At 42.7% G+C, this 61,043-nt stretch overlaps 1 protein-coding gene across 1 annotated transcript; it reads left to right on the plus strand.

Annotated features, from left to right (window-relative positions):
- Positions 1 to 21,912: 21,912 nt before the first annotated feature.
- Positions 21,913 to 41,627, plus strand: LOC146176384 (lipase member I-like). The gene is made up of 3 exons (XM_084580953.1): positions 21,913 to 22,165; positions 34,674 to 34,859; positions 41,182 to 41,627. The coding sequence occupies exons 1-3, from the start codon at positions 21,994 to 21,996 to the stop codon at positions 41,430 to 41,432; spliced, it is 609 nt and encodes a 202-aa protein (XP_084437079.1). The 5' UTR covers positions 21,913 to 21,993; the 3' UTR covers positions 41,433 to 41,627.
- Positions 41,628 to 61,043: the final 19,416 nt, after the last annotated feature.

Raw genomic sequence — 61,043 nt, forward strand, 5'->3', positions numbered from 1 at the left:
AGAATCCGCAACGCCTCGCTCCATGTCCGTGCTCTTTCGCTCGCGTCCAACTCGTCGCAGTAAATGTGACACGAGTCGTTGTCGAACTACCGTAGCGGCGAAAGGAACAGTAGAAAATCAGATCGAAGCAGCATTTATTTAAACAAAGCCCCTATTTGGACACAAACACATGGCAGTCAGATGCACGTGAGAAACAAAACGCTCAAAACAGTGGGCTACAAGTGCAATATGTATTTACTTCTGTGGCAAAGCGTCGCTCCCCTTTGGTGCCTCTGATACGCCAATTGCTCTCCCTGATCCATAACTAATGGAGCTCTATGTGCTACCGTATTTTTCATTTGTTGTGTGTAAATTGTGACGCAACCCTTCATGTAGCTTCACTTCGCAGCCTAATTTGAATGCATCTGCTAGTCTACAAAGGCGATAGGCGCTGAACGAAATTATATGCTCGAACCTGTACGCTCGAACTACCTTACTACGCCAATTGAACAAGAACAACGGGCGTTTTCGAATCGTGTGTCACGGCGCGAGTGAGTTTTGAATTGCATATTGTTGTGGTTATTAATTCAGATTCGTGCGCGATGGGTATAGAAAACAAAGGCAATGCAACCCCCACTTAAGCTAATGCCCAGGCGAGCTGAAAAACTCAGTGTATCATAGCCTTGATGTGGCTATCAATTTTTTTTTCGGTACTACTTTGGTTAGCGGGGCCAAACCCTCCCACAATGTTATTCTAATTTTAGACAATGACCATTGCGATGGCAGAAGTTAAAAACATTTGCCTGTAGACCTTTTGCAACGAGCCTTTCGTATCCAGTAGTTGTTGAGGCACGGCTCTGTAAAATGGTACAAAATCTCCTTCTGAATTTTCTTACACAAAAGGAGCGAGCACTTTAAAATTGAGCAAGGGTTACTTCTGCTAAACCAATTACAGTGCAAAAGCCCGGCATTTATTTTCTATTTTCTAGTTTTTTAGTAAGTATAACTGCTCTTTCTTGCACGATACTTGCCCGAAACAAACTTTATGTGGCCAAGAGCTTTGTGAGCTGCAGTTTCTGCGCTACATGTGGCACCACGTTAAAGGGTGAAGGTTTAACGGTTACTTCCACGACTAACTCGGGCGCAACGGCGAGCATAACCTCAGAGGCCGCGCATATAACCTAAAGTCCTTCGATGAGAACAAAGTAGCGCCACGCTTTGTACTTTGCCGCCACCGCGTCACCTCCTCTCCACCTCCTCGCCACCTACTTGGAGTGCGAGCTCCGCGCGACGAGCGCTGGCTGCGCGCCGCTTCACGCTGATTGGTCTTTCTGGCTCTTCCCAGAGTCACCCGTGGTTACGCGCGCGCTTTTTGTTTTTTTTCTGTCAAGTTTTCGTTTCTCTCGGGCAATTTTTCACGGGCTCAAGCCCAGTCCAGTCACTACATCCCCTTTCCTTCAGCAACAGAGATCTTGCGCACGTTGTTTCTCATTGCGGCGCGCTCGCCAAATGCCACAGTGTTGTGCATTTAACTGTTCTATCCGACCTGAGGATAGCTAAGCAGTTTTCTTGATACTGCTAGGAAGGCAGGATCGCTTGCGGATGAAGCAATGAAATTTTACATCGGGTGAAGAAACTTCGTGCCGACAAGAAGCAGCGTTGTGTGTGAGATAAGGTGCCTCTCTCATTTTCCCGCTGTAGCGCATCATTCTGATGCTTCATTTTGCTCTTCATGCTCATCCCTATCCTTTCTGCTTAATTAAACACTGCTGACGCTCTGTGTTGAATATTTTTATTGCCTGCCTCGTTATTACCTTATTATTACCTGCCTCGCATTTGGGCTACTGGTTAGTAGCTACCACTGCAAAATCTGCTTTTTAGTGTGAAGCCCATGCGGGTTGATGGACTTGCTTAATCGTACAAGCTGTAATTAGCAGATTAAAAACTGGTCAATAATACGCACCTGCATTTAGGGGTCATGATGGAAAAGGTGTGCGCCGAGAGGTGTGCACAAAATGTGTCATGCTGAAGTCACTCAGTATAACTCATCCGAATAAGATCAAAATCGATGTCCAACGTAATTTCAGTATTACCAACTCAGTGGTGACTCCCAAATTTAAGAGGGCAACCTTCCAAAAATTTGGCCCATCGGACCTCCGCAATTCGATTTCTAAATTTTACCGAAATTGGCTTCGCACGTAATTTGAATATGGAAACCATTCTGAAATGTGAAGTGGCTAAAATATCTTCTAATGAGATTTCAAACGTGCCAGTAAAAGAATTGGCATGCGTGTCGCTGTTTTCAACATTAATTTAGGTGTTGAAGTCTCATTACTTGCAAAACAAATGACCTTTATACAACCCTTTTAATACAGATATCGTTCAATAGCAGCAAGCCACAGTGTGGAATAGATTGTAAAATTTTACATCCACTGTGTCCTTACTATCTAGTGAGGATTTAGCTTTTCATGTAGAAATGAATTTTGTTCACAACAGAGACTTGAATTTTATAAATTTTAACGCGCTGTCAATTTACTATAACATATAACTAAAGGCGCTGAATGAGTAAGTGCAAACAAAAATGAAGCTGAGGGAGTGAGAATAAACTAAGAAAACTGCTTTTCGTGCGTTGAACTTCCTTTTAAGTCAGAGCTTCGGCTCAAAAGAATGTGCTAGCTCTTGCACTTGCAGAATCCCCTTCATTAAATCAGTCTCCATTTGAAAATTGCAAGCATGCCTATGCTTAAGACCATTTTGGTCATCTTTGAGCCACACTAAAGCTGATTTATTTATGCATGGCGTGATATTCCTTTTGTACACTTGTGTTTGTTTTGTGTTTTGTTTTGATCTGTCACTTTCGAATTTTTTTGTAATTCCATCATTTCTGCGCTGCGCATCCCACTGCAGTGCACTTAAGCTCACATCACGAAACTAAACAGATCACCCTGCACTGCACGTCGAACTTATTTATTGTACACCTCGATAAGCACTAGCAGCATGTTAGATGTGTTGCACTGATAACCTTAAACACATCAACATATGTCTGTAGAAGTAGTTGGTTACGTTTTGCACAATATGACATTCCCTTTCACAGGTCGTTTTTGTGCAATGAAACTTGCAGAAAATGTGTTTTTGGAAAATATGTAAGAATTAGGTTGCCTTAAAAAGGAACAAAAGCTACAGAAATTTTTTTCTCAACGTTCCAATAGCTTTGGCAACCGTTTACGAGAATTCTTTTCACCACCGAGATTGTAAACTGTCCTAAAACGCGCGCCAGCATTCAAAGGCGCGGCTGGCCGTCAGGCGCCAGGGTGAAAAATAGTGCCGTGTGCAGCGCGGGCGGTGGACGGGCAAGGAGAAACGAGGAGGAAAGCGCCGCAAAGGAGGAGAGCGTCGCTACTTTAAAACTATGAAGGCGCTTTAATATAACCCTACTTGTCGCGCCATCTGCGAGGCTCCCCATGAAATAGCTGAGGTTTACCGCAGCTTAAACAGGGTTGCAACAAGCATGGTTACAACCTGACGAGGTGGTTATGCGTTTAAGCCCGGCTAAGCACCCTAGCACTGTGGCATGAATTCAAACGGCTCCATTCAATGTTTTGGTTTCAGTGTGAACGCACTACATGAGGTCATGTTAAGTCATGCGCTCATTCACTCTTTCGTCGCTGGCGAACTTGAAAGACCCGTCGTGGAGACTCTAGCGGTACAGACCCTATGCCGGCTTAGTTTGAATTACCCGAGCGAGCCTACGTGGTTGTGACCTCACTGAACAGCTCAGACAGTCAGAGCGACGCCACAAATAAGTGCGAACAAGATTCTTGGTCGGTGGTGGTGAGCGTATCGGTGCTTCCACACTACAAGAAGAGGTGCTGAGACAGAACAATGCCCTGCAGTGTGATCTTTTCTAAGTTTATAGATATGATGAAGCTGATGCTTCAGTATCAAAAAATGAACAAGCACCCCGTTAATACAAATACCTTGATCGTACTCTTTTACCTTCATGACTGATTACGCAATTTGTCAACTCATGTTATGTCAAGATATTGCATCAATCGGTGCGGACGCATACCAAATCTAAGTATTGAAACCCGTGTTTTTCAGGAGCACTGATGATCAGCTCAAGCCAGAAAATATTCTCTGCCAAGTTTATATGTTTTGCTTACGGTATGTACACCATGAACTTCTTTGTTTTTTGTGGAGGTATCTCCACGTGCAGAGCATTATTGCGCACGGCATTTCACAACTGTTGCCATAGAATAAATTATCATGCCAGCTTTCTATTGTTTGTAGAACCTACAAAATAGAAATCAAATTATCCCAAACACAAAAGCGCTTCGAGTGTTAGCGCTTTCAGGATTTTCCATCCTCATGTCTTGGTGCATGACGAAAATAGTCTTTATGTTTAGATCTCGAGCCAAGACGTTTTCCGTGTCATAATCGCTACTGCGAAACATATACGAGCTTTCAAGATTGTTGAATTGCAGCAGTGAAAAGCGGATGTAAGTGCACGTGCTTCAGTTCAGCTATCTCGCGTGTTGGATAGAGTATTGTCACGGAGAAAACTCTACCCTAACAATAGACTCGTTGATTTCATGAGAGACCAAAAGCAGCATTGAACTCTTTTTCTAAATGGTTGCAATGTACAAGACGCGAGTTACAGCATTAACGAAGCGAAGTTCACACTGCAACAGTGAGAAATGTGAGAGATGTTTTTTGATTATATTACAGTGCTTACACAGAAATGATTAATAATCACTGGGATGCACAAAAATGATGTGCACAAAGACACATACTTAAAGAAAAGGCAACACGCGCGTTTGCATCACTATGGGCACTTTAGAAATATATTCCATGACACTTAAGCAAGGGGGGTTAAGGGATCACATGTCCAATGTATGTTGTAAATGGACAGTTATTCAGTGTTACCGCGCATACTGTATTATCTCGTAAAAGTAATTAGCCACTTTGGGTCAGTCTGTCCTTTTATCTCACCTCACCATGTACAATGTTGTACCGTGACAAAATTTCACGAAGAGGAGACAAGTGATAGAAAGTGTCCATGAATCATAAATAATGTCTACGCGGCACTTGGCCGACAGATGCGAATGAAGCGTTGAGTAGTGTTTCATCCAAGGCAGGAAATTTCCTGAAGGTCACTTGCGAACTGGTCGACGAATTCGAATTGGAGTGACGTCAGTGGGTTCTGACTGCTTGGTGACAGACATAGTCATGAAACATAGGTGCATGAAGGCAGGTAATGCAAATAGAAACAAATGGTCAGAGTCGCCTTCTAGAAACCAAGGTGTGTTGATTGCCGGATATGTAATAGCCGTCGTCTTATTGGGTGTTCTAAGTGTTCATTAGTCAAATGAAGAAATACGTAGTAGATGGCCTTCTAATTATGTGCGAGGAGGTGGAAGTTATGAGAGGCGATGAAAGTTAGACTCGAGGGTGTTTCATGCGTTAAGATAAAATGCGAACCTAACAGCAACATCCCTGATGAAAGGGCATATCAGTGCTAGTGTTAAAGTTATCCTCTGCCTGTCATAGTCAACGCACATTAGGAGCTAATTACCACGTTAACAATTTCTTTGTTTTATTTTGAAAATGATGTTTTGTGAGATGATTAGCTAGCAGCCGAAAAAAGACTAAGTGGACCATTTTCAAAGCGTTAGCTGCTACGATCGTGAGCATATACTAAAACCGTGGCATGGATAACCTATACAAGAGTAGGGCCTAAGACAGCACGCCCTTTGTCACAAGGAGCTCTTCAAAATATTTTTAAAGGCATATACGACAACTGCAAATCCTGTTCTCTGTATATCTCCCTACGCGACTGCTTTCTCTTCCAACATTTCGACAGATGTCTTCTGGAACACTGACAATTATCTAAGAATTAGCACAAATGAACTGTTCGGTACTATATTAAAGATAGAGAGAAAATAGAATAGAAAGGCAGGGAGGCTAACTAGGCCTTGCCCAATAGGCTACCCTACACGGGGGGGGGGGGGGGGGGACAAAGGGAGAAAAAGAAAAGAAAAAGCACCAAGGAAAGGAGTCTATAACATGTCTAGACCTCTATAGTGAAAGGGGGTAAAGAGCGTACAGTAAAAGTCTCGAACTCAACTCCGAGTCCTTTAAAAACTTCAGTATAGCGCCTTGCCTGACTTCCTTTCTGATGAAGGAGTGATCCAAGGGCCTAGAATATTTTCTTCAGTAAGAGCGCGAGAGTCCAAGCGGCGCAGTCTAGCAGGCAGAAATTAAGCACGCTCACGCACAAACTGAGAGAACTTACAAAGTATGTGCGCAATAGTTTCAACACACCTACACTGCTCACACGTTGAAGAGTTTTCCATGCCGATGAGGTGGGAATACGCGTTTGTAAACGCCACTCCTAGCCACAGGCGACACAACATTGTAGAATTACAGCGAGCGAAACCGAATGGTACCTGCAGTTGAAGTACCTGGTAGAAGTGTTGCCAGCGGAACGTCAACCTTCTAGGCGTAGACCATGATTTTCTAGTCACGTTTCGGGCGATCAGTCGAAGGTGCCTTGCTGCGTCGGCTCTTGTCAATGGTATCTCGACAATGTCGGTATGTAACAATAAAAATGCGAAGTGCGCTGAATTGAGCGGCACCATCTTAAAATATATATGTAGATATATGTAGGCTTTTAACTCAAATTTTAGCTTGAAATTAAAAGCCTGAGCTCAGCTTCAAGCTTGGCTTCTTGGTTCAGTGTATTTCCCAGAAGATTTCGCAATGCAACTAGATGACCCAGACAGAGAACAGAAAAGCGATGTGGTGAAGACAATGCTCTATCGAAAGCATTCACTTTGCATATCGACCCTTCGAGCTAGAGTTGGTGCTCTAAAATGCTAGCGCCTTCTTTCTCGAAATTTATTTGCCTATTCTGTAGAGGGAAGCCAGGAACAGACACTCAATCGAAAATATGTAAAGTGGAGAAGTCGCTTGTGTTTTTGCGGCGTTGTCCAAGTGGTGTGAATTACTACGCACTCTTATACTGCAGAACCACTTCGTCCATCTTTCTGTATCCTCCCTGTTCTTCATCCCTTATCTCCCGGTAGAGACCATGTGAGAGAATTACAACGCCTTCTCCAGACGAAAAACGTTTTTTTTTTTTTTCATTTGCACGTTTTCTGATCCAAGCCGCTTCACCTTGTCGGGAGAATAAACGCCCATCAGAGGCAATATTCGCCAGAACCGCTTAGACTATAGACTCACCGCTTAGACTATAAACAAGTAATCCGCGGGCAGCAATTTCAGCGTGGTATTCAATTTGCTTGAACTTTAAGCGCAAGCCATAGCCGCAACAAAAACGGCGCAACGCTAGAAACACATCATGAAATTAACATCATCCTTCCACCAAACATTTTACAACGCAGAAAACGCGGTCTATTTGAATCAAGAAACACATACGGGTTTTAAAATTCATTTGTTATATCTTACGTCACGAATAGAGTCACAGAAAATCCGCTGAATACATGGCGCATTCTTCGGGTACACCTTTGACGAGACCACACGGACATGAATATTCCAGGGCTTTCAGACGCAGGTGATCATTATGAGTTGGTTGAAGCATCGTTCTTGGCGAACTGCCAATGCTAGTTCTTTTGTGATGGGAATAATCAGAGATTATCAACGTGATGATAGGAATCTTTAGCGCACATGGAAATCTGGCAGACATTGCGAACTGGCATTTTTTCTATAAATATAACGCGTTTTCATTAGCCTGTCAAAGGCGTACAGTTGCAATTAATTACGTAGCACGATTCGCTTTGCATAGACTAACTGAACTTCACAAATAAATTTGTTACATACTTTTCCTGGATCTTTATTTCATTACGAGAGTTCCCTTCAAGAAATTTAGAGGTTTGTTAAATTTAGAGGCACGTACCGCCCAGCAACATAGGGGTATCCAAACGACAAATTACACCTTTTTATGCTTACAATATGGGACGTCGCCTAGATAGAAATGTTCGCTACATTTTTACCGGTTTCATGTATGAGAAACTTCTGCAAGCTAACAGACTTTCGGGGAAAAGCAGTGGCCCGGCTTTTCAAAGCAGCACCTCCTACACCCATTTTACAGTAAGCAGAGCGACCTGCTTATAGCATGGAATAGCAGTTGTCGAAATGCGTATGATTTTGAGCTTCCAAGCCCAACACTGTCATCAAAGCGTTTTTCATTCTCCGTGTCATTGAATGTCACCCCTGAAATGAACCCTTTCACAGCTTTTAAGCCAGTGGCCGTCTGGGCATCAAATAATAAGAAACGGTGGCTGTTGGAGTATTACTTTAGAGTCTCTTCGTGAGAATAGGTCGGCAAATCGTCGTGCACTTTTCTGCTGCGCGAATATAATGGCAGAAATTCATTCCATCAAATCCTTACTATCTCAGGCAGGCGAATACCAAGAAAATAGATTGTCATTGTGTTCATGCCATCGTCACCATGAACACTGAGGGTTCAGTAATAAAACTTACACTCACGACTGTCGCCTGGTGGTTACGGTTGTCATTGGAATGCAAAAAAATTGAAACACTTAAGCTCCGCTTTTAAGGAGGCAAGGCGACAGCACCATTGCTCCTAACTGCACCTTGTGCTAAAATTTCTGTTCGGTTGCATCGGCTTGTTGTGCAAAGGTATAATCATTAGAGATGTAGTTCTGAGAGTAGTTTTAATTGGGTCATTACCAGTTGCGACCTTAAGTTGTTCAAGCGTGAAGGCTGGCAACCACTGCAATTTCTTAGCGTCGACATGATGATCGCCGCCGATGACGAGAGGGGCGGCCGGGCTTGCGTGATTAGCGTTCTTGCCTGTCGCTTCCGAAGGCGGTCGCGTTCTCGTGTGAAGTTTTCTGCGCGATCCGCAGCAGCACTCATGGAAGGTTCCGCCGATGACGATGCCATTAAATGAACGCATAGCGGCTTAGCAACAAAGGTGATAGCTTGCAAGTGGGGTATGCAAAACGTAAAATGATCATTCATTCACGCGTATATACGGCTACCTAATGGACAAGTGGCCTCATCTTGTGCAATAAATGCTATTTCAACAAACTTTCGGCGCGCGGTAACTGCACACTAAACCATCAGCGACACCTGTATAGAATGTTTGACAGACTAACAATCTTGCCTCTTCATAATGTCATTATTCGAGGCAAGAATTTACAGAAGATGGTTCACAGTTAGTACCTATTTACCACACAATATTTTGAAGCAACACTTGCAAAAAGAACACACGAGAGTTTCTAAAAATAACAAGGCAATCTTAAATACTTCCATGAGCACCATGCGAATTGTTTGCACGTCTACACCGACGGTTCAGTGAATGTCGTGAGTTCTTCAGGCTTCATGGTCATACCCGCCATTACTACAGAAATAAGAGTTAGGACACTTCACCGTACTTCTTCAACAACCACAGAGCTAACCGCTCTTCGTGTCGCAATTAAGCCTTTCCGTCAGCAGAGCCCTCAGTGGTGGTCTATTTTCAGACTCAAATGCAGCCCTGCAAGCCTTAAAAGCGGTTCTGGACCGTGCATGAGCCCATGAGCAACTCGTCACGGAAAGAAGTCAGCTTCATCACTATGCCATAAATGGAGGACATGACATCATCTAAGAATGGCTTCCAGGACATAGCGACATAGCGGACAATCTAAGAGCGGACGAGGTCGCACGAACAGCCCATCAAGACAGCGATTGTGTGTTGATCCCCTCCTTTAGGGCAGACGCAGCGGGCAGGCTTCGGGCACTTGCGCGGGAACCACGCTCTCTTTGTGGAATTCTGGCAAGTTTGCGAACTGCCCCTAAAATCCGTCGACCCTGACCTGGAGCTCCGTTTCCACCTGGCCTACCCCGACGTGAAGAAACTTTGCTGTGCCGCCTGTGGGTTGGCGTAGCATTCTCAAACTCTTATTCTTTTGTGATAGGTATGGCGAATAGCCCTTCGTGTACAAACTGCGGGTGCGGCGAGACTATGTGCCACATTCTTTGTGAGTGCCCAATATACAGTGAGGAAAGACAGTGTCTATATGCCTTGCGCTGGAGCGTCTAGATGGAAGCCCACTGACTGAAATTAAGGTTATTTGTCCCTGGCCACGGCGATCGTCTGTGGTGGAGGCTTCCCAGGCACTGTTCCGCTTTATAAAAAGCACAGGCCTGATCGAAAGGCAAGGAGTTTGCTGTTATGTTACGTGATATGACTGTGACGCGATGTGATGTGACATGTCTGTGATGTGACTGTACTGACTTCACCCATCCCTCTTTTACCCACAACTTTTATATCCACTCACCACTTTCCCCCAATGGAGGATATCAACAGGTTTCTTTTACCGGTTAACATCCCTACCTTTCCTCCTCATCTTCCTCGTCCTACTCCTCAGATAGTAACAAGTCGTCATTAGGACGTCGATCTGCCTTAGAGGACGGAACCATGACAGAAAATATGCGCTAAATATGTAGCTGTTAAATGCTTTCCTGCGTTAATACATAGCATCGCTTTAGTGAAGCCGTGCAAACTTATCTGCGTTGTCTGGGGGCAGCTTGTCTAACTTGAAATCCAAAGGTCTCCAAGGGCAGGATTCCATCTCACCCTTTCATCTCAAAGGCGAAGCCCAGTTAGGAATCGCCATGTGACCTCGTGACATTACGCGACCCAGCAGCCATTCAAAGCCTGTACACTTTATCTCCCAGAAGCCATTTGACAGAAGCATGCTCGTGACTTCTCGCTCCTAAAGTCAATGCATAAGTCAGGCTTTGTGGGGAATGGGATATTCAAGGATCTCGTGTTAAATTGTGTGTGCTCTCATAAATATTTGAACGATCGAATGTTGAATGGAAGAGCGTGCGATAGAGTAATGGCGTTTTAGTAAGCATTGACATCCTTCATGAGTAATTCGTGACGTTAAGAGTAGTTGTTGCAACAGCGAGCGAGTTTGTGTATGACGGAGGTTCACTTTCAGCAATTATTCGGGAGAAGATCCAGTGTGGTTTGTTCAATGACGAATAATTCCAAAATACATGTTGGTAAAAGTGAACATAAAATAGCTTATTAATGCTTCCCTGTTTGCTTGGCTTTTTCAGTGTTATTCATTGTTAAGTCCTGCTCTGGTAGTGAGGATGCCGACCCTGACGCAAATGATTCTCGGGATGAGTCAACCGGAACTTTAAATGAACAAAATGCAGACAATTCCCATTGTGATGACTGGAGTGAAGACTTGGTGAACGATACTATTCTTGCGATTGAACTGGTGAAGGTAATGTTGCACGAAGACCTGCTTTAAATCTCTCATTCACAGAATATCACGTGCCATATAATGACTGTAGATGTGAAACACTCAGTAGTAAACGGAGCTTGGTGTATGTTTCTACAACCTGCTGGTTTTAATTCACATTGAAATATTATCAGCTATTATGGACCCAGGTAGAATGAGAGAAAGAAGATGGTTTACACGGTATGAAGGGTGCACTCATCACAGTAATTATCCCCTTGCCCAGACGAAGACAAGTCCACTTGTCGTAACGTTGGCTCGACCTGCAACTGAGGCGTCCCCCATTTCGCCTTGTTCAGTGCTCTTTCACATCAGTTCTTACACCAGTCAAAAAAGAATATAGATGGCACAGCCTACAAAAAAATTATGGACCGCGCCACTATTTAATTCAACTCGGTTCAGCCACAACGGTAGATGAACCTCACTTTATATTGCTGATAAAACCACAGCTCTCAAAAACCAGCCTTCGCTGCAATACTCTTGGGAAGGAGTGAATTTTTGCGATGTGATTTCAATGATTTACATTCAATATAATGGTGTAGTTGTGCCTCTTTTATCAATTAAGTCGGAGCGATATTTAAAATATGCGCCCACATTTTGAAATTTTGTTTGATATTTCCATCATTCGTTTACTTTTTAACCGGATGCACACCCTTCTGAGGTCATACTAAAATTCAAAATATATTTTAATGAAAAATTTTCTGTATTGCTTTATGTGACCAATCGATAAAGAAAACCATTAGTAAACGAGATGCTGCAGAATCCACTAGAGAAATGCACTCTGGCCTGCCGCTAAACTTAACAAGTAAAGTGGGCGGATTAAAGATACGAGCCTGGCCGTAATGGCTAGATGTGACGGTGTTATTGATGCAGCCATTAAAGGATACACGTCGCCGCATAATGGAAGCGAAGCGACTTGTAAGTACAGCTCTTTTTGGGCGATTTAACAAAGGCCTCGATACTCAAGAATTTTGGCATCGGCACGCTCGGCATTGTGATTGAAAAAAAGCACCTGACGTTATTTTAACGCGATAGTATTAAGTGCCCTGTGTTGCAGAAACGCCGCTGTCAGCGTCGTGATTGTAATGCGAAAATTTGAAGAAAGTATAGAATAAATAAAAGATTTGCGGAAACCCGCGCAGTTGGGATCAATTCCTTCGGAATGCGAGGCGAGCCGCAACACACTCCTACACAAAACCGCATTGCTTAACTCAAATAAAGGTCGACCTAATGTATGCATTGCCTTAGGACTGTCAGTAAATACTCGAGTGCGTCATTAGAAGGCAAGTAACTACGGTAGTAATAGTTTATCGGCTAACAAAGAACAATTGCGCTAACTGGAAACTTTTTGCGATCATACGGCGCTGCCCCAATAGATGGCCCGAGCCGCCACCCAATTCAAAGCCTTATGATCCATCCGTCCTTTTCAAAGCATTGGAGGTTAAACGCTATCGTGTTGAACTCTTAAAGGCGAAGTTTAGCGTCCTCTAACTTCTATTCTTTGTGCTAATTTTACACCAACTCCTGCTATGTCACGCATATGACACTCATGTGAGAAACATTGTCCAGTGACATCCTGGAGATAAATATTACCTTTTACAGATCTGGGATAGGAGCCCATAGCATCACATGCAGCAATTTGAAAATGGTAGCGACACACCACCGGTTTCATCAGGCCTGGCGGTTTCCCACCTGGAGACTTAACAAGTTGGCATATTGGGCAGATGCACATATATTTAAACACATTCTTCCGCATATGCGGCCCATAAATTCTGCACATTTTTTCATAAGTTTTATGCCGTTACAGTGGCAGCCAATGCACTGTCATGAAAATAGTCAATGAGGGATGCCTTCAGGCTCACAGGTACAACTGCCCGGAAAGGTGTCTCATCGCTTTTGGGGTCTGCTGCAGTGAAGTAACGCACGATTTGGCCATCTGTACTTAGAAATCAGCAGTCGGAACCCAAGTGCGCTGTCGTTTGATCCTCGGCCGCTGGAATGACTTGCTGCTGGATTAGGCGGCACTGTTCATCTGCCCGCTGAGCTTCCAGTAGCTGCTACAGCCGGCGACATGTTCCGCCCAGGACACGTCGGGCTGGGTAATGGCCATGACTTGTGGTACTGGTTTCACGCGGCCTGGTAGAGGAGCACGCGAGTGGGCATCTGGTACACTGTTGCTCTTGCCTTTTCGGTATTCGGCCCTCTATTGGTATGTTGAAGTGCTATTGCCCAGGTAGCTGGACGGCCTTCTGGGTAGTGTATCCGCCAGAACCACAATAAAGGCTAGTGGTCAGTTTGAATAGTGAATTCTGCATCATCTATGTAGAAATGAAACTTCTTGAGGACGATAACAATCACCAAGGACTCTTTCTCAGTTACTGGGTAGTACTTCAGTTCCCGAAAGAGTGAGGCTTGCAAATGCCAAGGGACAGAAGTCACCATTTAAACTGACCACTTGGCTTCATTGGCTTTATATTGAGTTTAATATAGTTGAAGGCGCGCTTTCTAATAATGCTTCATTGTTATGTGGGGATGTAAAGGCACGTTAACGTCGCGACTGTCGGTTGTGTTGTTTGTGTTGTAGTCCTAAATTAAATCTTTTTTTTTTGAGCTTCTGGAAACCAAAGTTCAAATATATTATTTATTGTGACACGTACATTCACCACTATATTATATAACAAAAGCTAACTGCATTTTTCTCTACCCTGTAAATTCATCCAAGTGGCAGCATGTGCCGCAAAACCAAGGCGGCCGACTTTTCGCAATAGCTATGCTGCCTATTGGAACTGTAATGCTTGATTGTGTTTCCTTCATCTCTGCTCTTAGGCACTGCAGGAACTTCCAGGAGATATAATCGATATGCTGAGCGAGGACACTTTTACTAATACGTCTAAGGAAACGCCTCCTAAAAAAAAACCTAGGCGTACCAAGAGAGGTCTAAAGGATTGGTGGTCTAAGCTTAAGAACAAAGTGAAAGATAAAGTTTTCAAAGAGGTAAATAAACATCATTACAACTTTCTCAATAGCTCATTATTGGTGTCAGCAAGCTGCAGCGCAATAACACCTTCATGTGTGGCACTAGAAAATTGAGATATTTATTTTATCACACCATGTCTCAACGAAGCCCTAGGGACGAGATGATGGAGCTTACTTCTTAGTGTTTAAGCAGAAACCTGTAGGGTTGACTGCTATACCTGTTAAAGTAGTGGGTAGCTTGAGCTAGCGTTCACGAGAAAATGCACTCTTCCTGCGAGTGATAGAGGCGACCTGGCCAGTGTGGAATTTCAAAAAGTCGCGGAGAGAGGGGAGGTTAAATGGAGAGCAATTAAATCTTCTTTCTTTTTTCGCACTTCAGATTCTAGCGAACTGTTACTTATTATGAAAGAAAATCTCCCTAATCATCGTCATTCGGCCTTATTTTTAGAAAGGTATAGTTCTGAACGGTAGTATGAAAAGAATGTAAGGGGCGTTGACAGAATAATGCAGTGATCACCTGATTGTACGTCATGCCTTTGTAATGATGCTGTATTTATTTGGTGATATTTTAACATTTGCAAGCTCGATAAATTATGCCAACATGATAAATTTTGCTTAAAAGAAATGCAAGACTTGCTCCATCGCTGCATAAACTGTGTAATTAACCGTCACACACACACACACACTGCCAGCGCTACGGCCTCTGTGGTGTCTTATATATATGTCACACTAATTATGGACTCGTTATTGCGCCAATCCATTGTCATATACACATCACTCGGTCTATGCAATGTACCCCGCTGTAACATAAGCTACTTTTGTGTGCCGTATATACTTCTCTACAAGCTCATGGTACACTGGGCATAGGCACAAAACTTAGCACACCTCTATTTCTCCGCCCTGGATTTCTAAATCTAAGTGGTGCCGTAATCAAACTCATTGAACACATTCCATTCCGCTTGTCCTGCCGCTCAACTTCTCGTTTTATCCGTGTGCCTTACGGTCGTCATAAACGTCACAAGCTTATGAAGTGCACGTGCAAGGAGTAAAGCATGATACGGTCAACACGACTACAGCCTACCGAGTATTTGAATTACGAGAGTAATGAGTGCGTTAGTTACGAAACTATGAACTATTAACATGGTAATCATCTGAGCCAGTTGATGCGAATCTAACATACTATACCTGCGGATGACATGAGAATACAATAAAAAGAAGTACTCGGGACGACAATGGTCCCGTGTGCTGTTTATTATTGTGTTCCGGTGTCTTTCGCTGGTCGAGCATGCAATATTATGAAACAGATGCAAAATAAATATTTGGAAAAAATAAGTTTTTTAGCATCAAGTTTACTAACAAGAAATTCTGTGCAGAGCTTGGAAAAATTAACTTTTTAACGTCAAGCTTACGTATAAAAGATTCTGTGCTGAGCTCTCCAGGAAGTATTACAGAATTTCTCCGAAATTGTGCCACTAAGGGCGCTAATATTTGCAGGTGTGACGTTTCGGTGTTTTCAGGTGAGACGTTTCGGTATCATAATGATGCATCCAATGAAGACCTGGTGCTCTAATAATGCGTTTCCTGAACTTTTGCCTCAGTGGAGTACATTTTTGAAAAGAGGCCACTGAGCCCTCTATTACGAACTAACTGTGTTTTATCACGAAATGTTTAGGTCGCTAGCAAGAATTACTGGCTGACTGTTGTGCACAGCGGAGAAGAAGATGTGGGCAGCGTCAGGTACTCTCACTTGTAGCCTGCATATTGCCACTTTCACGTTCTATTGCCAGCATGCCTTCTTCGGTAGCGATAAGATTCGGTTGACGGGAAATCTACTTGCTCAATAGACTGCAAAACGTATAACGGAAAGTAGCAGGGATGGTAAGGCGAAATCAGGAAAATGAACTTTTCAATACCCCAAAGCAACATAGACAAGCCTTGATGTGACGCTTCAGCGCGCTTGCCAGTGACCAAGTGTTGAAGTAAAGCCTCAGTCTGCTAACGTGTGTGTAGCGCACCATAGCAAATTTCCACAACTCTTCCTGCAACGATTTGTTGCTTGTGGTTCATGAGCCTAATCCGCGGAAGTCCATGCCTCCTCCTCGTTACGAAGCCCATGTGCCTTCAACTCACGGTAGGAATATCAAAGTTATCTTGTGTGTTCTATGCAAGATGACAGATTTGTATTTACTTGATTTTAATTACCCCCTTATTTATCACAATCGTGTTGCCAAAACTTTGGTGGGATGCTTAGATTAAAAATATCTAAAATACATCCCCCTTCTCGCCCGATTTCGCGTCGATATCTTTAAGAGAGGGGCCCGAAAAATAACATTGTATTTGCTAAAAAAATGGGCATGCATCTTCGGCAAATACAATTGCATTTCGCTTCAAGTTAAAGCTTTGGAAGCGTTCTTCAAATTCATTGGGACTTCCGTTATGGCTGCCAAGCATCTTACACCGAACAAAGAAACGCTAGCCCGCGATGCTTGCGAAACCTCATTCGCTCCACCGAATAGACTTCGATTTCAGGTTCACGTAACAACAAACTGATGAATTACCGAGGTCAATTTCGGCCGGCATTTTGGTGTTCTATGCCGCAGCTGTCTTGAAGTGCCCGAAAGCAGCAACACAATAAGGTTGCGATTGCGGGTCGGGCGCCGCACCATTTCGTGACTCCAACGGCTCTCACTCGAGGGCTGAATGTGCAACCACGCTGGCGTCCTTGGGTATGTGCACTTTCCCGCAATAAAGGGGGTTTTTAGAATCAGATGCAAAGTAACTTTTTGTTCCAATCTTTTCCGAAATTAGAGGCATTACTTAGAGCCAGAGAGGGGGAGGGTGCACTTAGATTCCCGAAAATGTGGTATATTCTTCTGGTTCGTTCACATAACAATAGCCAGTACGTTTTCCTGTATAGGCGAGATACAGATCTTCACAACAATTAGCTTTAATGCAAAATACTGAATCACTTGCAAACGCAAGGTTCACACCAGGGCCCGCTTGCACAAAACAATCTTAAGACTGTCTTAGCTAAGTCCAGACTTAACTGGAGTCTTAAGAATAGGCCACTAGCATGGTGGCTTAAGACTGGAGTAAAGACTGGGCTTCAGTCCTGACTTGAATAAGTCGCTTGTATGATTACGACTGTAGTGCTGTCTTGGTTAAGACACAAGGACGCCAGATGTCTAAGTAGAGAAATTAGGGAAATACAGGGATGCGCTAGCACTGTCCCTGCTTTAAGATGTACACATTCCGTCAATTTTGCGTTGTGTGAAATCCGTGCCATTGCTTTTTGCGGCATAAGATTGTGTTACGAGGAAAAATGCCCCAAGTGGTTGCTGAGGCCGTTCTGGGAAGCCACTCTGGTGAACATGAACACGAAGCGTTCGACGTTCGGAACACGAGCCGTCTTAAATAAGCTTGGGCTTTCTAAAGACACCATTTAAGTCTGGACTTAGCTGGGACTTTATCGTGCAAGCCGGCCCAGGTCCTTGAATAATCAAAGGGGACTTCAGTGCTCATCCTAGTATGTGGGAAGCGTTCAAATGAATTCAAATAAAAGAAGCTCTGTCTGTTTGCGCCTGCTTTATCTGTAAATTTTAGCGACAGCGCCCAAACGTTTATCCCAGAGCTGTCTTGCAGCAGATGCCTAAGCTTTGGTTTTAGTTATTAGTGCTTCCTAGTCACCCTGTAAAATGCATATGCGAAAAAAGTTGAAATGGGCTCATCCTTATATGTAATATTCTTACCTGAAATCACTTCTGCCTAACACGTCCAGTGCATTGGCTAGTCATTTTTGTAAACACTTCCGTAAGAAGTTTGAAGAGCGCCCATTTACACAGGCATAGAAAGGTAGTTAAAAATGTCTCAGAACATTTGACGGCTTTCTTCATCGCACTGACAAAATACGCAGAATATGATGTCCCTTTTCCTATCAGTTCAAAGGCAAGGAAAACGTATATACAGCCGCAGAAAGTTGTTTGTCACTATTGGAAAACATGATCATTGGGTTAATCAAAGACAAAGCTTGGAGTGAATTTTGAGCGTCGTGCGTGGTTTTGATCTTTGTGATGTGCGACTGCGGTGGTTGAAGCCCAGTCGTCTAGTTCCACTCTTAAATCCCAGAAATTACCAGCACACCTCAACTTCGTACCACTAATCGCGCTGGCTAGCTGCGTTACAAAAGCCACATAATGAATGATGCGATACATATCCAGCGTTACATGTAGCAATGGCTAATGTACTTAGCTTATGTGTCTAGATTTCGATGCGGCCGCCCGTCTGTTCAGAGCATATTTGACAGTGTGATTTCTTTAATACCAAACACACTAGAAGCGCTTGACCGCATGTTTTTCCTGGATACGAAATAATCCTAAGACAACGTATCATATCAGGCCTTTTTCGACAGTCTAGAAGCTTCTGGGGTTAATGGGCGCGCATTAAACTTAATTAAAATTTATTGGTATGATCGTTTTGTTTTGAAAACAACTACTGACTAAGTCAACTTATGTCATGTTTGTGGAGTCTCGCAACATGGAGGGCTCAACTCAATTCTTTGTTGCATTGCATTTGTCTCCCGGCTAAGTTTACAGCCACATGAGGGTTAAGGGTTAATATATGCGTATGACACCTTTTTGTGGGTCTCGATTCGCATACCCACAAGTTCGAGTGAGACTTTGAAAGATGGATAAAACTATTTAAACTCACGTAACTTTACCTGCAAAGCCTGCAGATTCCTACCGGAAAATGTTTCCTTGTTTCCTTTATAGACAAGACCATGTCATCTAAACTTCATCTATAGATGGCAAGCCATATCGCACGTAAAAGGAGCATCACATCTCAGTTATCATCGAAAGTAGTTACCACGGAGGCAAAAAATGTGCTCAACAACAACAACAAAAAAGAAAGATCTGGTCATGATGGCTCACATTTCTTTCCTTTGGGTGGAAAGCACTGGGTAATGTCAGTGAGGGTGAGGATCTGGCAGGGATGTTTCCGGTACAGGCGCTCTATCTGATACAAATTATTATCCAGAATTTAGGAAAGGTTTCCGCTGAACATCGCCAGACATATTAACTACCAGCAGGTACCACAATACAACAACGTCGCAAGAAGGCACCGCGGGACCTATCGCTTGGCTGAGCTTAATTGTCAATACATTTTCGACACTAGACGCAGCGGGTACGTTTCGAGTTCTTGCTTTATATGTCATCTTTACCCGTGATATAGCGTTCATATTGAAATTCGTATCTAGAGCACCAAGACCTTGATGGACCTACGGCTCCCGCGTGGCCTATATTACGACGCGGTGCCAACTTTGCTGGTGTGCCCTTCTTTGGCTTGGTATCGCATTCCCGAATACAGCTTCATTGTGATCGGTGGGGCTGATAGTCCAGCACGCGGAATCTGCAGGCATGACGAGGCGATAATATAAGTGCTCTGCGCTTGTCTTGTATATAGACCTGTACATTACTGAACGTGTGAATGTGCGCTGAAGTGCTGTTATTTAATCGTAAAAATGTCGCGACGTTTGGACGACAATCATTGCCTTAAATGTCTGCTAAGCACTGTTTGATTCCTTGAGAGCGACGAGCTGGCCCGATAGACGCTAAATTTGCGAAACGCATTTTTGCTCACTTTAAACTAGTTTTCATTTCACACTGTTCTTTGTCTTTCTATCTTTCTATCTTTTATTTCCCTCTCCCAGTGGTATCAATGACACTTTTCTCGTTTAAGCTTCCCGCCTTTTTCTTTCGTCCTCCTCGCGTTACCTTTGTTATCTATTGATATACCTTACAAAAACCTTTACAGATAATTCCGATGCTGATAAAGTATTATTAGAGTTGGTAGATCTTTGTGAATTGCTTGCTTTGTGTTGGACTTCATGGCCCATCCAATGTATGACGGCGTATTCTGAAGGTACATGGAAATTTCTCACTCTTTACAATTTATAGTAATGACTTAGGCCGTACGCGAACTTACCAGGACAATATGCTCATGTATTCCTAAGAAGTGAGCATATACTAGTACAATATAACAATCGTTTTATTAACGATGTGCGCACAATATTTATGGCCGCGAATATATGTCTCTCTCCGCCCACTTATTCTCAAGCGAAAATGTCGTCGTTTGACGCCGCCCGCTATCAGTGACAATATATATTTTGGTATCAACCTCTTCACATTTTTGCTTGTCGCGTTTGAATGCATATTCTCGTCATAGCACTCCTACTTATGCGCGGTAGCAATAGCACCACGAACACCCCTGTCATCAGTACAACCTAATCGATGGACGATAACTGACACCCTATTGGCTCCAAGGCAAATGACGCTGTTAATTTTTGGAGGGCTTAATATCTTGATTGGAGTCAAATCAAGTGATTCAGAATTTTACGCTGTGAATGTGAATGAGTTTTTTAGTATATATTAGTATCGGTGTTATAGTACTTAACCACCAAAATATTTTGTCTTCGCTATAAGTGCACCGCTGTCGAAATTATTTCTGGCATGTAGAAGACCTGTAATTTTATTTCTTTTTCATATAATCCTACCTTCGTTAAAGGAAGCCGAAAGTTGATAATTCAGTAATATCTCATGGCCGCCGGTTATAAGGTATGCACCGTATAGTCCAGCTTGATGACACTATAAAAAAGCCGTTCAGGACATATCGGGAATCACAGCATGGTTCACACTTGTTTAGGTGAAATTAAAAAGCACATGGCTCTGGTCATAGCAGTTAGGTCGGGTCAAGTAAAAAAATGAAATGATAAATTTAAGCTGTCTTCCAACTGCGAAAGGTATTTTTGTTGCATGGCCTTTAAAGATTATTGTACCTCATCAAACCGATTAATTGCATCCCTACCTTTGTCTGAACTTGTCTGTTTTGTTAACTATAAAAACAGTCGCAACCCTGGGTTATTCTTCTTTCCTCTACAGGTTTTGCAGTTTGTGCATCAAAAACAACACAATCCTCATTGTTACGACGGAGTAGGTTGTTTCTATAGGGCAGAAAGGATGGCCGTGGATGTTGGTGGGCCTGCATCTCCGGAATCAATTGGTACCAAGATTACTCTCTTCAACGGCGACCCAAAGTCCGGTATTGAAGTGACGGATAAATCATGGGCAACGTTTTATAATAAACAAAAAATGGACCTTGACAAACCGCTGTTCGGAATAATACACGGTTTCACCAGTGACAACGACATGAGTTGGATGCACAAAATGAAGAATGCCCTTTTCAAGCGTGTGAGCCACATTGCTTGTTCTTACTGAGAATATTGGCTTGTGAGCATCACTGCTATAAATTATTTAAGGAAGAAGCATCGACACGTTATGTCATTGAGGTATAAATGTAGAAGTAAGTTATTTCTGAAAACAAAAACTCGCTTTTATCTGCATGTGCTTATTATGCATGTTCTGCTCTTATCATAATATGTTGAATATTTGTGCTAATTAGGTTATTTTTTACCCTGGTTTTGGTAGGATCAGTAAAAAGATGTCTATAACCATTTGTGCTATTTATCTACCGAATGAAACACCACCACTATTGTACTCAGTGGCAAATAGTACTTAGGTGTAAAGGAACGATCTATAGCGAAAACATGTAGTTACGGTAGAATTCAGTAGTATATATATAGTCAGTTTCAGCGCAGGAATCTTTGTAGTTTCAGGGGAAGTGCATCGTGCTTATCGTTGAGTGGATCAAAGGAGCTAAGTTTCCAAGATATGCTGCTGCAGCGGCAAACAGCCCTATGCCAGGCACTCTTCTGTCAAAGTTGCTCATCGAAATGCACAAACCTGACTCCGGGAACCTCTCTCCGGAGCGTGTTCACCTCATTGGATTCAGTCTTGGTGCCCACGCTGTCGGATTTTCTGCTCGACATTTCCATAAAACTACTGGGAAGCAGCTCGGCCGCATAACAGGTAAAACGTTTTGCATGATTCTGAACGCGTAACACAGCCCGGGGATGGATATAATTCAAGATTTGTTGAGCCACATCATCAGCCGTAGCGTAACGTATACAGGAAAAATAGGCCTCTCCTACATCCCTCCAATCAACCGCTTCCAATGAGCCACTCCCACATCGCTGCTATTAGCAGCGTCAAATAGGCCTCTCCCACATTCTCTTTAACGGCTTCATGTGCGAGCTAATATACCTTATTCTGGTTTCTGGTCCCATCCTACGACATGACTCACTAACATTCTCGGCTGCGCTTTAGATTTCTTGAATTTCGCTTGGTTGCATAGCTTCACAAGGGAATGTTATCCCGAGGTCAAGGAAAGCAAACGATCGACAGGTGTCTATCTCTACTCACAAGACCTTTTGAGCCAGCTTCATTAAAATGTAAGATATTAGTGATTGACGAGCCACACTTGCACTCACCAACACACTAGAAAGAATTAAAGGAAACAGATTACGTCCTATGGTCACATTTCAAAACGTAATCGATTGGCGATGATCTGTCGAATTCCGGTTGCAGCACCATTTTCCTGTGAATATATTGTTATGGACTAGGTCTCAAGCAGAGCACGGAGGAGGGAAGAAGAAAGAGGAAGAAGCGTTGGTTTCTGGGGCTAGCAGGCTTCACCTGGTCCGGCTGCCACAGCACTGTAAATAAACACCCCCTTTCTTATTTCACCGTAACAACTTGGTGGAGGTGCTGGGTGGTCAATTGAAGCTGCAACTTCAGGAAAGGCTGCTTCGGAGAAAGGCTGCACTGCAATCGCTTGCGGTGGTGAAGCCGGCCTTCTAGAGACCCTCTGGACAGAGACCTTAGCAACTTCATGCAGGGGAAGTGGGTTAGGCCGTAGACGTTCTTCCCGCCCGATTTGCCGGATAGTGGACGGAATATCTAGGTGGGCTTGGTCATCAAGGCTGGCCACGGTAGGCACGTTGGCCAGCGGCCCAAATTTTGGTGCAATATGACGTGTTTTGAGAGTTTGAAACGCGCGGATATGTCTAATGACATCTGAGATATTGTCAAGGTTGTCTTTGGCGATTAAGAAATTGCAGACGTCAGCCGCGAAGCCCTTCAAAATGTAGCCGACTGTCTCCCTCGGGAATCTTGGAATTGAGACACCTGCATAATATTTTATGCCTCCCATGCAGGCATCGGTGACTGCCATAATTGTCCTTCTTGTCTGCAGTTTCTAAAATAATCCACGTGGAGCTGGTAGCGCGTAAGAGATAATTGAGAACCATGCGCGCGATGTCGTTGACTACCTCGTGCACGCCAGAGGGGCTCACAAAGCAACACATTAGAAGTATTTTGCACCTACCAGAAACGTGGATATGATAGCTGCAGCAAATAGTAGTATCTGGTGGCCTTCACTTCCGATGCAATCATGCTGATTTGAAATATATACATTACCTGATACATACATACATACATACATACATACATACATACATACATACATACATACATACATACATACATACATACATACATACATACATACATACATACATACATACATACATACATACATACATACATACATACATACATACACACACACACACACACACACACACACACACACACACACACACACACATACACACACACACACACACACACACACATACATACATACATACATACATACATACACACATACATACATACATACATACATACATACATACATACATACATACATACATACATACATACACACTTTCTAACCTGGAGGTTAGACTGCCGCCCGAAACGTTCCTTCTATAGAACGGACTTTTCTCAGTGTTCATTTTAGTCGCAAAGCTGTATGGGGACTACGGCGTCAATATCGCCACGAACTGTTCAAATATTTCTTCTTTTTCGACAGAATAACAGCCTGCGGGGCGAGTTGGTGTATAATAAAATGAACGGCGGCTCGACAAGGACACAAACAAGAAAGAGACATCAGTGCGCAAGGGGCGTCGCTTTCTTGTTCGTGTCTTTATTGCGCCGCCGTTCATTAAATCTTTTGAATAGCCGCCGGCATGCGGCTTATCACTGTGATTCCACCGCCCGGATCGTTCCGGTATTTTGTTAGTTCACTCGTTGTCGCGAGACGATGCTTTATCATTTTCTTTCGTTGTGCAAGATGCGTCGAGATATCTATGATGTTCCAGGTTATGCTAGCTACTGTTTGCGGCTTTATCTAGATGTTTCTTCGCCGCCTTTAAATTCATTGTAGGCGGGTGCGATGGGTAATTTTTGTTCGACGACCGCCCAGCATGATGGTTGCAATCGCCGTCGATTCCTTAGTTCTTTTGCGGGCGCAAGTCTGCCCAATAAATAGCTTCATTCAAGTGAAGTTCAAGCCTCTTAATTTGTTGCCAGTAGCACTGTCACCACTATGGGACAATACGCTTTCATTAGGGCTCAGAATTTCTCAATCCATTCCTTATTATTCTAGTTTTGTTTTGAGGGCACGTTTTCTTCACAATTCAGCTTTCGCCTCTAAATTGTGTGAAGAGCTTGGCGAGTTAAGGAGTGTACAAATCTCACCATGAGAAGTGTCTTCAATCCATAACAGAGTGACAGGGAGCGCTTTTGACATAGACTACACCAGTGACTGATTTCCGCCCCGTTGCTGTCGTCACTTGAGGCCCACACACGAGGACGGTGGTCTCCTTGTAAGTTTCGATTCACCTGCTGTCTCTGTGATTTCCACCTTGCCTACATCCACTGCGCGTAATCATTGCATATGCAGTGTTGCTGTTACAGAAGAATTGGTTGTAAATACGGCTCTTCGTTTGCAAAATTCACCGCACCAAAGAACCGCGGAGAAGTAGCCCGTTTAATATCACTACCATTCCTTCTATTTCATTTTTAGATGAACTGATAGCTTTGACTACTCTCCTGCCGAAAACTGGGGAAATTTGCTATAATTATTCTCCATAAATGCTCTCCAATTGGCTGAATGTGGTGCTGCTAAATCAGAACTGCCGTGAATTTCGAGGCCGTACCATTGACAAAATGAGTGCATGCTTCTCGCTCCCGCTTCTGACTACGAAGACGCCAGGATTTTGCGAAAAAAGGAATGGTGGTAAATATTCCCTCTCGCCGAGTATTCCAAAATTCCAAACATGGGTGTCCTTTTTGGCTCACAAACCCGTCCTGACTTCCGATGGAAGAGAGGGCACGAAATCTTGCATCTAAATTTGTGCATCCTCTGCTACTGTCGAGGTCTTTGCGAATCTGCACCATTACCATTGAGATCCACCGGTTATTATCCAAAGTACAGTCTTAGCCTAAACTTGATTTCTTGCTTTCTGCTCTCGTTTCTCTAACTCACAGGTGTACCCTGTTTCACATTGCACTATTGTCTATTGTAAATCTATAATTTCTCGTTCTGTATTCCGTACCACTGCCCCCATTTTAGGTTCAACCACCTTCGCTATAAAAAAAAAATGGACAGTCTAATTCGTGCTATACCTTGATTATTCTACTGGAGGAATGCATGCGTGTTAGCCCATGTTCTGTTGGCATAAACAAAGTACAGAATACGAGTAAACTTTGTTTTATTCAGGTGTGTGCTACTGTTCTATCACGCAGGACGGTAAATAGCGGTATGCGATAACTGAAGTAACACGAATTGTTTATGCTGATTACATTGACTTGTAATCTGCTGATTACATCAACTTGCCAGTAAATAGCGCCCTCTCCGGGCAACGCAGCATACTTTGCCGGGCAAAGCGAATAGCTCGCCTGTTGACTTTCGGGTCTTTGCGCCGTCTGCACGCAGAGCCAGCTCGTGTTGCGCGCGCTCGCGTTCCTTCACGCCCGCGTTTGTTGAAAGCTGATTACGCGCGCGCGCTTCGACCGCAGAGACGCCTCATTTGCATAGGGGACAATTTTTCCCGTGCGCTCTGAGGTCGTTGTGAAAGATCTGATGCACGCTTCCTTAGTTTAGAGAACTGGTATTTTTCTCCCTTAGTTTAGTGAAAATAGCCGCGTATACGAAGTGAAAATTAAAAAGGCTACCCTAAACGAATCTGCGGCACGAATGCGTTTCGCTCTTTCACGCCTTCATGCAGTACCTGCTCGGCTTTCCGTAATTTCTTCCGCGCAGTTCTTTTCCTGATTCCATTTGTATGTAAATTTTAGTTTTTTTTTTCAAATATTTAGGGGAATCCCCCAAGGTGGAGTAGATTTGTAAATAAGGGAGTAGTAATTCTATGGTCTTCTTTTAAACCAGTAATTCGCACTGCATCCCTCTTGTATACCGCTTTCCGTGAAGTAATTAGTGCTCACTCATTATTCCAGTTTGTTCAAACCCCTACCAGACTCGGCCTTACCAGTGCTAATGCACTAGACTTGTTTTTCTGCAATGACCCTAGCCTAGTCTCGTCTGTCATAACGCTGCCAGGCATAAGCGACCATGATGTAGTTTTAGCAAAAGTATCCTGTAATGCTATGAAGACCCACCAAACTCAACCACGCAAAGTGTATTTTTATGAAAAAGGGGATTATGCTTCGCTATCACGGGAACTCGACGCATTTTTTCCTGAGTTTCTTTCACATCGGCCATCTCTGAATATTGATTCCTTCTGGAACTTGTTTAAAACTAAAATTTTGTCACTGACGCAGACTTTAATCCCATCCCGCTTAATTTCAGCCAAGCGTCGTGACGATATGCATTGGATGAATAGACAGTTGCGAGCAATGATCAACCGGCGGAAACGGCTGTCTCGCAGATATTGTGATACGCCCGCACTATCTTTGTACTCCGAGATGAAAAAGCAAACTAAGAACTTATCGAAAGAAATCCGTAAAGCAAAAAGGGCATACTTCAGCACACTAGGCCAACAACTAAAGACAAACCCAAAAGCAGTCTGGAAATATGTCAAAAATAAGAGAAACAGCAGGGTCTCTGCGCCTGATATACTAGATGAAACTGATTTTGGAAGCGATTCAAAAGGTAAAGCGAGAAGTTTCAATCTTTATTTCCAATCGGTGTTTTCCGATCCCATTAATATACGTACTGATTTTCAATCTTCCAGCACCCTGACCAGAATGAGTGACGTAGAAATTTCTGAGCGGGGGATCATGCTTTTATTACAGAAAATTAAAGTTACATCAGCACCAGGGCCTGACAACATTTCCAATTACGTTTTGAAAAATTGTGCGGCTTCAGTTGCCCCGTATCTAGTTGCCTTATTTCAGAAATCATTAGAGAATTCTTCTTTACCCCTTGACTGGAGAAGTGCCAATGTCGTTCCGATTCATAAGAGTGGTGATAAAACTAAAACATGCAACTATAGGCCCATATCGCTAACGAGCGTGTCGTGCAAAACACTGGAACATGTCATTTATACTCAACTAATTAACCATCTACAAAACAATAACTTTTTCTGTTCGACACAACATGGATTTAGGTCCGGCTTATCATGTGAAACACAGCTCGTGGAATTCACACATGACATTTCTGTTTCCTTAAACTCTGCCGGTTAGGTAGATTGTATATTTTTAGATTTTCGAAAAGCGTTCGATTTAGTTGCTCACAACCTGTTGCTACAGAAGCTTTCAGAATTAAATATTCCTACCTCACTCTTATCCTGGATTGAAGCGTATCTTGCGGAAAGGACACAGTGCGTGGTTATCGACGGTGTCAGCTCGGAAAGTGTGGGTGTGACTTCAGGTGTTCCGCAGGGGTCGGTTTTGGGCCCTCTTCTTTTTCTCATTTTTATAAATGACCTCAGTAGTAACATTTCAGGTAAAATCAGACTTTATGCTGATGACTGTTGTGTCTACCGCAATATTTCTTCCGAAGCAGATGCAATTTCACTACAGCATGACCTCAACTCTGTATTTTCTTGGAATATGGCGCTGAATATCTCCAAATGTAATCTGGTCCGGTTTACAAAAAAGAAACAATTCCTCCAAACAGACTATTTCCTTGGTAGCACTGAATTATCCACAGTTTCAACTTATGAGTACTTGGGAGTCTTTTTTTCTACTGACCTATCATGGAATACACACGTAAATTACATATCTGCTAAAGCGAGCCGCACATTAAATTTTCTCAGACTAACTTTAAGGACGCTCCCCTTACGCTGAAGGAGACATTATACATGCCTACTGTACGTCCGATACTTGAGTATGCTTGCGCGGTTTGGAAACCGCATACAAAACTGAATATTGAGGAGCTGGAGCGCGTTCAGAAACGGGCTGCTAGGTTTGTGTCTGCCGATTATAATATCCAAAAATGTTCTTCTGGTTTGCGCGAGAAGTTGGGATGGCCGTTACTTGAAAACAGGCGCAAATATTTGAGACTCTCTTTCTTTTATAATGTGCTTAATAATAAAACTCGAATTCCAAAAGAGAAATACATTAATGAACCCAGCTACATTTCCGCCCGCACTGACCACCCACTTAAGGTACGCGAATACAATTGCCGTATAAACATATTCAAATATAGTTTTTTTCCCACGAACAGTGCATGACTATAACTGTCTCCCTTCGCGGGTCGCTACCGCTCCTCCTACATCGTTTCTGACCGATTTGCAAAACCACCTGTCAATATAAGAGCAATAATTGTTGTCCGAGTGTATTATGTTGCTTTTTTTTTTTAATTTTTGTTTTGAATTTTTTTTTTTCAAAGTTGATTATGCCTAAAGCTTTATTCTTTAAGCAGTGCTGTATTTTAAAATATAGCTTTTTTTGTGTGCGCGTGTGTGTGTGTGTTTAGGGTATGTTTGCCTTTCTACAATGGTTTTTATTTTTTGTTTGTTTGTTTCTGCTTCCACAGTGCATGGGTTTTCTGTATTTTCTGTGTAGACCGCATCATTTGCCTAATTTATTGTGTACTAGATGTTTGTTCTTATTTATGATGTTTCCCCCCTACAATAATGCCCCTGTGAGGGCGCTGTAGGTACTGTGTATAAATAAATAAATGTATAAATAAATTACTCATTTCATCCACCCAAGCGCAGCCAAACGGCTACAAAGGAAAGCTGTACAGCTTTCTCAGAAACTTCGAATTGATCTTTAACTCGAAGTGGGAATGGAACACCATTCTCACTTCGAGTTATAGATCAATTCGCTCTCGCTCTACCGTCTGATCTGCTGACCGTCCTGGTTAGCTCAGTCGGTAGAGCGACTATCCCGGAAAGGCGGTGGTACCGGGTTCGATTCCCAGATCAGGACGAATTTTTCTTCAACTACGAAGTTTCTGAGAAGGCTGTACAGCTTTCCTTTGTAGCCGTTTGGCTGCGCTTGGGTGGATGCAATGAGTAATTACTCCCTTATTTACTTTTTTTTTTGTTTCCGCGGGGCTTTATTCGCTTTGGCTCCATGCTGCTGACCCGAACGTCTTTATTGACACTTGGCGCTTTTTGATGTGGACTGAATACGAAAACGTGTTTAGGTGGTGTCGCTGCACGTGCCTGAACACAGGTGTCTGGAATTTCGGAGTGGAGTACGTTTATATACTTTTTCCACATCGAGACCGCGTTGCTGAGTTGAACGCGTCCTCTGGCCTGGCAAACTTCATTTCGACCACTTGAATTCGCTCCGCATGAAAAACGCAGGGCGTGGCGTCGTATCTCGAGGGAGTCAGCAAAAACCTTTCCATTTACTCAGCACCTAACTGCCTTGTAATCGTAGCCGCTGTTGCCTTAATTCATGATCGTGGTTAGCGTATTCAACATATGAGCTGCTCTATCAAATTGCTACAGATTCGGAGCCCTCCAAAGCGGCTTTGATCGCCGCTGCACTCCTTGGGCCTTTGATCTCAAAAACGCTTTACTACCATGACATTATTTTTGTATATGCTATGCAGCACCGCTTTTGCGCGGTCAAGCAGAAGTACATAAATTACAAGGGTTACAAGCAGCAGACCTGCGCTACTTGATACCTCAAGTGTATGGCAGGACTTTGCATATGAGATGACGTCTGCCAATTTTGTCTTTGAAATTGTACGCAATGCCGGTTTACAGAGGCCGATTAAGGAAAAAAAGTATACTGAACAACCGCTGGTTTGCTAGTTGTCGCAGGTGACGTAGCATTCCAAATACTTCCCAGTTACAACAGCAGAGTCGTTGCCGACGTATTTTGATATTTCACTCATATGCAATTCGTGCTACCTGTCTGGAGCTTCGATGCATAAGATATAAGACTATAAACGAATGCGCTATATGAAGAAAGCAAGACGCATCTGGCTCCGTTTTTAGGCAGCCGCGACGCCGTTTCAAGTATAAAAAAAACCTGCCCACCGGCAAACTTAACCGACGGGCAATTCTGCCACCGGGCATTTGTTGCTCCCGCCGCGGACGAAAGGAGACTAGCGCAACGGGCGGGAGTAGCACGTGGAGAGTGTGCGTGCAGCCCGGTTGCACGGTGAGTCAAGGCGCCGCGGCAGCGTCACACCCGGCCAGCGCTTCTGAATTTCGCCGCTTGGAGAGGAGCGCGTGCTGCAGTCTCGCAGGCAAGGAGGAAACTAGCCTCGAAGCGGAGTGAGCAGCCCCTCCTCCTCTCTGGTATGTGGGGACGCGATGATAGCAGCGGGAGGGCCAGGACATTCTACGAGAGAGCGTGCGCGGTGCGCAGTATTTTGTTCACAAAGCATTCTCAATAGCCTAAAGGTGTCTAAGCTGCCCAGCTGATTCGAGCGAAGCTATCTTTACACTGTTTCTATCTTTTCTACTCTTCTTTAGTCAACCCACCCATGTCCTTTCCTCTTTTCGCCTCTTTCTTTCCTTGCTTTCCCTGATCGCGATTCTGTCGGCCATAGCTTAGCCGCCAAAAGTCTCGCGGCTAGCAAAATTTTTTGCTTTTACTATATTGTACCAATGAACAAAGATAATATAAACCGAAAACACATGATTAACAGAACCTAAAAGGTATAACAGAGGTAGTTTCGCACATGTCGCTGTACTCTGTAACAGTTGCAATTCTTGCAATCATACAAGCTGCCTCTGAATTTGAAGCACCAACCTAAAATGCTTCGCTTCGGTATTCTTTCGTGTTAGTTATGAACACTGTAATTAAAGAGAAAGGGACAGTAAACCATGAATATCGTGCAAAAACGGCAGCCGTCGGGCGATAAGCGGATGATATTCTTTGCGGCGAAAATTAAGGAGCTGCCGTCTCGCAAAGAAAACTATTTCGGCGCCGTCACCTCAGATTTATGAAAATGTAAAAGAAGATATCCCACTTAAAGACAATGATTCCTAATAAATTAGTTGTCAACAAATTATTTAGTGCATCAGCGCTACAATATTGTGTTTTTATTAAAGAAGCATATGGTAAGTTTTTGCTGCCGATAATAATCTGAGTGTGGTCATGGAGACAGCAGTCATTTTTAAGGAAGATAATCTTGCGACAACAAATAAATGGGATATATAATAATTGTTCACAAAAGCAAGTTTCGCTGAGGGCATTATGAGACATTATTCCATAACGTCACTATTCCATAAGTATCAAATGTTCATTTCCTGTTTCATCTGGAAGGACCTCAGCATGACGGCAGTACCAGATGAACGCAGCTACTGGCGAGTCACTGAAATTCCAGGATAACTGCTCCCGCCGTTGATAACAGTCATCAACACTCTTCACACGCACCGGAAAACCGGTGGCTGAGTAATTCAGGCAATGTTAAAATCTGATCGCCAGGTGGTGGACCGCCTGAACGATGTGGCTTTCTCACCCAACCAAAGGGGTGTGCAAACTCCACGCAGCAACCGCTCAAGCAGTTACCAGAATATGGATGATCGGTTGAAACAACAAATGTAGCGCGATTAGCATAATTCCTAAAAATGTCATGAAACGGCTAAACTCTCTGGCTCACATTGCTCAGCATTACGGTAGCCCGTCTCTATAAATCATTCAGCAATAAAAAGAATCGAAATTACCCCGTCTTGCTTGCCCCACCGACTGTCTGTGCCACATATTAGTTACACGCTAATTGTTATCAGGTTTGTAGACCTCGGCCGACCCGATGAGGCGCATAAATTTCGGTCATTTCTGACCGAATGGCTTAACTGCTGCTGAAAAGCTTTTTTTTTTCTTGCAGCCAGGTACTTTCAGAACGCAAAACGTTTCGTACAAAAGCTTCGAAAAGCCGCTGTGCGCTACTTGTCTCCTGTTCAGCGGATGCGACCGCACATACCAGCATGGCGGTTGTTCTCAACTTAGCCGCTAGATAGTGCCACCTATACAAACTGGCTGCGCCTATGAGAAAGAAGTCTGTAAAATGATGGTTCGTACGCGAGTAAACAGCTTCTTTTTGGATAAGTGGTATCATGATGGGGTAATAACACGATTCAAACTAAATTGAGGTACACGTTACCTGATTCAGGTGGCGCGACTAATCCATAAAATTCATCATTGGTACCGGGCTACAATTTTTTTTAGACTAACGATCTTGTACATTTGCAATGTGTCATTGCCCTAGCGAAAAAAACCCTATTTATAGTCACAATAACCTCATACAAATTCTCATACTAAACTCATTCATCATGTGAGAAATATAAGAGAAATAATGAGATTAGCATGAGTTTAGTATGAGAAATCTGTATGAGGTTATTGTGACTAATATGGTGTTTTTCACTAGGGATATATAGTTATATAACAAAAACACACAATCAGTATTCACCTGGCATTATTTTGAGGTAACGCGTACTGCAACCACTCAGCAGACTTACTAAAAAATCCTCTGGTAGCGTCCGGTTGGCATAGCGGTGTCGATATGCCTTGGTGGACGAAACCGCTACGTACTCGTAATGCAGCCGGTAAATGCATTCCTGCATTTAAAAACTAGGGGGGGGGGGGCGGGGATCTGGCTTGCCTTGAATTAAGTTATACGGAGGGTAGCTCTGTTATGCAAAACTCCGCCGCTACTGATGATTAACAAGTTCTGCTACTGAAGCACAGTTCCGTGGTTTCGTACTCGACTGCGGCGTCTTAGTTTCGATGGAGGCACAATGCAAAGTCGTCTGTTTGCTGTGCGATGTCGATGCGCGTTAACAATCCCCAGGTCTACAAAATTATCTCGCGACCCTTCACTATGGCATCATTGCCTTTATGTTTTATTCCCGTATTCTTCTGTCACCTTCAGGAGCTCATAAAAAAATAGCATGACAGATACAGCGGCTTTGCTTTCATATAAAACAATTTGCAAGCATTTTTCTTCCTGGGTAATTTCTTGGTAATAAACTTGTATCCTGATACGATTCTTCCAGCTTCGACTTAAGGCTAGACACCATAGCGCTTCTTTATTAGTCATTTAAAATTCTTTGTTTTCGTTGATTTTTGAGGACCTGAAGATGCAGTATCTGCCTCAATTTTCAGTAGACACTTACTCCTAAAGAAGTCAAGATCACTTTGCACTTTGACTACCGATTTTTATTTTTTTTTAAGTATACTTTGCTACAAATAAAGGTGCAGTATCTGTCCTCACTCAAGATAACTGGGAACCAGCGAGGCGAATTCCGAAGGCGCACCCGAAGTAGCATTAAAAAGGCTCTAAAATCAATGGCATGAACTAAACAGTGACACTTCCTGCGATGCTTTGGAATGACCGAAGCCGAGCTGAACGCACAACTTGCCGCTAAAAAAACAAAAAAAAACAAGTGTTTTTTTCGAAGGCCTGGAGCTTGTGATGTTGAAACATCGTTCTAAACTTTGTCAAATTGCATCCAAGCTTCCATGGTTTCATCGTTTCATATACAAGTAATCACACGAAAGCAGGTATTAAAAAAGAAAGATAAATAGTTTTTAAACACAAACTGACTGTACCAATCACCTTAAAATCGTTAGACACAATTCTGCAGTGCTATCAGCTGAGTTGTGTTATATCGTTTGTAAATAAAGTACATCACCTGCAACATCATTTGCACGTCTTTCAGGAAACTACCTTACCAGTTTTATCTCCGATACTTTTATATTGCGCTGGCTTGTCAAATTAATTTGCAACGATTAGCTACTCCTAACAGTGTCCTTTTGCAGGCGGACAGTGTAAATATTAGGCCAAGGAGCGACCATTAAGCAAGGATGTTGTCGGCCAGTGATGGTTCGGGTTTCGGGGTGAGACTACAATCTTGGCATCTGCTTCTGTCTTTCCCTGGTGCGTCTAGCATTAGTATCCTCTCGACAGATGTCACAGAATATCTGGGTACAAATCAAAGATTCATAGAAAAGTTACTTGCACCAGGGCTTTACCAAAGTGTACCTTTTGGACAGTTTCTTTCATAGGTGGATTTTAAAAGCTCTTCCTTGAGTGTTCTGAGAGAGTAATGTGAGAAATGTTTATTGACTCCAGATATGTTTTCTTGAACAAGCTCTCAATTTCAACTACCGCGCAAAAAAAAAAATATGTCCATTATTATGCTTGATATATCTCACTGCTACATTAGGGCAAAGATTTTATTACTGCGTCACAACAGAGAATATGTTCGTGCCCTTAGTCATTGGAGGTATTTTTTTTTTCTTTTAGGTTTAGACCCTGCAGGTCCATTATTTGAGGGGACAAATGTTTCCTTATCGTACGAAGACGCGGTTTTTGTTGACGTCATACACACGCATTCGGGCAGCCTTGAGGAATATAAGCTTGGAACAAAAGAATCTATTGGACACGTTGACTTCTACCCGAATGGTGGTAAATCACAACCAGGGTGTGAAAGTAAGGCATTTTTTGTGACATTAAATGAAATTTCAAAATTTCTATTCTGGTTATGTATGAAATGCAATACATCTACGTGACGATCATAAATACGTTCGAGGCTTGAACTACTATTCCTGGAATTTCATTCAAGCATGTGCCCCCATTATGTGCACACCATTCACTTAAAAGTTAGCACCACAACCTAGGTAGTTATTTTAGTATGCAAGGTTTGTGCTTCTGCATATTTTCTTGTTAGTGCGCATGCTGGGATAGGTTTATGCACGTTGGAGGAAATCTATGCGAGCTAGTGAGCAGAAAAAAACATGATGCAAATATAATAAGAAGGCGGCATGCATAAAGTGACTAAATGTTGCAGGTACCATTCACGGATTGCCGACATGCGAACTTAACGCTGTGACGTTATATAATTTAGTGACCTTACGAGCCCCAAACGCAGCCAACATAAAGTGTGCGCGGCTTACTTATGACCTCAATATTTCATTTATTATTTTAGATCACAAAAATATTAGACATTCCGAAGGGTTATTACCATAGTTTCAAAATATCTTTACTAGAAGTAAGCAGGCGGATATTCCTGAAATCGAATACAGCGAACTCGTAGTTAGAAAATTTGGTACTCCAGGCTACCAAAACTTTGCATAGTAGTGCTGCAGCTCCTGGAGGGGAGCGCCATTTATGGCAGACAAAAAAAAAACTGGGAATGTCGGGGCCGCTACGACCACGTGTTTTCCTAGCACCACGCATTCCAGCTGCCTTGAATACATGTGCAGAGCTCTCGCACTGCATCTGCGATGCGTCGCAGTATACATTCACAGTCGCGGATTCAGAAAAGTCCGCTTGCTTGACTTTTATTTTCAGTAAATTGAAATAATAAGGTTTAAGTGTTGGTTGCTAAAGTGTACTCTGAATCAGGCGGTCGACATATGACCCAAGGCTAGACGCGATGCGCGCTTTGGCGGTCAGCGATCACATTTTATGCGCCATGTCTTTTGTATTAGTCATTTTAAGCGATACAGCTCGTGTCGTCACAACGCCGGAGTAGTAGCAGTAGTAGTAGTAGTAGTCCCGACCACAGGTCGGAAATATTGGTGGGTTGCATACAAGATCGTATCATTTTAGCTTGTGGCTCTAGTGACTGATGTGTAACAGGCGATTAGTAGTTAGTGAAACCAATGTAATTAATTTAATTATTCATGCAAAAAGAAATGTAGAAACATTAACTGAAAGCTGTCAAAATTCTCAGAATAAAAAGTGAATGTTTAATATTTCAATTAAGAATATTTAGAGTGCCACTGATAAATTCATTTAGAAGGCAGAAAAAAGTGCAAAATGGGTTGAGAGGTGTCACGGGGCTCAGAATGGAAAGGTAATGTTGGCGAATTCCAAGTATTTGGTATAATATATATATATATATATATATATATATATATATATATATATATATATATATATATATATATATATATATATATATATATATATATATATATATATATATAATGAGAAATTATTGGAATGATTCCGCAAAATGCTTGGAATATCGAATTCTGTTTTTTCCACCTATGTGTTGACGGTGACATATATCTATTGTGGAAGATTTTAAGGGCTCCAGTTAGAAATTAAATAAACTTAAGTAATCTATTCTTTGCTCGGGTACTATTAGTGCTAAGACTAGCCTGTCTAAGAAGCTCGGAGGGAGAGTCAAGTCGGCGATACCTGTTGTAGATAAACCTTATGGCCTTGCGTTGGATGTCTTCATGTTTGGCACTAAAATTTGTGTACGTGGGAACCTGCATATTATGTTGTAATCTATGATTGATTGCACGAGGGATGTATATGCAAGCAGTTTAGTTTCGACTGAGGCGAACTGTAAGGAACGTCTAAGCGAGCTAAGAGCAGTAAATGCTTTGGGCGTACCCCGTATGAAACATGCTTGTCCCATGTTAAATCGGATGATATTATTATACCTAAAAACATATATTCACTGACAGCCTTTACTGTGTGGTCTGCAATTTCGTAAGGAAATATCAGCGTTTTCTTTTTCCTTAATACAGCCATCACTACTGTAATTTTTTTTTCTACATTAGCTGCAATCTGCCATTCTACGCACCAGTCTGATATCTTTTCGAGCGCATTGTTTAACGTGAGCTGATCTTGTCGACTATGAATTTGTTTGTATATTATGCAATCATCCGCCAACATACGGAAAGGAGCGTAAATGCGTTTAGTTATGTCATTTATAAATAATAAGGAAAGAGCCGGCGCTAAGAGCTGCTTTGCGGGACTCCAAAATTTACTTTCGCGCATTATGATGAGCATGCTTTCCTGAACAAACTGCTTACTATCTGAAAGATAGGCTGCTATCCAGATAGTAATTTAGTTAGTTCCGAAAAAAATTTCGACTTAGTAGATTCACTTAGGGTGGGACACGCGATCATAGGCTTTCGAAATGTTAGGTTAAGAAACAGCATATCGGTTTGACCGCGATTGTAAATCGCCGTTGCAAAGTCATGTAAGGTTTCTAGAAGTTGTGTTCTTGTGGACAGGCACGTTCTAAAGCCATGCTAATTTTTGTTGAGAAATTCTATCTGTTAAATATATATATAGGTTACAACGTTATCAGTAAAACATGGTCGAGGATCTTGCATACCGTAGAAGTTAGCGAACTTGGATGGTAGTTTGCGGGGTTACTAATGTCGCCATTGATATATAGGAATCGCTTTAGCTGTTTGCCATTTTTAAGGTATTCGCTAGTAGCTAGAGGTTTATTGTAAAAAATTAGGGGATATTTGGACACCCATACCCTTTAAGAAACAATTTGGGATATTGTCGGGGCCAGAGAATGTTTTGCGTCAGTGTTCAGCAGTTAAAATAAAATATTTTCTTCTCCTTATAATAATTCACCTATCTGTCCAGTATTTCTATGATGTTGTGAAAAGGGAGGCATAATGCCATTATCACCATAAAAACGGATTTGAAATAATCAGATAATTCGCTTGCATAGTGAGATGCTTGTCCTTCAGATAATTTGCTGTTACTGCGCTTGTAGGAGTTTATGTATCGACGGAACTTGATAGGAGTTGGATGTGTGAAATTGAAGTACCAAATTCAGGCATTTTTCCTGACAGTGATGCACTTTGTACTTGTTTTTGGCTTTCCGCGGACATGGTATTCTGCGTTTCATATGTATGATATTTTGGAGTATCGATGGGTTACTTTTTGGAACTCCTTAATTTTGTGCCTACGTAGAACGACAGGCAATGGGTAATTGTAGATTTTAGTATGTCCCACAGATCGTGGACGGTAATTGAGCCGTCTGCTTAAAGCAATGAAAATTTTGAGTGTGGTCAAAAATAAACATCGTCTACATTTTTCCAATCATATATCAGCATCAGAGTTTGATTCGGTGGTCGATGTTTAGATAGTTCTATCGAGCATATAGTTGCTGTGTGGTACGAGATGTCTTCAGCAATATCGCAAAACATTTTTGGGATGGAATAGTGTCACTTATGAGTGATAGATACAGGATGTTGCTGCTCATTGGTGCAACTCGTGTCGGTTCATCTATAATTTGGCTCAACCGGAAACGTCCCTTATATGTAGGTCCATTGGTCTAAAGTTCCCCCGATATGCCTTGGTGATTATACACGCCAGTTAATATGGTCTTTTTAGATGCAGGTACATGGCATTGCATGTATTGCATTAGCAAGTTGAGAGCATCTGCGTGTGCTTTGGATGGGTGGCATATTGTGCCAACAAAGTAGTTGGTCTGATTAAAGTTTATCTTGCACCTTATTGCCTCAATACCATCCACATCCCGCAGCGGGGTGCAGAATATATTATCTTTGACTAAAACTGCAACGCCTCCGTCACGTGTACGTCTGTCGTTACGTATAACAAGGTATTCTAGGGGAAGCTATAGCTGAAAATATAAACAGACAGCCAAGTTTCGGTAAGAGTAATAACGTCTGGACTGTGTTCGAGAACGAATGCCTCAAAATCAACCACTTCACTTGCAATACTACGCATATTAATGTTTACTACGAGTAATGCTTTCGTTCTCTCAGGTTGCACCGTTCTTTGCTTTGGCTGACGTGCTTTTTTGCTACGGGGTATACCTTGTCGTTTTTACTATCATCTCCCAAAACCATTCATCGTTCACCCTGATCTTGTCCTACTTCAGTTAAATCCTTTCTTTGCAATCTCGATTTTGCTTGCGGCTGTCGCACAACGTACTTTTTCTTATGTTCCTCATTCTCAGCGAACAATCCAGCTAACTGATATCGATGAACTTGTTAGCTTCTGACTGTTTGTTAAGGATTTTTATTCTCTCTATTATTAAGCAGTTTGAAAATAACTAATCTAGTTTGGCTTCTTATTTTGCGCCTATTCGAACTATTCTTTCTACACCTGCAAATGGTTACGCCAAGTTTAGCACTTATGACGGCTTCTATCACATTCCTTTCAATGTGATTCTCAAACATTTTTCATCTTTACAACCTTTTCCTCATCTTTTCGACCAATCTCAAACATTTTTCAAATTCTTTTGAAACCGTTTCATGTTTCGGCCTCTGTCAGGACCTAAATGATCAGAATCGAACGCGTGCTTCGATTCTCCAGGTCGCCTACCTGATGCATGAGGTGGCACAATGTACGTCCAAGAACTGCCACTTCGTTCTCCACATCAGTGCATCAAGCATCATATTAATTGCAGCCAACGACTCACTGATTGATTTGTTCTCAGATCTAATTGAAAAGACGTCTTGAACGAGATGTTGTATTGCAGGTAGCACATCCTGAATGTCAGGACAAGGATTGCTCTCCACATAGCCAGCAAGCATCCAAGACGTTTATAACGCACGAGCAAGTTGCTGAACATCGGACACATTTGCCATGGGCATGCCAGCACTACCGAGAAAACGACATCCCTACGTTAACCTCTACCGAAAGGTTTTCTTACCTGAAGCAAAAAAAAAATACAAGCGGGTTCGTGATGCACATGCTTGTAGTGGTGCCATCGTGCCCAATGGCTGATTCCGACCCACTCCCCTCTATAAGTGAACGTGCAGTCAATGACGTTGCGGATGCCGAAGTATCGTCAAGCGGGCCGTGGATGATGCAATCCAGTACAATGGGCGGACTGTCTAGGCGAAGATAATTCATTGTGGCGGCACCGCACTCAGTACTGTACTCGGTTGTGGGAACGGAGCGATTTCGCTAGTTACAGTTGGGGCTGCGTAGACTGCCAGAAGTCAGCAAGTAGTCAGAGATAGCCTGACGAAAAAAACAAAAGGGTTCGCGATCCGCATACCTTTCACGGTGCCAACATGCCCACTAGATTTGCGTGCACTACATACGCGTTATTCGGATAAAAATATAATTTACGCATAACGGAGCGAAAAAGGCCGAACAAATGCGCGAAATGGCTACGCATATGTAGTGACGTTACAACGATACGGTAGCCATGAGGCCCACCGCCGGTGACGCCATCGCGCAGCCTATCACGCCTGACGTCATCAACACCCGGGAGCGCCCATCTCCTACACAAGTCGCTCTCTCGCTACCGGCACCTGATGATGAGGTGCTTAATTATATGCTGCGTGGACGTGTTGGGTGTAACGGTGCGAAGAATGTAACACAGAACAGCGTACATAGACTCAAGAGATGTAAAGGGAGAAATAAAAGAGGTGGAAGGGAGGCAACGAGGGGTGAAGAGAGTCAGGGTGGCAACGAGCGTCAAGGAGGCGTCAATGCTTTCGCATTCCTTCATAGCAGATTTTGCAGTGTACTCTTGGAATTTTTTTTTAAAGAGTCTAATATTTTACAAAATAAAGAAATAAAAATTGCCTATTTAAAAAAAAAGTGTAAAGCGCCCTATCGCGTAGTCCCTTACAGCGAACCTTAGGCGCCTTCCAAACTTCGCCATTCTTATTTATACACGTTGAAGCTCGCTTCGAAAGCATCGAATTCCGACCTTACTGACCGCTAGCCAGTCGCCAGACACAGTACTCAATATGACGCAGAGAATAGGATGGGTCAGTTTCAGGAATTGGTCACAGAATGTAACAGGGTAACCAAAGAGAGCAAAATATATAGCGAAACAGAAATACCTTCGATGTATTGATGAATGGATATTTAGGTAACATGTTTTATCCTTATAACTTGACTTTTTACCATACAATGCCAAACAGCAAGTCTTACCCCCGTGCTCTCCATCAAAAGTGTTGATTTCGCCAATGTTATTTTGTCGATTTGGGGAAGAAGCTAGGTGGAGAAAAACGAAGACCATTTACCATGATTCATTTCTTTTACCTTTCAGGTGTGTTTAAAATAGGATGCAGCCACAAAAGAGCAAGAGACTATTTTACGGAGTCCATAACTAGGACTTCCTGTCGCTTCAAATCAGTCAACTGCGATTGTGGTTGGGAAAACTACGAAACCTGCAAACTCACTAAGGAACTTTCTTCCATCGGCGAAATGGGTTACGACAGCATCAACAAGAAAGGAATGGGAAAACAGTACTTGCGCACGCATAGTCACTCACCTTTCTGTATTCCAGAAGATAGGTGAATTCTACCTGTGCTGGAACTCATTAAGTGAATAACCCGCATGAATCTAGAACTGTGCACTCGATTACAGTGCGTATGTAATATTTCTACAGGGCCTAATACTCGAATTTTGTCCCATTTTCATTACGATACAAATATTTATTTTCTTGCATGTCCATGTCCGCTAGGACCTGATGATAAAACCTGCTTTTTTATATCATATGCGGTAACAGGCTTTCGGGCCTATGACTGATGTGCTGAACTTCTGAAAGACTATAAGCTCAAGGGATTGCGGGAATTCGTCGTTGCGGCATGCCTTAAAGTGGTTTTGCTGGCAGATTTCTTTTATGAGAAATATAAGTATGCTGATTAGCTTTGTTGCCAGATTAATGGCGAAATTCACCCAGTGTATCAGCGCGCAAGAAGCAGCTTTGGCACAATAGCATTCTCAACAATGGGTTGAGAGATCTCGGCGAGAAAGAGTGAAAAAAAAATACAGCTCTCAACTCGCGTCTACTAGTTCGACGCAATGTTCCTAAACTAAGTGTGGCTAATGCCGCTAGTCTGATGGATGTGTTGTTCTCGAACTTATACAGATCATTCGACAAGGTGCATTATGGAAAGGTGCATATCATAGAACACATAGAGCTTCCGTCTATGTATTATTCAGTGAATCTGTGCGTACCTTAAGGAGAGGCGCCAATACGCTGAAATTAACAATTGTCTTCTGATGCGCTTTCTATCAATTCGTTCATTACCCGGATCAGCGTGTTGAGCCCTGCGCTGTGTTCAATCTATGAAAATTATTTGTTTCATGTACTTCATTGAATGGTGCCAATTACATTGTCCGTAGTCGATGTCTTGTATTTATAGAAGTATAATCTGAAACTGATCATATTCTTAGGAGGCGGCAAGCCGCTGAACACGAAGAACAGAGTGATGACCGATGACAGTGAGAGTGATTTGAATGAATCGTGGCGGGCCTAGCGCGAGCGCTCCTGCCTGTGCCATAGCCTGCGGTTGTGACCGTGCATGGTCCTCGCTTGCGCGCACTATTGTGCGCCTGTGGGCATGGTATTGATATGTGCTGTTGGTGCAAGGGATCTAAGTGAGCCTGTTCCCATGAATCTTTTTGTGTGAGCATGCTTTGCTTTGTCGTGACCCTGCAACTGCCAAGTTGGCCCTGTCAAGGGAACGTTAAGAAAAATACAAAGAAACGTCGCCCTGTGAGAAATAGCCGGAAGTGCTTTTGTTCAACTGTTCATCCTTCCCGTCGAGAGGCGCTATTGTCAAGTCAGGAATGCCTATTGTCCAGAGGCGATCGGAGTGACAGGTCCGCTGACGTGCAGGAGAAGAAAGGAGCATGAGGATTACGGCCATTAGAGGATTTCCCGTGAATGCAGGAAAGAGTTGCAATTGCCGGAAAGGGACAATGCTGAAAGCAGTATTCGTGGCGCGCACGTACACTTTGGTTTCTGAGAAGGAAATCCACTTGCCGGAACCAACATAGCGGATCTTTGCAGAAGAATCGAAATTTACCTGCTCGCCGTTCCCAAGCTCTACCCGACAAGTGACCACGCCCGACGAAACAATACTGGACCAGTCAGTGCATCAGACCATCAGTGCAGTGATGCGTTCGATTGGTTGCCGATATCTGAGGGGTGTGCCCTGGAACTGATTGGTCAGGATCTTCAGAGAGGGGCTGGGCATAGGGGATTTTAAGGACGTTGCAGAGCACGAAATGACGCTCTGAGCCCTGGGTAAACGGCTCATCCAGACGCTTCTCGCTATGAACTCTTAACGCTTGCCATTTTGCTGATATACCCTTTTGTTCATGTAAATAAGTTTTCTCAAAGTGCAATTAAACCTGCTTGTATATATTTTACCAACTTCGAAGATTCAATCCTTCATCAATCCGGAGTCTCTGCACGCTACCAAGTGAAGACCGGGTCGACTTAGTCCTAGCGTCACGACACTGCTTCTTCCTCGTCCGTGACATTACCCAAGACCACCGAGCTGTCGTCCCGATCGTGGACGAGGAATATTGTCGACGTCGATGAGATCCATAAGATGACGATGGGCGTGAATGCATTGGGATTAGGTAGAAGAGAAAAAAGGCAACAGCTTGTCACCTCGATGATTGCCATAATCATCCTGGCACAGGACGCTTTCGGGCCACAGGGCGCCAAGATACGATGACCTAGGCTCATGCACGCACCGCATGGCATGGGCAGGGCTGATGTGCTTATGTCTGGCGGCATATTGAGTCGTAGGGGTTCTTGGTCGGCATTTCGGGTCAATGTAGTCGTATAGTCGATTGGGGAATGACCCGTCTCGGGTCAGTCTCTCCTTCATCTTGTCTTGTGGTAGGGCCGCGGGACAGGGCAGTGGAACGGAGAGGTCGCGTCGGGTCCAGCATGCTGGAACCCAGTCAAGCGACGCTTCCTAGAACTTTTGCCGACGGCGCACGAAAACGCAGAGTGCTGAAGCTCCGGGACAGGTTTAGGAGTGATAATGAACGTACCCCGCACCTCCAACCAAAATCTTACATAGCGGCAAGGCGGTGAACACAGAGAACAAAAAGGAGATGATCAATGACCCTGAGAAGATTTTAATGAATCGCGATGGGGCTAGAGTGAGCGCTTTTGCCAGCGCCATTGCCGGCTTCTTCGTAGTCCGTAACGATATTATTCTTCAGAAGTCTAGTGTAGCGATTGCCATCCAGTTTGTACAACAGGAAATGAGGCTCAATAAAGGATGAAAGCAGTACTAATCCTCGTTACACTAAACGTTTCAAGTGTTTTTACTTACTTATGAGCGAGCATTCGCACTAAGGAAGACAAGAAGCGTAAGTACCTGTGCCTTACGCTAACTACCAATTTCCCGGTCCACACATAGTTTTGACAAAACAATTTCTTTAGAGCTTTGCGGGCATGAAAATTGAAAGATGCAGTCATCAGTACTAATATCGCAGCACAAAACACTTGTATAAAACCTAAAATAAAATATGCCTCTCTGGTATGGAACCCGTATTACGCTACAAATATCAAACTGCTAAAGCGCTTTTAGAAAAAAGCTTTTGCAGTTTATTTATGGGAAGCACAAAAGCGAAGATTCGCCGACTGCTTTATTGTTGGGAAAAATTGTTCAGACAATAGAAACACGTAGTGAGCTTAGCCGTTTAACACTTCTAGAAACGTTTATATATGAACCTGAAATATCTACTAGAGTTTATCATTTATCATAAACAGGTGCTAAGCAACATTCGTTCACTGCAATATTTGCCACGACTAACATGTAGAATTCCATTTTATTCCAAGAAAAATAGAGTGCTCTTCCAGGAAGCGTTGTTGGCTTCAGTGAGTTCACTTTATAAGATGGAACGTGATTTTGTTTCATTATGATATTGCGCAATTATTTGTTGTTTTAGATGTTTTCACGTTTGAAGTTGCTGGTTTTCATATATATCTCTTTTTACTCGCTTCTTTTTTTTTTTTGTTCGGAGCCCGGCCATTCTGCTTGGTTAAGTGTATTGGCTCGCAGAATGTGTAGATAAATACATAAATATAGAAATAACTTTGCCACTACATAAACGTTGCGCTATGCAGTTATTAGCCCTGTGCTTGTCTAATTTGAAGTAAAATGTATCTATATTTTGTATTTTTTGCACCAATTTTATGTAATATTTGAATAAAATTTGTTTTCAGTAATGACTTTGATATGAATGTATTAATCAAGCATGCAGAAAGTGATGGTATCTACAGTACTGAAAAAATGAACATAGTAAAAAGCATAGTAACATAAATATTGACCCGTTTAGACGGGTTACATGGGAAACCTGTGACAGATTTGCATCGTGACAGCCGTCTTGCATTAAGACGTACTTGCTTACCGCTGGCAAGTTTCACTAGTATGAACACTAGTATGAACACTAGTATGAACACTAGTATGAGCAAACATGAGCAAATGAGTTCACTAGTATGAGCAAGTTTCACTAGTATGCCGGCAAATTCAATGGATTTTCGAGTTTTATGCAGTAAACATAAGATGAGCCCAATTGTGGCTACTCATGGAAGGCCGCAGTAGGCCCTAAATCGGCCACAGCCAGGCCCAATACTCCGAAATGATCAATCAACAATGGCGAGAAGAACTATCGCAGTCTCTGCAATTATCAATCGAAGCGCTGTGTGCTCATTGTCGCTATGCACCTTAGTATGATCGCATAATATCTTTTTGTTGCCGTTTCACCTGTTTGATCATCACATCAGACAAACGTGACCTTGGTAATAGAAAGTGAGAGCTAACACTCTTATAGCTCGCGCCTACGGTACGTCTAAATTTCAGTAAATATTCGTGGCATGCGCTTTAAAATTCAGCAGACCATTAGTGTTTTTTCATAGATCAAGAGGTTTTTGCCGTCTTTGTCATCAAATTTTTGACCCGAGTGATTTAAATGTCCATGTTTCTAGCAAAGAAATGAGCATGATGAAACAATCGTAACGATTACTGAAAGCAATCTTTTTATCCTAGTGAATTATGACTAAATAAGTGCAAAGAGAAGGTTATAGGGTGGCTGGGGTAATAGGGTTATCATATAGCTCCATATTTTTTGAGGAGGCTTAAATGTTGTGACATCTACCACCGTATATAATTGTCGTGACGCTGGGGCTACGTCGACCCGGCCTTCACTTGGTAGCGTGCAGAGACTCGGGGTTGAAGAAGGACTGAATCTTCGAAGTTGGTAAAATATGTACAAGCAGGTTTACTGGCACTTTGAGAAAACGTATTTACAAGAATATTTACATGAAAAAGAAGGGTACATCAGCAAAATGGCAAGCGTTAAGAGTTCATAGCGAGAAGCGACTGGATGAGCCGTTTACCAAGGGCCCAGAGCGACATTTCGTGCTCTGCAGCGTCCTTAAAACCCCCTATGTCCAGCCCCTCTCTGAAGATGCTGACCAACCAAATCCAGGGCACGCCCCTCAGGTATCGGCATCCAATCGAACACATCACTGCACTGATGGTCTGAAGCACTGACTGGTCCGGCATTCATTCGTTGGGCGTGATCACTTGTTGGCGGGAAAAGCTTGGGAACGGCGAGGAGAGGAGGTACATTTCTATTCTTCAGCAAAGAAACCACAGGCTGGTTCTGACAAGTGGTTTTACTTCTCAGAAACCCGAGTGCACGTGGCGCCGCATCCGCTCCCAGCATTGTCCGTTTTCGACAATTGCAAATCTTTCCTGCATTCCTGGGAAATCACTTAATGGCTGTATGCGTCATGCTCCTTTCTTGTCCTGCACGTCAGCGGACATGTCACTCTGTCGTCTCCTTTGGAAAGTAGGCATTCCTCACTGGACGATAGGGCTTATCGACTGGAAGGGTGAACAAAAGAAAGAAAGCACTTCCTGCATTTCCCGCAGGGGGACGTTTCTTTGTGTTTTTCCAGACGTTCTCTTGGCAGGGTCAATTTGGCATTTGCAGAGTGTCCACAAAGCAAAACAGGCTTACAAAACAGGATTCCTGGAAACAGGCTCACTTAGAGCCATTGGACCATCACCACATATTCACAGCACTTTTCCATGCCCACAGGCGAACAATAGAGCGCGCAAATGCGGATGCTTGGTCGTAACAATAATAGAGTTCATATGTGCACTTCTTGGCGGAACTTGTTTTGAGGTGGTTCCCAAATGTCATGCTAACTTTAGAACTATATAGACTTGATGCGGCCAATTTTCAGCTGTGCATCTTACACAGTGCGCCAAGGTCACAGAGAAAGCATTGTTTTTTGGCTTATTTACCAAATTGTATAGCGAATGAAATACATTGCCACCAGACCCCCACATAACATCAGTGGCATATCAATGGGTGCAAAGAAGTCGATCTACCAGTCGTCTTACATTGTGTACTCGCGCTCAAGCGCTTTGTACATACAGTAGGCTGCTCGTTTTCTTCTAAAATGTTGAAGACGCTGATGTGGACTAAAAATTCTGATTCAAACACTTAATACATATTGTGATGCTTATGTGCATGGCGGTGTATCTCCATGTGTTAGGTCACAGATTGGTCACAAAGACAATTATAATTAGTCATGGTTGCGGAAAAGAAATTTCGAACCCATTGTCGCAAGCTCTCCCCGCCTACATCTAACCGCCTTTTAGCTCTACAATTCGACATGAACTTATTTAATTATGTCACGTGATGTGACTGTGACGTGATGTGGCTGTGTTGTGACTATACATGACTTCACTGATTTACTGACTTCATAATTCTGTAACCAAATTTAATCCACCTTTTTTATATCCACTTACTCCCTTACCCCAGCGCAGGGTAGCAAACCGGTTTCTTATTCCGGTTAACCTCTTTGACTTTCCTCCTCCCCCTTCTCCTCCGCCTCCTACTCAAGTAAACTTGAAGCATGTGCTTGGCGAGAGATTCATTTTTTAATCCTTTTTTTCGGTAAAGTAGCCGCTTTTCATCACTTTATTAAACATGGAATTTAAATTATCACATTTCATACAATTTATGCAGCGAACTTTAATTATACTTTCAGACTCGTCAAAAAACGTCTTTACATAAACCGATCGCGACTTCAGTTAGAATTTTAAAAAGCTGCGACAAAAAGCTTGCAGAATGGAATCAGGCCTGTTAGGTGCAAAATTGTTTGAAAGCTGTCGCTGAAGCCGTTCTAGCTCCGGCCGCCGACAAAGCACTCACTACTCACCAGAATGTACGGTAAGCAACCGCTCCGAGTTTAATTACACAGAACCTCCGTATGTAAGCCCGGGGTTGCCTGCCATCCATGAAATTTCAGAACGCGAAATCCGTACTAGTGGCAAGTGAGACATTTCCTCAACAAGACAGGAATGTGGTGGGAAATTAATTTTTCACCGTTAAATACTTGTTCAGCTTGAAGCATTGTGTAAGTTTAGTTCATTGAAGGCACCCACAAGCATAATTTAAGTCACACATGCTGCTCGCTGTACAGCCATTTTTTTACGGGTAAACCCATGATTATTGATGACAACATGTTGAAAGGTTCAAAACATTTGTACAGCTAAAATATATTTAAGGTAGAGTTAAGCTAAATTTTGCCTATTGCGTGGAAGAGCGTCGTCGTCGTCTTATTGGATTTGCGCATGAGCGAAAGTTGATGAACATATTGACGCAGAGCACGGAAAAGTGGTTGTTTAACGCGTACAATGCCAAAATGTCAGGATAGTCTAGTTGCTTAATTCACCGGCCAGCTAGAGTTGCTGACTTAAGGGCATCGCTGTAGGTTTAAATCATTTAACAGTCGCAGGCTTTTTTAGGTACCTTGTTCTATTTCTTTTGGACCCATCGCACGGTACGTGACATCATACTGTGACGAAGGCAAAGGGATTTCAGTGTGTCGGGAGTTCGTACCACGCCTTTAGCGGCGCGATGTTTCGTTCTGCGCATGCGCGAAAGTAATAAAATACTTTTTCGAGCGAATAAAAGAGCCGAATGAAACGCGCCGCTTCAGTGCTGACTGGTTTCTCCGGTAGGGCCCTTTTAGGCCTTGTAAGAGATGCAGCTCACGTTGTAAAAGTCATGAAGGTTGTGGGAGGAATATAAAACAGCATGATTGGCTCTAGTCTGGAACACACCATGACTGGTCCAGGCATAGAGCGGATGCTCCTGCTTAAAGGGCAACTCCGGAGGTTCTTGGACATCTGAATATTCTGGTAAAATTTTTACTATGGGTTTTCCTTTCCGCTCTGACGCATTCTACCAAATTTGGGACACCCCGCCGGGGTGGCGCAGTGGTTACGGCGCTCGACTACTGTTCCCAAAGTTGCGGGATCGAATCCCGGCTTTGGCGACAACTTTTCAATGGAGCTGAAAAGCGAGGCGCCCGTGTGCTGTGCGATGTCGGTGCACGTTAAAGAACCCCAGGTGGTCGAAATTTCCGGTATCCTCCACTACGCCGTCTCTCATAGCCTTAGTTGCTTTGGGACCCCTCAAACCAAACCAAACAACCAAACCAAATTTGGGCGCCGTGCGATAATTTGCTCGCGTGCAACACGATTTTAAAACGTGCAGTTTTCGTGGCTTCGTTTGAGACGATTTTGGGGGGCAACACTGCGTTTGTGACGTCACAAACAATACACTCGCGTTACTGCCCACTCCTCGCATGATCACAAAATTTTGAGGCCTGTAACGGGTATCTCAGACACCTTAAGTTCTCCCTTATAATTTCTGTACTTTAATTGCGCCACCCAACGCGCTTGCGAGTGTTTTTCAAATACTGTATGTGACGTCACTGTTTCGTCGACTGGAACGTCATCTGTGGACATGAAAACAGTTTCGGTTTTGGTTTGCTGTTTTTTTTAGTAGTTTTACTTGGAATTTCGAAAAATGTTTTTTGTGTGGCAGTTGGGACACACTGAGGAAAGTAATGTAACCAAAAACTCAAAACGATAAAACAACCACCGGAGTTGCCCTTTAAGGGCATGTGCTTGAGATTTCTCACTGTTACTTGTCAGCTATAAATGAGGCATAAGCGTACAGAACATTTCTTTCTGCAGTGAAGTGGCCTCTATGGCATTCGTTTGCTAAAAGGGTCATGAAAATGCCCGTTTTTCCCCTTTCTTTAGAAGCCAATATCCGTCCAGGCATTTCTGTATCTCTGTGCTTTTGTTTGGGATTTGGAATTCCTTTACATCTGTCGTCCAGCTACGATCTTTCTTGGCGAAAATTTTGAAACGGTGACTCTAACCCTCCTCGCTTTCACCTCTTCTTTATTTGCTGCAATTAAAGCATAAAAGAGAAGGAAATTCACTAATAAAGACGAATTCTTCTGGGAATAAAGCAATTCGAGGTCTCCATTATCTGAACTATAGCGCAAGATATACATGTATGGATGCAGTAAATGTAGCTCACTGTACGGAAGTGGTCTGCAAAGTACACCAAAAGCATCTACAAATCGCATATTGTATTGAGGAGACTCGTATTAGCAATGCCGTTTTACTTCGCCGGCATAAACAAAAAGGGGTGTGAGGAAGAGCTAGGCTGTCTCACAGCGTTCGGTTTTTGGCCTTTGCCCAGCGATCACATTAAGGCGCAATTCACTACTCACGTATACGGTAAGTGCTTTCCTGTTTCCACCGAGCATCATATTGAGCGTGCAGTGACAGAAGGAAGGAGTGGCGACAAAGGAACGAGTATAAAGCTCAAATTTAATAAATAAAGATTGACACCACCGTGCGAGAGTTACGGTTGTGTCATCAAGGTACCGGGCTATACGACGAACCTTACGTGGGCAACTTTGTAATGAGTTAAATGAGTCGCTTAGAGAATACTCCTTTCTTGGAGCACAGGTATAGTCACCAAGGTTGATTTCTCAGCGGCATGGCCACTCTGTCTCCACCTGTGCCATTCGTGATAGCAAAGACCGCTTAACTGCGGATGCAATAGTCAGCAAGTTTTTTTTTTTTCAAGGCTTGGTATCTATCTCACTCCTGTGTGGACACTACACATTCAATTAACCGCACACAACTGCAGCCACACATGTCGTCGGTTAGAATTATTATAGCACACCAGCCCCAAAATTGACTACCACATGGATGCCCGACGGGAAGCAAAATGGTAGGAGACCACGCCGAACTCCGCATGCAAAGCGGTTCTGTCGTTTTTGTGATAGGAAAACGCGTTCGTTTTCATTTCTGAGTTACTGTGACGCTGTTTTCGACCCTGTGATTTGTCGCGTATACTGCGAGGGTGCGCTTAACCTTCCTCTTTAAATATAGGGGGCGATAGCATTCAGTTATCCCAAGGCTGCTATTCATTCACCACACTGTTCGAGATGGGTGAATGCCATATGACCATGGTGTGCTGCGACGGGCCAAGCATAATATTGTGTTCCAGGATGATCACTGCCAACTGTGATAGGGGTACCAAGAGGACCACCCTTTAAAGGCGCCGACCGGTTATGCTGAAGGAAAATCCGCTCAACGCAGGAATGGGCGTGTAAGAGCAACGAACAAAAGTGTATCTGTACGAAAGCAAATAAGTCGCTATTGTCGGGAGTATATCAAGCATTGGGAGGTACTGTTCGTTGCCCCTGCTTGATTATTTATCGCGTATTTATTACCTTTTTTTAAATATGACTTCAGATGCTCGGCTATGCTTACGAATGTTTTCTGCTGCATTAAAACTTTCTGACTACAGTGCCTTCGGCGCAATAGTCTTATAGTAGGCTCTTTACTCCCTATGAATTAAAACCTGTATACAATAAACAAAAATAGCGTGCTATAACGAACTTCGTTCGACCGGATTCATCGAAATTGCAACGCTTGAAAAGCAGCGTGCCGTACCACGTCTTCTGCGCTGTTTTTCAGGTAAGCAGGAACTGTTTCTAACTGCGGTGAGTCGTAAAGATGTAGACCTCGCTGTCAATCACAGAGTAGCTCTCCTAGAACATACAGCAAAATTTTTTAAACATAAAATCAAGGCACTTGTACATTTATGGTTGGGTCGAACAGGCATAGTGCAAGCGGTCACTGTTTGCAAATTTAACTCAAACACCTTCATTGTGTGGTTAACTAGACTCGCAACAAATTACGGGTGAGGAAGTGGAGGCGGACTATTTACACACCGCACACTAAACGCCACAACACGTCCAGGATCACTCGTTGCCGCTTGCGTGGCCGAATACATACATCATATATCAGTGTGCAGGGTTGGTAGTGTTTTGACGCCAACTGTCGAAGCCTAGGCAATCCCACACGAGGCTACCTATTATTGATGTTAACTGCTATCTGCAGGCAGAGATGCTTTTGTCTACATATTATTGGAGTAGTAGTACTAAATACGTCATCGGCAGAAATATGTGGCTTCTTTCCTGGAAAAACGGCACCCAGAAATCGTTGAGAAGCAGTAAGAAACCGGCGTAAAATTTGGAATGGTTGCTCAAGTAACTCGAATAACATAGAATTCCTACCGTAGAATTTTCTGGTTTAATTCAGAATTAGAGCCCACAATATAGAAATTTTGGACTTCGCACGCCAACCAGTAAAATTTCGGGGTGCAACCAGGAAGTCAGAAGTCGTAGTTAGAACCGCCCCTAAGTATATGGTGAGTCCCTGGAGCTCAGGTGTGCTCTAGCTTGTCCTTCTCCTCCCCCCTCCTGCTCAAAAACATTATTCAGCGTTCATTCGAAATGTTCAATTAAAGCTTGGCCAACCTGCAAATTATGGCAGGCCATCACACAGATTTCGAATTAGCCTGAGCTAACTCCCGTACAAAAATGTGGCGTTCACACAAAAGGTTTAAAATCAACCTTTCCGGCGTTCTGCGTTTCGTGGCCCACCACTGATATCGCGGATTTGCTCATTGGTTACAAGATAGTTTTATTGAGAGAAGCTATGCCCGTGGAGATGGGACAAAGGGCATTTCTCTTCAGTTAGAGAAGACACTGTCACAAATTAAATAGAAGGAGGAGAATTGAACTCAGCAAGTCAACAATACATTGAATACAGTGCCAACGATGGTCCATCACGCAAGAGAGCCCAAAACATTACAGTATAAATTTTTTCCCGTGGTAGTGCCTAATCACTCAGTAAAGCTTTCCATTATCAGTAACAATGTCCATTGGTAGACTCAAAAAGGAAAATAAAATCGCTTGGAAATATAAAACGAATTTACACACTTCAACAAAACGGTAATATTTTAAGTGTTTACCTTGACTTGAATTATGGCTGCCACAAGGCTGGTTCAGAAGTTCGATGAGGCGTGTTTGCTTATTTAGCAGTTCAGCGATTAAGTAATAATATTACTGCCAACCATAGTTGATTCTTAACAGAGGCATTTGAAGATTAGTATCCCGGAAATAATACGAATTTTTTCTTAAGAACCTGAGAAAATACAAAAGAAGAAAGTAGACTTTGCGGAAAGCAATATCGTTGCCCGTTCATAAAAGCAGAGCATTCTTCTATTTGTTTTACATTTTATTCGTGCCGCGTGCTGTGCACGTCAAACTATCATCAAATAGCAAAAAGCAGAAATGCATATCGTTTTTAACGAAAACCGAAATCGTTGGTATAAACACACTACGCAGTCATCCCAAAGATTATGCTCCTTCGGGATAAGTCTCAACAGTTCGCGTGTAGATAGTTTAGTTGATTGATAATGTTTAATGTTCGAAAGCGACTCTGGATATGGGAGACATCGTAATGAAGGACTGGAAATTCCGGCGACCTGGGGTTGTTTAACGTTTACTGGCGACACACAGCACATGGGCGCGTTTATTTTTTCCTCCATCGAAAAGCGGCCGCTGCGGCTGGTATTTGAGCCCGCATCTTTGGGCAAAGTAGTAGAGTACCCTAAGCCCTATACCACAGCGGCAGGGCTGTGTGCGAGTAAGGCTGTAAGAACGCACCGCGGCATCTGAGTGTAAAAGGGACATAGTTTAGCGATCTTTCGCCCATCCGCCGTACTGCAATCCTTCAGTGCTGTTTTACAGGTTGAATACAAAAAAAAAAAAAAAACACACATTTGTCGAATGACAGTGAAAAAAACTCTTTTTTTTTTTTATCCTACCGCATACCCTATGTAAATGCCTGCTTTAAATTTACAGTCTTTACGCAATCTTTTTACTTCGGCCTGAAAATGTGATTTGAAGAAAGGAGTTTCTCCCCTAACTAGGTGCTATAGTTTGGGGTTCTTATTCGTGATAAAGACTGAGAGAGAACGCGTTCCAACGGTCGCGACATGCCCTTTGTCTTTCGTCGTCATGGTACTAGAGAACGTTGAAGTGCAGGCAAAGGGAAGGGATGGCTAAATATTTCATTACGCTGGTGTTTCCCTTATTTATTTACAGTGTTCTTTATCAGCATATGCGGCTTTTACACTGCGGCCGCCATTCCGCAGCATGGGCTTAATGTTGGATTTCAAGAATGGAATTCGGACGAATATCCCTGTGAAGACTGGAGTAAAGAACTGGTGGACGATAACATTGCAGCAATTGACCTAACAAAGGTAGCGTGCGCATACATCTACTATTACTTTACTCTATCTCAATTAGAATACTATAGTATACTAGGCTGCGAGGAACATCTTACTAATAACCTTCACAATGACACCGACCACTTGCAATGCTGCAGGCTGCAACATCATCTTCGAATTCATGCATTCATTAGTGTCACTACTATCTGCATTACGTAGTTGAAGGAGATATAGTCAGAAGACCGGAGCCTTAACAGCGTTACGTTACAGTCAGGGAGAAGAGTTGTTCACTCAGTGAGCCCTCCAATTTGTTATATTATTTTAGTCGGTAAATTAATGTGGAATGGCCTATCTGAAGTTTTGGAGAATTTCAATATTTTTAAGGTATTTTGCGTGTGCCTGTTTCGCGAAGTTTTAAATCTGGGTCTGAAGAAAGCGCCTTCAGGGATAAGTAAGGAAATTTTCGCTTAAGCCATACAGAACGCCATTAGCAGGCTAACGAAAAGGGTTGTATTTAAGTTGAGGGCAACGCAGGGCAATATGAAACGGAGAAATGGTAGATGCAACATTAAAATACAGGAAGCGTGCGGAGTGGGTCAGAGAAATAACTCGAGGTAATGGCATTTTAGAGGTAATCAAGAAGAAGAGCATGGACCAAACTTGTAATGCGAAAGAGGGCAATCGATGGTCGCTTAGGGTAACAAACTGGACTCCAAGGGAAGGAAAGCGTAGCAGGGGGCGGCAGAATGTTAGATGGGACGATGATGGTTAAGAAGTTCGCAGGGGTCAAGTGGATGCAGCTAGCACAGGACCGGTGTATAGATCCCGACCGGGAGAAATATGGGAGAAGCTTTCGCCCTGCAGTGGGCATAGTCCTGCTAATGATGACCTGATGACCTCAGCGCATGACATAAAAGGCACTGTTAATAAATGTCAGACTCATGCTTGGCCAGAACTGCTGAAACCCTAGCAACTTGCGCTATACCTTAAACAGTAGAACACGGTATTCAGTATATAATGAATATACCTAATAAGATGAGCTACCTAGTTAAAGAAATGCCGAAGCATGAAAGCTCTTTCCTTGAAAAAATAGAATGTATCCATCAGGGCGGCGAAAGATAGAATTGTTTATCTACCTTACATATGAAACATACCATTGTAGAGAAAAAAAATACGGCTCGATATGGTAAACACCTGATGGATTCTAATTGTGAGTGAGGCCTAGGAAATCACAGGGCAGGCAGCTCAGATGGTAGCCTAGCCCTGTGCAGCCAAGGGAGGGTTAATTTGACAATTGGTTCTGATCGTCGTGGAGGAAATATTTATTTGTGGATTAAAAATGAATAGAACGCGCCTTTTATTCTTTTCTGGTGATTTGTAGGTGCCTGGGTATTTAAAGTATATAAATTATGAGCAAACTTTGTACTGTAATCCTCAGCGTGCACCTCAGCACAATGCAGCCGTCATAAATAAGTAGAAAGGAACTAAATGAAACGCTGCGGTGAATTTATCTTTATACACTGAAATAAACTGTTAGAGGCTTGTATTCCTCTCCTCCAAATAATATTTCGATAAATCCTGTTACTCGAATAAACTCCAAGAACATAATTTTACATCGCTAAACTAATTCGGACGCATAGATTAGTGTTGCCATTACCGTTTTTAGGCAAGCAATAAATTTTCTTTTCAACCATACACGAAGAGGTTAACCAAATGTTTCTAGTCTGTGCACAATTCTCAGCTTCTACATCGGCTAAATCTAGATTACAGTTTCTTTGACCTCGTGATTCGGAGTTAGTAGAAACGTTTGTGTTTAAAAGCAAAAAGAGCTACCTATATTGTTTGCTTCCCGCATAACTTGCCGGCTAATGTAATGTTGATGTGGACGGCATTTTTCTAACTAGCTTTGTACAGCTAAAACGCTCCCTCAAGTATAGTTCATGTTCAAGAGCTCATGCTTTCTCAGTACCACATGGAAGTGTAAAATCTACATTGCATTGTTTCAAATTCCAAAAAATATAAAAGTGAACAGAAAGATAAAATGGAAAGAGCAGAATAACACCTGTCTAGAGACAAATAGAATATTAACGCTGTTCGTCATTCTATATGACGTGAAGACAACTGCATTAATGTTTTATTAAATATCGCCTGAAATTCATGTTCATTAGCTAATAATATTTTTGTCTTCCACATTTTATGACGCCACATGTGTCAAAATGTGGCGTCATGATTGTGCTGTCCCACTGTTTGGAAGCTATTTTGTTACGAAACTTCGACACGCTTACGCTTCACTTCGGTATTATTTTACAGTGACTGATGCTACTTGAGCTTCCCGATATGGACGTCAGAGTGATTCGTAATCTTTCAGATATTTTAAGCGTCTATCTTCTTGACGCAGTGGTGAGCAGTTGTTTGCCAACTATGCGGAATATTCACAAAGCTCGAATTAACTCTTATTGCTCCTTAATTACGCATTTTCGCACGATTTTAATACAGGTTTTTGTAGTGTGTTGCTAAGATGTCAAGGCATGTGTTCGAAAGAGCATACTTGGAAACGATATAAAATTATGGGCCTTTGCAACAATCCTAAATCTAGAGAAAATACTTGGAAATAATGAAGTAATAGGTAATGCAGTTTAACTTTTAATATTTATTTTTTTTAGGAACTGCAATCCCTAACGAAAGAAGATTTTGAGCAATTATATTGTTCTTATGTTGAAGGCATCGATGAAGAAGCGCCTTCAGCGGAATCGCCACGGCGAAACAAGAGAAGTCTAAAATCATTGCTATCATCCCTTAAAGGAAAAATCAAGGACGGTATTTTCAAACAGGTATTGTGGCGGCGTATCACTGTTTTTGAAAAGTGCTCATCACAGATCAACAATTTTACTTTGCCTGCTTAGCAGGACGCGGACCCAGCAAAAAAGTAAACATAGGACCCACAAGCGCTCACAAAACAGCGCTTCTTTGTCTTACTTGTTGCTCCGCGATTTGCCTTCGTCTTTCTACGCACTGCAAAAGAGGATGGAAAATCAAGCAACGCAACAGCTCGTCCTCTTCACAAAACAATTTTATTGAAAAATTGAAATTGTCAAGGGGATTAGTTTTTCAGGTATATTTTTAACGCAACATCCGTCAATCACATTCATCTCCGCCACTATTTTTGCCGTTAAAGTACCGTATTGGTAGCATATCACACACTGCAGCATATGGACGCCTCGTGACAAAAATACACTTGCATTTCTCTGTTGTTACGTTCTAGCAAAATTTGCCTGCCGCAAAATGTGTCGCAATGAGGTGAAACTTTAGCCAGACTAAGATATTATGAGCCCTAATTAATGATCATGCGTAAAGTGGCATCACCAAAATGAAGCAGGGGCAAAGCACGGAGAAAAAGAAAAAAAAAAAACAAGTTTTGTTCCCAGCGCCTAAGAATCCCTCCACATAATGAGACGCAGGAGGGGAAGTGACATCCTAAAAAAACGTAGCAGTAGTAGGTTAAAAAAAAAAAAAAAAAACAAACCTCATTCTCATTTGTGCACACTCACTTTTTATGAACGTTATAGAAATATTGTTTGTAGCGGCTGTCATTAAAAAGGTTGTTGTCGTGTCATCTTAATAAAATGCTCCTTGCCGTTTCAAAATGATTTTGCGTGCTTCGCCTAGTAACGAAACATTGAATGTATTAACAGAGTTTTCCTCCACCAATATCAAAAAGCTCGCATCGAAGTTCGGGCTCTATCTTTTGGTGCAGAATCTGAATTAATATATTAAATATATAAACGAAGAGTGTAACGTAGCGCATGATGTGACAAGAGAGAAGGCACAGAAAAATGCGTGCCTAAATCTAAATAATCTGAATGAAAGATCTAAATCAAAGCTCTAAAATAAAAAGCAAATTTCATAACCTGCTACCTACAGCGTATATACCTAGTAGGCCTTTCATATTGTCATCGTCATCGTTATGCTTGTAATTGGTATGCTTAAATCATCATCGTCACCATTAAGCATTAAAAAAGGCATTTCGCACATTCCTCCAAAGAACCGCGTTTTGCGCCAGCTGCATCCAGTTAACACCAACAAATGACTCAATCTCAATTGACTAGCAACCTGACTAGCAGCCGCCTAAGCTACGACGCCATTCTGTTTTGATGGATACTGTCGTCCTTAACAACAACATAATATTTTAGTTCTAAATTTTGTCGGCGTTTTCGGCGTTGTGTGGAGAGTAGAGAGAATGGCAGAGAATGGCTTGAGCTGCCATCACCACGACAGGAGGTGCTTAATCGGGCTTCACAGATAGCTGTTAATAAACCATTCGGTACTCCTACATCCCGAAGCAGACACTCTATCACTAGGCCATGCTGGCATGTTCGTACCGTCTGATTTATGAAGGGCTTGATATCTGTAGGGAACCCAAACTCACGTTTCACCGCGCGACGGCAGCGCCGCATTTCTCGCGTGGTGGCGAAATGTGAATCGCCGGTCCGTCGCCGAGCAGACGCTCCGCTAGCTTCCTGTGCCCATGCGGCGATCGATTTGCGCCAGGCGGTTTTCGGTGATACAAAAAAGCTTCCGCCGATGCGAAACGAAGGTATTAAGAAGTGTGTGCAGCGCCTAAAGAGCAGGTGAAGTGGTAACGAAGGACACTCACGTGTTAAACTATGCAAATTCATTTGTCAGTTTTTGGGTAAGACCTGTTTTCCAACCGAACGGTCTCGTTCTGAGCCGTCTCCCATCCTTTGTGGAAAAGAAATGATCCTAGTTCCCCCTTTCTGCACACAGTCGTAAACTTAATGGTTTAAAAAGAGGGCTTGGAAAGGTCTCCAAAGAGTACAATGGTTTAATACCACGAAAATGAAAAAGATGGAGGATCCTCCTGCACCTCGCTCCCCCCGAATGAATTGTTTTGCTGTTGTTCTGTGCTGTCTCCCTGCTTCGTATGTGCTCTGAAACCACGGAAATCAACAAATTTCCAGCGTGCAACGTCCTCGATCGCCTTGCATGTGTGAATGTGCCCTAACGAGTACCTGCATTTCATTTTGAAAACGACCAAGAAAATGTCGAGGAATGAGCCCTGTTTGTTGGCAACATGCCTTGCTGAGAACTATTTGCATATTTCAGCACTCGACCAATAATGAAGATATGTCGGAAGCGCAATACAAAAGCGCACCTATGGCTTACACGACACTACTAGCACGGATGGTGCCATTCGCGTGACGGATTTCATGAGCGTAAACCAAACATATAATTAGATATGAAGCACAACCATTTAATAAGAACCGAAATAAATGACACGAGCAGCACACCAGCTTTTACCGCGCATAGAGTACCCCAGCCTCCCGAGCCAGCATGCCGGTTATGTCCCCAGCAGCACACGGAGCCCGGATGTCAATTCAATTCAACTCAATTCAATTTTATTTTTCAGAAATCTTCTGAAGGGTCACCTGGGCTAAAAGCTGTCATGCCAGCTTGACAATGCCCAGGTGTCCAATGTACAAGGCAGGGCATGGTGGCCTACCATGCATAGGACAGTACAATGAAAAATAAAATACACAAAATTCATGGTACAGATTTGTACATGTGAAAAAATCAACTATGATAGGACAAAATGGATACATGTTTGCAACAAAACAGCAATGACGTCATTCAAAGAATAGATGCGAGAGAGAAAAAAATCTAAAGATGCAATACGAATAGTACTTCTAAAGGGAAGCATACTGGAAACAAGTACATTTTCATATTAACGGGTTCTGAAAATCAGGATAGCAGGAGATATCATCCACTAAAATCTAATGGGATAAAAAATACTGCCGTAATCGGTTGAGGTTGGGGCTGCTAAATTCATTATACTTATTGAGAATTTGTGGAAGATCATGTTTCAAAGACTGTAGTTTGTAATTGGTGCGGAAGCGTGGAATCAGCCACACATCAGTGCTGCGTGTACAGGCATTACTTTGATAATGTTGTAAGGATGCGATAGACGTAATGAACTGCCTGAAAGCGGGTGATGATAAATAAAATGAGCGCAGCATACGAAATTCATAAATGTTTTGTGTCGGGACTATATTGTATTGAGGAAAATACTGTTCAGTTGAAGAGAACTAGTCAATGTTAGCTATAATGCGCACGATCTTCTTTTGCAACATGTAAACCTTCTTAATGTTGCCTTTAGTCGTTGTAAACCACACAGAATTGCAATAGTTAACGTATGAGAAGAACAGCGCCTGATATATTTGAAGTTTAGTGTGCACTGGAAGTAATGAGCGGCAGCGAGATAAGGCCCCGGTTGTTTTACTGAGTTTTGCGCAGATATTGGTGATGTGCGAGTACCATGTTAATGAATCGGAAAACGTCACTCCTAGAATCTTATGTTCTTTTACAACTGGAATTTCTTCTTCATCACAGTGAAGAGTGGTCGCCAAGCTTGCTACTTTATTTCTCGGCCGAAAAATAATTACTTTTGTTTTTGCCGGATTAATTTTCAATCGGTTATTCTTTGACCAGAAAACCAATCTTTCGGGCAAGTCGTTACATTGTTTTGCAAGACTGTTTTCTTCTGGGCCAGATAAAAGAATGCTACTATCATCAGCATAAATAATAAATTTTCCCTCCGACCTAGTCGTCACAATGTCATTGATATATACATTAAAAAAGAACGGCCCT

Source organism: Amblyomma maculatum, chromosome 10, assembly GCF_055883805.1.
Source record: "Amblyomma maculatum isolate TAMU_Amacu chromosome 10, ASM5588380v1, whole genome shotgun sequence".
Lineage (NCBI taxonomy): Eukaryota > Metazoa > Arthropoda > Arachnida > Ixodida > Ixodidae > Amblyomma > Amblyomma maculatum.

What these genes read in the sequence shown, in the direction of transcription:
- LOC146176384 (XM_084580953.1), top strand. Translation starts at nt 21,994, where the DNA reads ATGCCAGGCACTCTTCTGTCAAAGTTGCTCATCGAAATGCACAAACCT. An exon ending in GCAGCTCGGCCGCATAACAG is followed by an intron (nt 22,166 to 34,673) that starts GTAAAACGTTTT and finishes TTTTTCTTTTAG; the next exon opens with GTTTAGACCCTGCAGGTCCA. An exon ending in ATCACAACCAGGGTGTGAAA is followed by an intron (nt 34,860 to 41,181) that starts GTAAGGCATTTT and finishes TTTACCTTTCAG; the next exon opens with GTGTGTTTAAAATAGGATGC.